Consider the following 72,089-nt stretch of genomic DNA (forward strand, 5'->3'; position numbering starts at 1 on the left):
GTTTATAAAAAATTAAAAAAAAAAAAAAAAACATCATGACATAAACCACTTTCTGCTTGCATTGGCAAGAGTCAGTTCAATTGTTTTAACTAAGGATGAATAAATATAGGTATGAAGTTAAAAGAAAACAAAATAGGAAGGATACAAAGGAAAATGCTCAGTAAACATTTATGTACTGTATAAGTCAAAGATGGTGTCATTTCTGTAATGATTATCACATGCTCTTAAATAATTCGACCCATGACTCTACTACGCCTTTGATTTTTGTATTTCTTAAAAACAATGAGGCAAAATATACATACATTTTATAAAAATTCTGATTCTGCTAGGTTTTTGAACCTAATTTGTCCTACCATTTCCTTCTTTATACGGCCTATTGGACAGAACAAGTTTGTCCCATAGATTTTAAGTATTGTTCAATACTTTCAGAACAATTGTCCTGAAATTGTCCAATAAAACGAGGAAGAGAGAATGCCAGGAGTGAACAAGTCTTTCAGCTAAGTATGAAAGTGAGGAGGGCAAGAGTGACTCTGACAAGCTCACGCATCTTAAACTCAGCAACACTCTATGCTTCTTCCCAAGAGGATGCCTAAATAGCACTAGACAATGGAGATATCTAGTAATAGGGTGCATTGATACAGAAACTTTACATGCATGTAAACGTGAATAGTCAACTCTCAGAGGAACTGGCTAGGGAGCAGAATTGTCGCTCCTTATATAAGGAAAATATATACATGCACACCCAAGAGCAGCAAATAGCAGTAGTGGCAACAATGGCAACAACAAAGTAACAGATCAGGTAACATGATCCAATCATAATAAGTGGATTTTTTTTTTTCAATAGAGTATCCTAGACACACTTTAAGAAAATTGTATTGATGGGGACTAGATGAGTTTTTTTTTTTATTTATTTGACACACAGAGAGAGAAATCACAGGTAGGCAGAGAGGCAGGCAGAGAGAGAGGAAGAAGCAGGCTCCCCGCTGAGCAGAGAGCCCGATGCGGGACTCGATCCCAGGACCCTGAGATCATGACCGACCTGAGCCAAAGGCAGAGGATTAACCCACTGAGCCACCCAGGTGCCCTAGATGAGTTTTAAAGTGAAAAATATTTCTAGACATGTTCTTTGTTCACAGGTAAAATAACATTCACTTACCCTTCAATTTTTAAACTCATTAAACAAAAGACTGCACCAACTGTCCTGCCCTGCTCCCTTCCCCTCCGCCCCCATACTTGTTTCATAATGCAAACACCTTCTCTAAGGCAAAGCTATTCTCTGCTTTTCTTGGCCTGTTTCTAGCTCTGGTTTCTGCTTTCAGAGGATGAACTACCACATGTTTTCCATTTGTGATGAAAAAGCTCATTGAGATCACATTGGATCTCTGAAGTTAAAGTGCCATCTTGTGCCAAAAGAAAGCATCTCAATATAGATATTATTTAACATTAGCAAGACACATGATGGTTTTCAGATGATAGAGATATAGCAAATGCATATAAGACTCCCAATATTAAACAGCTTAAACACGAACATGCTCCTAAAAATAGATATCTGGCTTTATTTCATTTTGTTAGCAACGTCATGTTCTGCTTCATCTGGGTGGCTGAAGTCACGCATTCTGCATGCACGCTGCTGCATTCTCCCTGCTCTTACTGTAGGACTATCAGCATAAAATGGATGCTACAGACCTCATTCTCTCACACAACCATAAAGATTGTTTAAGACTTAAGTAATAGTTCTTTAGTTCTTTCAGCACCAAGGGCAAACCCCCATCTCTCTAATAAACTTGTCCTGCCTGTACCAATCATGCCACTTGGAACAGATCCACTCTATTTCAAGGATTTAAATGGCAGCAATATTCAACGCATAACCCAGGAGGGAAGGCCAATGCCAGGACAGACTATGCTGCCCGTGCACAGTCAGCAATTGCAAGGAATCCCGCACAGCAAACAAAACGGTTTCCTGCATTCAGCCTGACAGCTTTCAAAAGCTGCCTCATGGGACTGGCAAGAGGTTTCATTATACTTTTCATGCTAACACTGCTGTCATCCTAATGGCACACAGGATTGTCTTTGACTTGGTATTATAATACCTTAAATTAATAATGTATAGGTGAACTTAAAAAAACATAGACCATATTTTTAGAGTGTGGTAATATAAACCATGAAACAAAAAATAGTCAACCCACTGAGAATGGAAAAACATACCTTTCAAAAACCGAAAAAAACCCGTATCTATCATATAAGCTCAACCATGATGGAAAAAAAAAAAAAGCAGTTACTAAAATAGAGATACTAAAGGGAATGTGAAATCAAGTAGAATTCCAGGGGAGCCTGATTTGGGGGTCAGTGGATCCGATGATTCATAGATAATTAAGAACTAATTAGTGTCCAAATATGTGGCTAAAATACACCCAAGGGCTCAGTAAAATGATGATAAGATCATATAAAGGATGAACTTCTATAAAATTTTTCCACCTAAAAATATACTGTCTTGGTCTTTTTTTTCCCCCTTTTTAAATTCTGTAATATTTAAACTCTTAAAAATATCATTTGTTTTCTTTGTAATACAGTCCTTGGAGGAGTCATAAAAGGAACCATCATACACAGAAACAATATATTCTTGAGGGTATTTTTGTCATTTTTGGTTGATCAAGAAATAAATGATATTTGTTGAATTTATTTATTTATTTATTTTAAGATTTTATTTATTCATTTGACAGAGATCACAAGTAGGTAGAGAGGCAGGCAGAGAGATAGAGGAAGGGAAGCAGCTCCCTGCTGAGCAGAGAGTCCAATGTGGGGTTGGATCCTGGAACCCTGAGATCATGACCTGAGCCAAAGGCAGGGGCTTAATCCACTGAACCATCCAGGTGCCTGTATTTGTTGAATTTCTAAATAGTCTAACCCTACACCTAATTCTGCTTTTTTTACTGGAACTTGCCAGAGAATATGGTAAGACTCGTGAGGATTATTGCTAGTATTAATCTCTTCTAAAATGCGGTAATAAAATGGTACCTAATTTTACCCTTTGGTTTTCTTTTTCTTCTTTTTACTTTTAAGAATTTATTTATTTATTTGACAAAAAGAGATACAGTGAGAGAGGGAACACAAGCAAGGGGAGTAGGAGTAGAAGTGGGAGAAGCAGGTTTCCTGCAAAGCAGGGAGCCCAATGTGGAGCTCGATCCCAGGACCCTAGGATCATGACCTGAATCAAAGGCAGATACTTGAAGACTGAGCCACCCAGGTGCTCCTACTCTTTTGTTTAGAGATTTAGCAGGTAGCTCTTTTTATAAATAATTCTTTTAATTGAGCACCATATCAAATAGATAATGTAGGTTATATGGGACACAAAGCTTTCTTTTTAATTTTTACATCTGCTAGAACCACACTTTCAACCCAGTTTTCAACAACCATGACAAACAAGAAAATATGTTCTTTATTTAATGATCAAAAAGTATTACTTCAGTTTCAACATCATTTCAATAAATGCATGTTTAACTTACATGTGTAGTTTATGAGTAGTTTAACTTACAGAGTATAAATGCTCATGGTGGTTTTTGTTCAATCTTCTACCAAAAAGAAATACATGGAATGCTATATTAGGTTCTTCTGCTATATATCTCAGGATCTGAACCCACGAATTAAGTTTAGTGGCATCAGCTGTCCCTGTCACATCCATTGGGCCTCTCGGTATTACCATGTCCTGTTACAAATGGCTTTCCACTGCCTTTGGCTGTTTTCTCTCTCATAGCAGAATGTCTATAATAAACATTGTATCTAGAGTGGTCATGTTAATGATACACAAGAACCCTGAGGCAGTACTGGTAACATTCTCACTCCATACAAGACATAACCCTACCCTCATCCCCTTCCCCTTCTGTTTCCACAATTCTTCTCTTTCTCTCCTCTGAGAGGGTGAGGTCCTGAGAGTGGATATTTTAGGGGCTTTGTCACATAACTACAGCATCCAAAGACTACTGGTCTTAAAAGAAAACCACCCAGGGCATCTGGGTGGCTCAGAGGGTTAAGCCTCTGCCTTCAGCTCAGGTCATGGTCCTAGGGTCCTGGGATCGAGCCCCGCATCGGGATCTCTGCTCAGTAAAGAGCCTACTTCTCCTTCTCTCTGCCTGATACTCTGCCTATTTGTGATCTATCTCTCTGTCAAATAAATAAATAAAACCTTAAAAAAAAAAAAAAAGGAAAGAAAATCACCCAAACCAATAATGATTTTTAATCATTGTGCTGAAGCACAGGAACTGTTGTGTGGTCTTCCAGTAGACATTCCACATGGTATGGACTACAGATTGCTGGTGATGAGGCAACACTCTGAGGTACACATCAACTTCAGGTCACTATCTGACGAGGGCTCCTTGAAATAACATGACAAAGTCTAGCGACGCTCAATATTTTAATAAATGAAAAAATCACGTCCCTTTATGACCATCAACAACTCTCATTTTTTCCTTTTCCCAATCTTTTGGGTTCATCAGTTGCATCTTAGGATGGGACATTTTGGAGGGCATTCAAGTCTGTAGAAATGCTAAAGACTTTGGCCAAATAATTGATCCTTTTTTTTTTTTTTTTTTTTGGTAGGCAGATTTCCCATTTAAAACTCCCCCTTTCCCTCTCTTTGCATAAACACACACATACATACACACACACTCAAACACATGTTTTTAAAATAGATTTCTGATGCAATTTGTACGAGGTGGGGGAGAAAACACATGCTTCAATTTAATTCATTTCTATTCAAAAGGGCTGACAACACAACATATCAAATGTCTGACTATGCCCAGGTCATAAAGAAAGAGAACATGAAAGCCATTTCCAACATACCCATGCTTATATGCTATTATTGATTGGTTTTGAATCTCTCTTTACTCTGACCCCAACTACTGCCAGCAAAAAATGACTGCCCTTCTGAAGCTTCTAACACAAAAAGATAAAAACACATAACCCTATACTTGAAAAATGAGAGAAAACTATGTTCCTGTCTTGCCTCTAGATACGATTCTATCAAGGCAAGTGGCAGGTTCTCCTGACAATGTTACCCGCATCTGCCCTCCTCCTCTTCTCATTCAAATTGGCAAAACGAAAATCTGAAGCTGTAAAGTGAATGTAAAGGGGAAAAAAGCCTAGAACAGAAAGACTAGTGTATTGCGCAGAAGTATGACATGTGCTTCGAGTTTCCCTCAATAGTCTCAAGCTCTTCTCTGCCCCATAAGGATCGGGATGGTGTCCTATGCCCAGAATGCAAGCCAGGAAGCATCGTTCATGTGCTCATTCACCCCCTCCTTCCATCCCTTCTGTTTGGATGTCACCCAGGTGCCAAGTGCTGGGCTAGATACTCCTCATAAAAAGGCAAGAAGCAAGATCTCTGCCTCCGCATTACTGTCCAGGACAAGAGACCCCAGGAAGAGAAAAATACAGGGCAGGGGAAGAGGGCATGAAAGGAGGGGTCCTCTAAGAGTTATGTGAACTGAGTCATAGGAACAAGTAAGCATTATCCTATTGGGAAGGGGGCCAGTGACAGGCCAACAAAGGCAGAGGACACTTCATGCTCTAAAGCATGAAATAGTGAGGTACTTATGTCAGCATAAAGAAAAGGAATTTGGAGCTGGTTCAGACTGCCCAACATCAATCTTCTCAGGATGACATACTTTGGTTTATTTTTTTTTTCTTCACTGTACAACATATTACTCTTTATATAGTAGGGGCCTCATGATGAGTCTTAGCCTACCTTACAGCAGGAAGTTTGGTCCTGTCAGAATGATTTCACTTCACCCTCCTCTGTAGCCTTAAGATCACAGGTCCTCTTTTCACTGCCTGCTCCGTGAAGCTGTATTATACAATGTCTGATGAAGAGTACAAGGTACATAGAGTCTTAGAAAATTGTCATAACCTGATTTATATCTAGTTCAGTACTAAGAGTAAATTCCCTTCACAATAGTTCCCTACATTAAACCACTAGAAGTAACTGAGAAGAACTTCTGCCTAATACTTATAAACATCTAAGGTTAGAAGATTTCTAGAGAAACATTTAAAACCATTTCTAATGCAGATGATCTGATGCACTTTTGCAGGGAAAAATTCTCAAACCAAGGATCAACTTCTTAGGTCATGGCACTCTGAAGAAAAGTTTTAAAGCTAGGTCTAATAACTATTAGAGAATGTATACCTTGTAATTTTTCTTTTTTGAAATTATAAAACATGACTTTGAATTTTAATAAGTTATCAGAACTGATAAAAATGATTAACAGATGCATGTGTTTTGCTTTAACCATCTGTCAAATGGCATTCCTGTGAAGTCCAACCCTATTGTCTATAATCTTAGGGGGGAAAATCAATATTTTTCCTTAAAAAATAGATCTCATAATTTGAAGTCTGTTTCACCACTGTTATTTGAACTGAAATAAAATCACTAACTTCTTTCTTTCTATACACTTATTTGTCCTCCAAAGTTGTATAGGAAAGTCACTTTCAGTTCATATATGGTTCTCTGACAGCCTTATCACTCTTTCTACTAGTTCTCTGAAAGCTATATCTATCTGTATATCTATCTATATGTATATGTGTGTGTACAAATATATATATATTATATACACATATATAAGTTCTTGGTTTTCATGTTTTCTCCAAGACAGAATCAATTTTTTTTTAAGATTTTATTTATTTATTTGACAGAGAGAGATCACAAGTAGGCAGAGAGGCAGGCAGAGAGAGAGGAGGAAGCAGGCTCCCTGCTGAGCAGAGAGCCCGATGTGGGACTCGATCCCAGGACCCTGAGATCATGACCTGAGCCGAAGGCAGCGGCTTAACCCACTGAGCCACCCAGGCGCCCAAGACAGAATCAATTTTGATGAAGTTCACTCTTAATGGTGGACATAAAATGTATCTATTGTCATAAAAGTCACAAATAATTTATTATTTGCCAAAATCTCCCTGCAAATGAAAAATGAATGCATTTATTTTTCTTGCCACATTTTCAACAATTTTCTTCACTTTTTATGTCATATGTGCAATAGATTTCATGGCCTAAATTATTTTAAAATCCCAATTTTAACATCAATCCCACAACATACTACCCACACATTGAGTAATAACATGACCAAATTACTGAAGAAAGTAGAAATCAAAATCAAATCTACTTTATTTTTTCCAATACTGTTCACTTTTGATCAAGTATTTAAAGCACTTTGCTTTTGTAATAATTAATTGTTCTCATATCTTCTTTACTAGATTAACCACCCATTGGAGCTTCACTATATTTCTCATACATTTCCATATCTCCAACATTTAGCACACTTTTAATATGCAGAATATATTCAAATTATTTTTGTGAAATAGCTAAAATTACAGAAGCAAGATAATATATGGGAGTATTATGGAACGATCCTGCTAAAATCATCACTGCTGTAGGGAGGCTAGTGTTGGTCATATGACTTAGGATATATTTTATTTTATTTTATTTTATTTTATTTTATTTTATTTATTTGACAGAGAGAGAGAGATCACAAGTAGGCAGAGAGGCAGGCGGAGAGAGAGGAGGAAGCAGGCTCCCCACTGAGCAGAGAGCCCGATGTAGGGCTTGATCCCAGGACTCTGAGATCATGACCTGAGCAGGTGGAAAACAGAGGCTTAACCCACTGAGCCACCCAGGTGCCCCTGACCTAGGATATCTAAAAAGATTTGAATTTAAAGTATGTATTGTCTACTAACACATACAATAAATAATTAATTTTGAAAGTACAGAACAATCTGTGGTAATTTTTCTACCCTCCTAATGCATTACCCTTGTACTTTCCTTACCAATTCTTTTACTTTAACCTCTTTCACTGTTACTTCAACCTTTTTGCCAAGAAAATCAAATCAAATCTACTTTAGATATGATACTGTCAAGTAATTAAGATGATTTGGAGTAATCAGAGTCTAGATGTTATGTTCATTTTATATCAAGTATTAAATATAATTATCCTAGCCCTTTGCTAAGGTAGTCATCTTGTTATAATAAATATTTCTAAAAAGTATCTCCTAAAGAAAAAAAAAATCAATAATTTGTAAAATCGTAATTACTTATGTAGTCCACTCTTTTATGGTTTTCAAACAAGTTAAATAAACTTCTTAGGCAACATTCTAATGGGAAAACTGATGATTGACCCAACTCCTGGTATCTTTAGCACTTTATGCCATTGGTAAACTTCAAATTTTCACAATCTTACTCTTGGTCTTGCCAGATGTATATTTTGCAAGATATCAGTCTAAGTGTACCTCATTATCTTTAAAGCACCCCATAAGAGTCACCTGCAAATAATTGATGTGAGGGGTTAGACATGAGTGTGAGACTTTCTACAGTGTCAGGGAGCAGCTGATGTGATCTGGATCAGGGCCCATTCCTGGAATGATGGGCTAGAGCAGAGTTACCTGCAGCTTTAACTTAAGGTTACTGTGAGCACTTGCATCACACTGAAACATCTACCCACTCGCATCTCAACAGCCATGTATGCCCGAAGATTTGGCTGTGAAAAGTCACAAGTAATCTCTAGGTAGAAGCTAAGGAAAGATAATTAATTTTTAAAAATGTTTTTCTAGAAAAGAGTGCCTATAGGAACTTAGGAAAAGTGACTATTTTCAGAAAATGTACTTTAGGTAAACCATCATGGAAAAAAAATTACTATTATTATTGAGAACATAGAACACAATGGAAAATCAGAAACCAGAAGAAGAAGAGTCAGATTAAGTGAAGATGTAAGCATAGCATTCCATTTCAGCATGAACCACATTCAAAATCATGTTTGGGGGTGCCAGGGTGACTAGGGGGGTTAAGTGTCTGCTTTCCGCTCAGGTCATGATCTCAGAGCCTGGGATCCAGCTGCTTTGGGCTTTCTGCTCAGTGGGGAGTTTGCTTCTTCCTCTCCCTTTGCCCCTCCCCAACTTGTGCTCAGGTGCACATGTGTGCTCTCTCTTTAAATAAATAAAAAAAAAAAATCTTTTTTATTTTTTTTTAACAGATGATTTTTTTTTAAAGATTTTATTTATTTATTTGACAGAGAGAAATCACAAGTAGATGGAGAGGCAGGCAGAGAGAGAGAGAGAGAGGGAAGCAGGCTCCCTGCCGAGCAGACAGCCCGATGCGGGACTCGATCCCAGGACCCTGAGATCATGACCTGAGCCGAAGGCAGCGGCTTAACCCACTGAGCCACCCAGGTGCCCCAATAATCTTTTTTAAAAAAGCATGTTTGACGTGAGGTTTATGTAAAAAATAAAAAGCAAGGGTCTTTAAACCAATGATTGCCCAATACTAGTGTACATTAAAATCACCTGAATCATTTTTTAAAGGCAAATTCTTGAGTCTCTTTTCCCATGATTCTTATTCCTGATTTACTGATTAAGAACTTTTTGATGAGGAATTTTATTTTTTTCTTCAATTAAAATCACTCCTTATTAAAAGGTATTTTAAGTAAGGTAATGTGGTAATGGGTTTGATTTTTAACAATGACATCAAGATTTTTGAGGATAAGTGGGCAACTTTGAATTTAGAAACATCTTCCCCAGAAAACAAGTGAGTCATTAATTTTGACAAGTACTGTTTAAATGGAGATATAACATAGAACAACATTAGGAAACCTCATGCCTTATGTGAATTTAAAAACTACTTATTGTCATTATTATAATTATCATTTTGTAAAATATTCCTGAACAAAAAGAAATAGATTAAAAGGAGCTATAGACAGAAACAGACCGTAAACATCCACACATATTCAGATATACACATACAGAAAGGCATATTAAACTGCTGAAACATAGCCTTATGTAAACTTAGATAAAATTAACAGTCATTTGCAGTCAAAAAGACATAAATACTTAATTTAATTCACCCAGGCATTATTTTCTGCTTTTTGTAAATAATAAAAACTATGGGAATGATTTTTGCAAGACAACTACATATTTAATAGAGATATATCATCTATTTTGAAGTATAATATTAATAATAAAGTCATTGCTAATAGAAATAGTTCTGTGAAAAAAAAATAATCATTTAAAAAACACATTTCACAGGTTGTTTTGGTTTTATTTTTCACTAAATTACATTTTTCCTTGTGGAGGTCATGGTTGACCTTTTATCCTTAAGAAAAATATGACAGGGGCACCTGGGTGGCTCAGTGGGTTAAAACCTCTGCCTTTGGCTCAGGTCATGATCCCAGAGTCCTGGGATCAAGCCCCACATCTGGTTCTCTGCTCAGCAGGGAGCCTGCCTCCCCGCTCCCCTGCCCACCTCTCTGCCTACTTGTGATCTCTGTCTGTCAAATAAATAAATGAAATCTTTAAAAAAAAAAAAAAGAAAGAAAGAAAACGAAAAATATGACAAATAAACTAGAAAATTAAAAAAAAATCTTCGCCACAGGTTGAAGAGGAGAAATCCCAGTGTACTTGACTCACTCTTCCATGACTCAGAGAGGAGGAGTTGCTTTGTCATGTATGAAAAAAAATAATGTTTATAGCAGCAATGGCCACGGTCGCCAAACTGTGGAAAGAATCAAGATGCCCTTCAACGGACGAATGGATAAGGAAGATGTGGTCCATATACACTATGGAGTATTATGCCTCCATCAGAAAGGATGAATACCCAACTTTTGTAGCAACATGGGTAGGACTGGAAGAGATTATGCTGAGTGAAATAAGTCAAGCAGAGAGAGTCAATGATCATATGGTTTCACTTATTTGTGGAGCATAACAAATAGCATGGAGGACATGGGGAGTTAGAGAGAAGGGGGTTGGGGGAAATTGGAAGGGGAGGTGAACCATGAGAGACTATGGACTCTGAAAAACAATCTGAGAGGTTTGAAGTGGCAGGGGGGGGTGGGAGGTCGGGGTACCAGGTGGTGGGTATTATAGAGGACATGGATTGCATGGAGCACTGGGTGTGGTGAAAAAATAATGATACTGTTATGCTGAAAATAAATAAATGAAGAAAAAGAAAAAACTAAGTAGTGAAAAAAAATAATATTTCCTAATTTATTTCTCCCATGTAAAGCAGATTCATGTAAAGTAAATGATTTATACCAATTAAACAACCAAAAACCCAAAAAGAATTAAGCACAATAATTTGAAATATCTATGTGAAGATGTGCATGTTCCTTGGCATTAAAATGGTCTGATTATGTGACAGTTTGATTTTAAGGGAAGTAACTGAAAAAACAATAAAGAGAAACTCCACAGCATATAGAGAGCAATTTCTTTTTTATTTATAGGCAATACTATAAAATAAGATATATCAAGATTGATGTTACTATTTACTGAATGAATAAAAGATAAACCATAAAAAAGAACCAATAATAGGAATCTCTAAAAACAGTATTTTAAAAATCATCAGTCTTAGATATATCTATTACTTAATAAGTTCTAAATCACTCTGTAAGATTAACTCTCAAAGCTTTCTTGAAGTCAGTTAGTTTTCTAAAACTTGTTTTCACACTCAAATATTTAATATTCTAGCCCTACCAAAAATAAAAAATAAAAAAGTATGTGAGAATGTTTGCCTTTCAATATAAATGGATTTTGAAAAAGGATGTATATTCAGTTATCAATCTAAACTCTCAAAGTTTTTCAGGTTTCTTGAGTGTGTTTTAAATTTCAACATGATTTCTAATACCACTGATAGGTATTTATGCCAAAAATCATTCTAATCTTTACTTCCTAAGTAATTCCTTGAATTTATTTTCAAACAATAATAGTTGTATCATTCCTTTTATAAGAATAATTATCTCAGATTTGTTTCCTCCCATTTTCTTTTTAATTCTGCCAAATGACACCCTACAAAATCTCTCTCTGAAGTGGAATGACAGACTGACAGGTGTTGTCAGCAAGAAGTCTGATGACTGAGAGATGTGTTCGTCTTCTAATAGATTCAATAAGGCGTAAAGGAGAGGCAAAGCAGCAGTGCATGCAGCATGGGAAAGCCTTTGGCAAACACCCTTTGAAAGATGTGAGATCTCTGAATATTCTGATCGAGGCACAGATAGTTACAGTCTGCTCTGTTGTCTTAAAATACTCAGCCAACATGCCTAATGGCATACTATTATCTAGAAAACAGTAATACATATCATAATGAGGCTCAAATCTATCAGATTTTTATACTTGCAAAAGAAGCTGTGGTCTGTTGTTAGAAAATGACATAAAAATCTATCTTAAAGGTCTGTTATCTCTTATTTCCTCTGCAACTTTGAGACTGTGCTGTGAGCATCTTCTCAGCAGCACAGAGCTCAAGCCCGCTGTGAGTCTTTACACCCGCAGCAAGAATTCCTTCCCTCTTCCTCCCACCTTCATTTGGTTCCCCTAAGAAAGCACTGTGTGCTATGTATTCACTTTCTGCAGCCCTTGGATCCTGAGTGTAGCAGAACGGAAACTGACCAATTCCGTAATAAGCAACCTCTTCAATTAGTCACACTGTCACCTGTGATAATACAAATTCTTCTTTGTGAGTCTAATCATCAGCTGTCTTTCATATAATGCCAGGTGCTTGGCAAAGCACTCTGTGGAATTTTTCATCCATCTGTCCAGTCTTAGAAATGACCTTCCATTACTTTCCTTTGTACACATGTTATCTTTAAATAGGGCATTTGCATAACAAAAGAATTCCTCCACCTACACTAGGCAGTTGCACAGTGGGAGAGGTGACTGCATGTAGTACATTCTTTGTAATCCATATGATATTAAAGGCTGTTGCCATTCAGCCTCAGGCCACCAACACTTCAGTTTATTTATCTAAGGGCAGCAAATGCTAATTGTTAACAAAAATACAGCTTTCTCTTTTATCAACTACAAATTTATTAGCACCAGAGAAAAATCTATTCTACAAATAGGTATTTGTATTGTAAATGCTTAAAGGAGTAACTAATGAGGCCATTTATTGTCCAAATTTGACTAATTATTATGCTGAGAAACTGCCTAGGAGCCAGTATGTGCTTTGAAATCAAGCATTTTCAGTTAAGTGCATCAAAGGAGTTGGAACCAAACTAACAGCAAGAATTTCAGAAATCTGTCTATTCATATAGATTCCAACTTGCATGGTGTTATATAGAAAACTAGCTACAGGCGCTTTAAAATAAATGAACCACAGGCAAATGTAAAGAAATCATGAATAGCCTCCCATGGAGAAGTATTCTAACTAGACTGACCATACAATTAATCCTCTGGACTGCAATACTTCTGAGTATTGTTGGATAGATCTTGAACTTCTGAACTTGCTGTTCCTCATGGCACAGTAACTGGACACTTAGTGTAAGTTCAATAAACATTTATGACATTGAACTGACAAGTTGGTAAAATATTATAGTGAAGTGTAACGTTAAAATGGAAGTATAAACAAGAGAAGTCAATGGTCCTTTAATTTTAAGATGTTGAAAAACCACTCATTTCATCTCTACTTCCTTCTTCATCTCTGTCATTCTCATGCTGTTTAGAGGAATAGAAGAATGGGTGTGTGTTAAGCAAAACTGATCATAGGATAGTAATCAAGACAGCAAAAATGAAAACTGAGGTACCATAAGTCACATATTCTTAAAGAAGTGTGCACTAAAGTTTTATCTTAGTTTTAGAGGAAAATCACTTCAACTTCATAACCATCAACATAATAACAGGATTGGTAAACTCACCATAATGAGATTAACTTATTAAAGACCAGAGGAAAAAAAGAGATGAATATAAGATATAATAAACAAAAACCCAGTCTGGCTTTCATCAATCCTTGTAGCCTTTAAAATGCCAGTTAATAAGGCTTGGTTTATAAAACGTAATTTTATATGTATATTCTTAAATATATTAAAAGTCTTAAGGAAAGACTGCAAAAGGGACTATTGCCACCGTAGGAGTCCATAACAAGTCTTCCCAAAATGCGCCACTTTGGCATGTGGCCTATTTTGAGTTGAAGGCAATCAAGAACAGGCAGGCTCAAGGGAAATCTTCGCCTCTCCCTTAACTCCCTCGAAGAATCTCAAGTGGGTGTCTTTCCCAGAATAAGAGTTATTACCAGAGATAAATTTTACCTGAGTGGCCAGTCTGTACCACAGGGTACACATCCAATTCCTAAACATCTGCTCTTTTTGTTATTGAAGAAAGAATTGCTTGTGAATTGCCCTCCTCACCTTTAAAGCCCCAGACCCCTATCCCATTCCTTAGCTCAGAATGGCATATATACCTCGTTTTATCTTTCAGTCTTTGACTCTCATGTATGTGAAGTTCTCATACATATAAAATTAAATTTTATTTTCTCCTGTTAATGTCTCATCAATTTAATATTTAGAACAGCTAGAAGAAACTTTGAAGGACTTAGAAAGATTTTTTCCTCCCTAACGCTACCATATAACTGAAAATTGAAGAAATGTCAAGGACTGAAAAGTCATTATGTGACTCTACAAGGGAAATAAATTAAGGTCAGAGTTCATCTGAATCTGAGAATTATCATAAAGACTAACAAAGATTCCAATATCATTGTATATCACAAGCCATTTTTTTTTTTTTTTAATAATCCTGCAATTATTTTGGTCGTTTCCCGGCATTGCTAATTTTGGTCTTTGCAACCATAAAGGAGCCAAAATTTTTACCACCAAAATTATAATAAGGTACAAATTTTTTCCTACTTCCTTCATTTGATAAGACGGGAGGACTCTAGAGACTACCATGCAGACTTTAATGTGATTGGATCCCGTTACTTTTATCCTTCAGCTCATAAAAAATGGTTTCAGAGGGTGATCAAATTTGTGTCCTCCCAAGTGAAAATCTCATTGGTTACTGCAGAACACTGTTTGCTTGCATGTTTGGAAACTAAAATTTGGAACCAAAGATACAGCAGAAAAGAAAAATCACTATATACAAATACTTAAACAGGAGAGGGGGTAAAGAGAAAAAAGCACCACACTAAACAAAGAAAAACTCCATTGTGGAATGTTGCAGTATTAATTGCATACAGATGACTTAATATTCAGGATTACTTCTATTTTCACCAGAAGCAGTTAAATACAAAATGGATAAATGCTGGACTAAAGTCTTGTGGAGTCTTTTTCTCTTAGATTTAAGAATGGGTTAAGATCTCCAGCTAGGGAAATGGTGTTGTATTTTATCTCCGAGTCATGGTAAGAAGTATGGGATGCATTTTCTCATTGAACTTCTGTCCTGTTCTAAGCTGAAAAAAGAAATGAACATATCAGTGAGCAGTGGGTGGAAGGAGTGGTTATAGTAGCATGATAAATGCAGAAAAACACTTTTTGTTCCAGTGCATTGCAGATATTGTTCAGCAGTTTATCTGTACAAAAATAAAATGTGACCCCTTATAAAACAGCCAAGGTCAGTAAGTATTGGTCATGCAAGTTAAAGTTCCCTCAGCCTTTTCAATCTTTTCCAAGATTTTCCCCTTCTTTCTATGAAGAACAAGACCTTTACAGAGGGTTTTGGAGTCCATTCAAATGTCTCATTTGGCTTTCTAGCTTCTGTTACATGCATTTCTACCAAACTGTTATTAAAGGAAATTTAAACCACCCTCAATCATTTGGAAAATTAAGGATGCCTAATGTTAAACAACAAACTTACTTGTTACAGATTTTATGTTTCAAGTACTCATGTGGCAACTAAGTAATTTTTGGTGCTAAGTATATGGACTGACATCATTTTCTCCATAATTTCAAAATCTCTTCTTAGAGTAAGGAAGGACTCCACAAATATAAGCTGCAAGAGGCAGATATACACATTCGAAGGTCCCCTTTTGCTTGCAATTTGCATTTATCAGAAAAGTAACTTAAAACTTACATACTTTTTCAATTTCACTCAGCATAATCTCTTCCAGTCCCGTCCATGTTGCTACAAAAGTTGGGTATTCATCCTTTCTGATGGAGGCATAATACTCTATCCCCAGGGTTTTGAAGGGACGGGGGGTGGGAGGTTGGGGTACCAGGTGGTGGGTATTATAGAGGGCACGGATTGCATGGAGCACGGGGTGTGGTGCAAAAATAATGAATACTGTTATGCTGGAAATAAATAAATAAATAAATAAATTAAAAAAAAAAACTTACATACTTAAATTTAGCAATTGTTAAGCTTGGCTATTTACTATAACTTGAGATATTAATTTACAATCAAGTCACTGTGCTTGACAAGATAATATAACTAATAGTTTAGAAACACAAGTTCTTTAAGGCAAGGCTCACCTCCCTCTCCCTCTCTCTCTTTCATACTCCCATATTCTGTTGCTTATTGAGTGCCTGGAACAGCCTGGCACACAAGAGCTCTCCAATAAATATTTTTCAATGAGTGGAAGAATGAATGAATGCATGATTGACTCAGGCATTAAATCTATACTACACATAGATTCAAAACTAGCCTTATAATTTAGCCAGAAGGGAAAAAGGTATTTCCAGAATATGAAGAAGCCAGAACTCTGACTGGGCCTCTAAACCAAAATTTCACATTTGGCTTATAATATTCCTGAAAATATAAGCTGATTTATTTATTGTTTATTTATTTATTTCACTTATGTATTATTTATTAAGCCTATTAAAATATGAGTTGAGGAGAATGAGAGATATCCACTGAGGACTGAGGAATATCCACTGTAGTCCTTATACATCCTCGTCCCCGATAGCTGCTGCTTACTTTCCCTGCCCCACCAGCAAACGACCTTAGCCTTGAACTCTCCCTCTCTCTTGCCCTCGATAAAAGCCAATTAGCCAAAACAGATTTTGCTAATCTGCAAAAATAACTCCTTCCTTTTCTGAGTGTCATCCCTGACCAACTAGTGTAAAACTAGCCTAGAAGAGTCAGCCATGCTGAGTTAGACTCCTGGTTCCTTTGGAGCTTTGTCATGCCTGGTATTTTCAAATAAAGATTTATGCTAATAGCTCTGTGTTTGACTTTCTTCCACAAGAGAATCATAGTATTTTGGAGCATGAGTAAGCCTTAGATATATGTGACTATGTATACTCAACTTATAGGTCAGTACACTGAGGTCTAAACCTCTGTGTGGAAAGTAAGACAAGCAAATGTTTTTATGTTTCTCAATCTCTGACCATCAAGCCCTGAATACTTAGTGTAAAGTATTGCATACATTTTAAATTACAGAGAAAAACAAAAATTATACCCTTTAACTTTTTGTTTTTTGTTTTCATTAAGAATTTTTAGTTTATTGGGATGCCTGGGTGGCTCAGTCATTAGGTGTCTGCCTTCAGCTAAGGTCATGATTCCAGGATCCTGGGAGGGAGCCCCAAGTTGAGGCATCTGGCTCCCTGCTCCAAGGGAAACCTGCTTCTCCCTCTCTCACTGCCCCTGCTTATGTTCTCTCTCTCTCTGCCTCTCTCTGTCAAATAAATAAATAAAACCTTTTAAAAAAAATTTTAGTTTATTTATAACTCCTCTCTATTTGTTTATATTCAATTTCATTTTATATATAATTTCAGTTGAGTATTAGTTTTTTGTTGTTGTTCCGTTTTGTTTTGGTTTGTTGTTTTTGTTGTTGTTATTGATGTTTAGTTCTGGGTGCAAACATGTGAGAATAAATGCTCTTTAAAGGTACCTGTGTCTTGTGTTTTACAAGACCTCCTCATGAAGAGGATGAGCACTTTAGATGTTCTCTAGATGAGAAGCCTTTGGCATTCATTTTTTTAGAAGTATGTCCAGCAGTGCTTACAGCCAATCTAGAGACCCATGACATTCATTGACAAACATATATCTTTACTGACAAAGAAGCAACACCGTCTAGACTCTGCTTGGCCCATCTCACTGTCTATAATAGGAAGCTGAACAAGGCTTCCTACTAATTCTATGACTAAATCCAAGACCAAGAGGGTCCCAGGAGTTATCCTCAGATCACACAGAACCAGCAACAAGAGTGACCTCACCCTTTGTGCCCTGAGCACCTAGAGACAAGGCTACTACCACATATCACCCATCAGAGTATTTCTGAGATTTATCCTTTATTAGTCATTTGCCCAATAACTAAATCTATCAGGTTTTGTTTAGGACCCAAGATACAAACTTCCCTAGTTACTTGTCTTTTCCTGAAACTCTCTTTTATCCTCAAATTAATCTGCACTTTCTTCTCCCTAACTCAATCCGATTTCTTCTAAACCTTTTACCATGCTCCTTAAACCCTTCCTTCCATTGTAGGAAACATTAAAAACAAACACACCAACAAAAATTAATTCAAAAAAAAAAAAAAAAGCAAAACAAAAAACCCTACATGGACTACCTTACTGAGAATCCCTCACCACCTTCTTGACATAATTGGATCCTGGTCACTACTTAGAGCCACTGATTTTTCCAGAGCTTCCCAGAGAGGAAGCTTTACATGTCACGTGACTCAAGTTTCAAACGAAAGGTAGCATCCTACTTTTCCTAAGTACTTCTGCCAGACTCTTTCCATATAATGCTCATATTAAAATCTCCCTCCAATGACACTGAAGACAGCTTGAACTTCACCTTGTTATTGTCACTACCAACCTCCTAATTATCTCTTCTCCTTCAGAGAAAAAAATTTCAGCCCTGGCTCTCAGTGCTCCTCTCTATCACAGCTCTCCTATTCAGAGGTAACCTGAACAATAGTTTTAGCTTCTTAAAAATCTCATTTTCTGTTCCTATTACTTCCTCTATACCCCTTTAGCCACCTAATCTCATGGCCACACTAAAGCACTTTTGCTAACTCTAAATTGCTCTATTTCTGAAATTTAAATAATAATAAAAAATAACACTTTCTGAAAACTGTCTCCTATCTCCCTTTGGGACTCTCTTATAGTTACCCGAAAGACTTATTCTTCAATCTCACAGGGAACCCTGATTTTATTTTCTTGTATCATCTCAATCTCTCACAACCTTCCTGCCTCCACTCTAGCCTCATCAATTTCATGGTATGTTACTTCAATCCATTCATTTTTAATGTCAACAACTGCTCTTTTGTATCTCTCTAACCCAGCTATCCAGGAGAATCTAGTTCTGCATCATTTCATCATTCAGTATCTTTGTACCTATGCCTGTGAATTGTAGCAATTGTTATAAGAAAAAAAACCACAGAGCTACAGATTAATATCCTATAAAGTCACGGACAAGTTTAACCAAACCTTTACACCAGGATATGGAAATACTGGCTGTACAAAAACAAGACTTTCCAAAGAATAGTGGTAATGAAAACATTCTAACAAACACAAACTTTTGTTTTTAGAAGAATCATTTTCCCTGCCTTCAACCTTCATATGGATTGTGTTCTAAATAATATAACTGTCAGAGAGTTCCAAACAAGTATTAACCAAATAAAATATAAAACAATAGCGACAATAGCAGCATGGCAATGGCTAATTCTGGGACTTAAACAATAATCATAATGGAATATAACTACTAGGTAACAATAACATGTAGATTTAGAAAGTGGCAAAAGTGTTAAATTCTTCCAGTGCTTTTTTATTGTTTTGATGGAAGATAGAGTAATAAATTTTCATTTTTCATTGTGAAGTTTTCATGTCAGAAATTTATGAGTAACCATGGAAAGTACAGAATATATAATTTCTGTAAATAAAATAGAAACTAAACAATAAAATTGAACTCTATGAGAAAAGAAAAAAGGTAACATTCAACAAATGCATATTAAATAGAGAAAACAAACAAAAATGGTAGAAATAAATCAAGTATAGTAATATATGTATTAATATGGATGAATGTTTTTAAATATGTGACAGTAAGGGTAAAAGGTAGTTACAAACACCACAAATCATACAAAACTCTTTATGTAAATTGGAAACATTTCCTAAACAAAATACATATATATTATAAATACTATGAAAAATTTGCACAAGGAGCATATATATCATTTGCTGAGTAGGTAAAGGAAAGGAAAGTAGGTGGACTGTGGAATAGGGTAGCTTTCAATATGTATCTGTAAAATTTTCTTAGAATACATCAAACAAGTATTAGTTAACTAATATTAATTAATATTAGTTAAATTTTCAGAAAAATACATTTATCAGTGATATATTATTTTCTTTATGAGAACTCAACACATTTTATCACTTTATACTTAAAACTAAAAAATAAAATCATGAGTTTTCCAACTAACTAATAAATCAATAAAATTAGTGTATTGAACCAAAGTTTAATAATAATGTATAGAAATGTATGATGAAATTCCAAGACAAAAATCAGGACATGAAATTGACTCCAAATAATTTTTCTTTTTTTTTTTTTAAGATTTTATTTATTTCTTTGACAGACAGAGATCACAAGTAGGCAGAGAGACAGGCAGAGAGAGAGGAGGAAGCAGGCTCCCTGCTGAGCAGAGAGCCTGATTGGGGGCTTGATCCCAGGGTCCTGGGACCTGAGCCGAAGGCAAGGGCTTTAACCCACTGAGCCACCCAAGCACTTCAATTTTTCAATATAAATATTCATTCTTTGAGATCATCACTGAATCTAAATATTTGATAATAACAATGATCTTTTATGAACTCAAGTGTACACAGCATTCCATATTTCAGATGAACTTTATGATCTAGATTTGAATTCCTTAGTTAATTAACCATTTGTAATCATTTATTTAATTAATAAGCATTGTTACATAATTTGTCATTCCAACTACTTGCTTTTATTTTAGAGAATTGCAAAATAATAACCAAAATAAATTCCTGTTATAACTAATCTCTCGGATTTCAAGATTAATTTGTCTGCCCTAGGTAGGGTTGATATGGGAAAAATGGTAACATTTAATATGATGCTCTACCTATCTTGAATAACTCCATAAAAATATAGTTGTAAAATATTTGGAAAGTCAACTTGCAACATATCTCACGTGATATGGTCTGAAATGTTAGCTCCTGCGCACAGGACAGGAACAGAAAGGCAGAGATAATACAGATAATACATCTGAGGGCCAGGGACAAGGCCATGATAATAATATAGAATGCATGCTTAATAGTGTCAAGAAAACAAACTGAGTTCAGTTAAGGTTAGTTACATCTTTCCTTCTGTTTTTTTGTTTGTTTGTTTGTTTGTTTTTTTTAATAAATGGCAGACTATTTTTATAAGTAGACAAAATTCTTATACTGGTTTGACAAATCTATTTATCTAAGTAAACTTAAGCTTGTAGTCTTTTACATCTCTGTAAAAACATACATCGCATTAACAGTATCTAAATAAATAACCATTATGTCCCTATTTTTTCACTTCTGTTTAATTCATTGTAAGAGCTAATAGTTGGCTTTTAAAATCATGCATTTAATACTATATGTATTTCATGGGGTTAATTTGTTTTTAATTTCAAAACATTTTAGCTATCAGGAAAAAAAGGCATAAAATCATAGGTTTCAGTGTCTTAACCAGAAGTTTCAGGAATCAAACATATTGAAAGATAAGAAACTCCTTAGAAAATTCCTGGACAAGGCAATAAAAATATAAATAGTTATGGGACAAGTAGGAAGATGAAATACTACAATAAATGCAAATAAAACAATAAAGACCAAGAGGGACTATGATGATAAGGGGGCACAGGTCCTGTCAAATGGAGCTGCCACAACTCAGTTCTGGCTGACTGCAGTCCTGTTGGAATATAGTTCCAAGGACCCATATGTTCTAATTGCTTTTTTCAAATAATCGCTGACATTCATATATTTAGGTAAATGTTATAAGCTTTATCCAGTTATAAGGCAAACACAGGAAATGTGTGTGTGTGATTTTTAAACACAACTTGGGAACAGACATCATATACATGGCTCTTTGTTAAAAATATGTCCTTCATTTTCTGTGAAGTCATATTAATGTATTCCATCAAATTCGGAATCAAAAAATTCAATTCATTTGACACCTATATTTTGATCAATTTATTTTCTATACAAAAGTGATAAAACTGTTAAGTTCAAAAGATAAATAATATTACAGATTGTATCTGAAGAATATAATATATTCTGAATAGTTTTAAGGAAGGCTTCCTGTACTAGTTGCATTTTTCTATCTCTCACTTTTATCAGTCTTGTAGCCTTGACCTGTGGACATAAAGTGCTTAAAGTAGGTGTTTACAATTATCTCATCTATCTGGCTCATACACACTGAAGAAACCCTCCAGGACACGATTTCTCCATTTACTCGAGCTGGAGCTACACCTTGAATGAAATGGAATATTGTACAAATTGAAATGATTTCATCATCGTTAGTCACTAGCTTTGTTCTCTGGTTGGAAATAGAACATGTAGCATACTCCTAGTCGTGTTATCCTTGATGACACCTTTGGACTGAATGACCCACATAGACAGTATTTGAAAAGCTAACCAGCAATATTATAAAACCACAGGCAACCAACCTGCAGCCCACCTTTCCACTTCTTTAGTGCTTACTTTTGCTGCTTTAGTTGTGACTACTATCTCTTTGTCGGTCATTTCTCTATAAACACTTGTTCCCCCACTTAGTTCTATCGTATTCAAACAGGTAACATAACCCAGAGATTTGTTTCTGAACATAATACTGCAGAAAGAAATGGTGTCACTTCTTTGATGCTTTCACTTGAAAGCTGTTTTCCCTTATTTTGTGATGGAAAGTATTATTTGACTATTAATATGATAATCCTCTTTACCCTCTTTGAAAATGTTTTTCTCCACTTTATCTTAGCTACAAATGATCTGGCTAATAGCTGTGCCTAGATAAGGAAAAAATTCCCCCCCAAATGCTATTTTGCTTAACTAAAAATCTTTCCTTTTCAATTAATATATGGGTATTAATAACAAATATGTGAGACCCTATAAACAGATAATCAACTGAAGGACTGTATTGTATACAGTAACTTTCAAATATAACAACAAAATTTTGAAATCTGGTTTCTGTTAAAGACATAGATGGTGGAAAAAGTACTAAACTAAGGGTCCACAGAGGATGCTTTAAGTTCAGGGAACATCACTAAATACTGTTCTGACCACTCTGAGACTTCACTGTCCTGTTCTCCATGATGAGAAGATTAAAACATTTACTGCTCAGACACAGACTTGTGGAAAACATTATGTGCAAGTGAGACAAAATATGTGACAGAATTTTGCAATAAAATGCTATCCAAACACAATGAATCACTATTACTGACCATTAATCTGAGCTTTCTTCACCCAGGTCTTCCTATCACATCTCTCCTGGAAGGAATTATACTTCCAGAGGCCGCATTCCACAGAAAGAATTCTCAAGAACTGAGGCTAGATTTTGAAGCCAACGAAATGGGCATTCAGCTGTAAAACACAATCAAAGATACCCTGCTGTCTGTATCTTGGGCAAGGACAGACACTAAAAAAGCAGCCAGTTCTTAGCAAGCAGGAAAGCCCAAAATCAGAGCCTCCGTATGCACAGAGGAGAAGAAAAAAAAAAAAAATCAATAGAAAGTTTTCAGGAGACAGGCCCTCAGAATTTTCTAAGAGCTAAATGTACAACAGGAGGAAATCTTTGTTGGATACTTGCAGCAGGGATAGTGAGATGGTGAGAACAATTTGACAAGTTTGATGTAAGACAAGAAAAGGTTCTGGACAGAATTTGGCATCCGTGTCCCAGTTCAGTCTCTCCAATAATCTCACATAGTGAATGCAATTCTACCACTGATTTGTCCATTTAGAAAGAAGTATAACCTTTTTGATCCAGCATCAATTTTCCCCTATTAATCTGTCATATAGATTCTGTCAATTCAAACTAATGTCACTTCAAACCAATGACAGACATGGAGAAGTAGGGGTAAAGGGACAGAGTAAAAGTTAAAGTTAATTTGTAATATTATAAATTTTTATAAATATAAAAATATTAATAAAAATATTAAATAATCTTAAAGTTAATTTGTAATATGTTGGTATTAAAACAAAATATTGTACTTACGGTATTTGTTTGCTATTTTTTTTTAATTTTTTTATTTTTAAAAATTTTTTTTTTTTTAAGATTTTATTTATTTACTTGACAGATCACAAGTAGGCAGAGAGGCAGGCAGAGAGAGAGGAGGAAGCAGGCTCCCCACTGAGCAGAGAGCCCGATGGGGCTCGATCCCAGGACCCTGAGATCATGACCTGAGCCGAAGGCAGAGGCTTTAACCCACTGAGCCACCCAGGCGCCCCTGTTTGCTACTTTTTTAAAACATCTTAATCTTCTTTTATTTTTTTCATGTTCCAAGATTCATTGTTTATGCACCATACCCAGTGCTTCATGCTCTTTGCTACTTTTTTTCACTTCCACCTCCCCCAGAACTATACCCCAAAGTGGGCTGTGTGCACAAATAGAAAATAAAGTCCTAGGATTTCAAATATAATTCAAGGTTATTTTTTTAAGGAATGTTTTATTAAATGAAACAGAAGTAAAGCAATAGAACATTTTGATCCAGTCAGGCCATAACATTGAATTTATTTAAAAATAAAGTTTCAAAAGGATAGTTCATTTTTGAAAGAATTGATGTAACTTCTAAAAATGGTGAAGCATTAAAAATAAAAACAGAGGTTTATGCCAAAGAAAACACGATAAAATGACTGGTACATTAGTTGCAGCCATAGGTTATACTGATATTTTTCTTGGTTTAAAATCTGCCAGGCTATCAAGTTCCTTTCCTTGAGACATTTCATTCTTAGATTCTTTCTCCCCTAAATGTTGATATACCATTAGCTCTGATTCTCATAGATAAGAGAACTAGAATTTTTTTAATACATAGCTATCCAACTGTCACCATAACACTAATTGAGAAATTTATATTTTTCTCATTATTTATTCTGCTATCATTACCATATATAAAATCCCCAAATATAGTATGTCCATTTTTATCTTATCTTATTCCAGTTATTATTCTTACTTTAATATTATACTTTTGAAAACTGCATTAGTGTTCACCTGGCATGGACATCAGCACTGTCTAATAGAAATATAATGTGAGCCATGTCTGTAAATTCACATTTTCTAATAGTCTTATTAAAAAAAAAAAAAAAGGTAAAAAGAAGCTAAGGACATTAATTTTATGTATATGTTTTACTTAACTCAATATATCTAAAGCCTTTCATATGCAATTGCCTTGAAACACATAATCAAATATAAAAATAATAGCTAATGAGATATCACATGCTATTTTTCATATTAAATATTTGAGATCTAGTATGTTGTTTAAACTGAAAGCAGATCTCAATTCAGATCAGCCACAGTTCAGCTGTTCAACAACCATATGTGACTAGTGGCTACTACATTCAACAGTACAGATACAGACAAGGAAATGCAAAGGAAAACACAGTAAAAGTCTTGACAGAATATCATCTTTCTGACAGATATCGTAAAGAAGGATGTACATTCCAAAACATAAATCAAGCATCTCCGAATGAAGTTACTTCTACTTAATGTTCTTTAAAGCCTAAGTTAACTTCTCTTGAATCTGGCCCAAAAGCATGTAACAAATTTCACAATTGTCTCATTTAGTAATTATCTAGAAAGTTTGTCAGTATTGTTTAATAAAAATATAAATTGCAATTCTGTATTCACTGGGGTGTTGGCTTTGAAATTAATTTTATTCCTCATCATAGGCATCTTCAGCTGCCTGATTTGATTTTTTTTTTCTAAATAACTTAACTTCCTGCACATCTACCATATCAGTCCTCGCCCTCCCACTCCCCCTCTTCCAACTAATCCAATCTCTGCCTGCGGACTAATCCTTTTAAAATAATTGTCAGATAAGGTTACTCTGCTCCAAACCTTCCAAAGCAATCTTGCTCATTCACAGTCAAATACAAAATCTTTATAGTGGCCTGCAGGACCCACAGAGCTGACCTGTTCTTTAACCTTATCTTCTACCACTCCCTGGACCTCTTTTCAACTCTATCCAGACACAGAGGCATTATCACCACTTCTCAGACACAGCACTTAATGTTTCCCCTGGTTAAATGTGTTTCCACAGATCTGCCCATGACTCTGCCCTCTGCTCCTTTAAGTCTTTTCTTGAATGTCCACTTCTCGATAGCTTCTAATCTGGTTAACATTACAGCATCTCTCGTTACCACTCACCCTGGTTCTCTATTTTACTTTTCTTCATACACTTATCACTATCTAAAATAGTCTATTTTTATATTATTGATTGTGTTTGTTGATGTTTCTTCTCCTCTAGAATATAAACTCAAGGAGGGTAGCAGTTACATTCTGTTTGATTTGCTACTATATCCCCAATAGGTAGAATAATTATATAAAACAGTACACAAAATATTTGTCAAACTGATAAATGTTAATTTTTGACTGACATATATATTTAAAATAACATGATAGAAAATTTACACCACAAATATCATATACTTTTTATTTATCAGATTGTTTTGAGAGTCTAAAAAATAAGAATGTATTTTATATAATATTTATAGCCATATTCCAAGGAGCAAAAGCTAAACAAATAAATTAATTAAACATGATTAAACTGAAGACATGCAGTTTCTCAACCCTTTTAACACTTCATTGGTAGATGACAGTGACAGGATGTGAAAAAAATGAGATAAACATATTATGTCTGTTCACAGTTATAATGGAGAGTTAAAACATTCAAAAGCATTAGAAATTTAAACTGACTTTAGAGATTTCTGGGACAAAATTACTATAAAGCAAATGTTGAGTGAAAGAAATCTCAACCTTAAAGTGCTAGAAATTACCTAAGGGTGTTTTCTTTCTTTTTTAACAAGCAATTGTTCATATTTTTGACAATTAAATAAACCACAATTATCACACTGTCTTTCAAAAAGCCTCTGATGTTTTGGAGAAATATGAATTTCTACTGCCTAAGTTTTAAGAATCAGAAAATAATACTACATATAAATTAAAAGCAGTATTCAGAGGATTGAAATAAATGTATCCATAACTAACAACCTGAGAAGTTAAATGTATTTTAGGGGATGTTTATAGAATTTATTAAGAGATGCCTAATGGTAAATATAACATCAATTAAAAATGAGCTGTAATTTTTGAGAACTTACTATATGCTAATCACAATGCTAAGCATGTACATTCCAAAAATTCTGAGAACAAACCTGCTCCTTCTGTGATAGTCTGCATTTAATTAAAGAGAACCCCATACATCTCCAACGGAATTAGCCATCTCTATTAAGAGGGAAAATGGCCATGAAAAGATACCAGGTCCAATTTAGCCCTGTTAGTTTGTAAGGAAGAAGCTTCTTTTCAGCTCTTTGCTGTTGTTGTTGTTTGTTTTAATTTTATTTTATTTGACAGACAGAGATCACAAGCAGGCAGAGAGGCAGGCGGGGTGGGGGGAGTGGAGGGGGGAAGCAGGCTCCCTGCTGAACAGAGCGCCCAATGCAGGGCTCCATCCCAGGACTCTGGGATCAGGACCTGAGCTGGAGGCAGAGGCTTTAACCCACTGAGCCACCCAGGTGCCCTTTGCAGCTGTTTTTAAGGATCCTGATATAGGGAGATTTTACTGGATTATCCAGGTGAGTCCTAAATCCAATCATAGTGTCTTCATAAGAGGCTGAGGGTCATTATATATACATAATAGAGAAGGCAATACGAACATGTAGTCAAAGCTTGGAGTGATTAAGCCATAAGCATAGGAGTGTCACCAGAAGCTAGAAGAAGCCGGACAGAGAATCTGTCCTAGAGTCTCTGGAGTAAATGTAGCCCTATTAATATCTTGATTTTTGCTCAATGAAACTGAAGTTGAACTTCTGGCCTCCAGAACCATGAAGGAATAAATTTCTGTTCTTGTAAATCAGCGAGTTTGTGTCAATTTGTAATGGCAGCCTTAGGAAATTAAGACAGATATTTGTAGGGGAAAGTGGGGTACTGCTGTAACAAATACCTAAAAATGTAGAGTGGCTTTGTAATCAGACAGTGGACTAAGACTTGGAGAAGATTTGAGGTAGAGGATAGAAAAAGTCTAAACTGTCTTGACCAGAATACGAACAGTGGAAGTATGAACGTGATGAAAGCTCAGAAGAAAATGAGAAATGTGCTATTGGAAACTGGTGATAGATAATCCTTGTTATTTAGTAGCAGAAAATTTACCTGAATGTGTCCTATAGCTGTGTGGAAAGCAGGACTTATAAGCAAGGAATTTGGATTTTGAGGAGATTTCTAAGCAAAGTGTTGAAGGTGCAACCTTGTTTCTTCTTGCTGCTTATAGCAAAACACATGGGAAAGAGAGAAATTGAAGAAAGAATTGTTAAGAAAAAAGGAACCAGCACTTAATGCTTTGGGAAATTCTAAGCCTGTTCAGATAGAAAAAGATGCTAAAATTTGGAGATTAGCTGTTAGGATATTGTACTGTGGAGATAAGGCCAACTGTGTGGTGAGAAATATTTTGCTGAAGATAATAGTTTTGTGTCTCATGGATTCACTCAAACTCTCAGCACAAGTCAGGACAGGAAATGGAATTATCTAGAAAAAATCTGTGGAGGACTCTCTTGCTAATGTTCTGAATCCCCATGAGATTAAACAGAGGGACTAATAGGTTTTTGAGAATATTATACTTGCAGAAACACTCCCAGCTTGGAATGAAAGAGACAGAGACAGGACACAATGAAGACTGCCAGAGTTCCAAAATTCTATAAGTAGAAAATATACAGATAACAACTACTCATCTGAAACATGTACAACCCTCAAGAAGTGATGATACATTGACGTCAGAGCCATGGTCCCAAGGAATGGAGTTGCAGGGCCAAAAGCAGATGCCCAAGCCTAGGTACCAGATCATACATGTGGTCCCAGAGGGAATTATTTCTAACCCACAAAACATAATGGGATTTTATCTGTTAGATTTCAAAATTATTTGAGAACGCTGATTTTTTCCCTCCTTATATTTTACCCCTTTTAACATTTGTGGTTCCTGCTCCTAGGCTCCAAGAGAAGCCATACTTTAACTTTTACCAAGGTCAAAATTACTCCAGAAACCTTCAAAGCATGGGGCTCTTATTTCTGCTCCAGGCACATGTTGTATGTCTGCTTTGTTAAAACAAAACACAAAACTAAAAGGAGCATTCAGACATAAAGATAAGAAAAACAAAACAAATCAAAACAACACAAAACAAACAAACAAACAAAACCTTCCTGGTTCCCAGAAGATTAAAGTTAAACAGCCTCGTATACACACTAAAAAATGTAAGATAAAGTCTACAACATTCTGTAATTGCCTTTGTCATGATGGCTTGTAACTCTATGTAAAATATACATATATGTTAACTCTGAACCAAATGTTCCTTCTCTGGGGCATTCTCTTCTATGTGAAGATTATTTATTTTGGGCAGCTGTTCTAACTTAGGCTTGAATAAAATTCTTTTCCTTTCTTTTAAAATTTCAAAAAACGGTTCATTTATTTTGTGTTGACATAGTTCTGCACTGTATTTGGGGACCAAATAGCTAGATTTCTAGTTTCATAGGTCCAAAGATGGGGGTAAAATTTTCCGCAAGATGGAACACAGGTAGAATCGAAATTATGCTGATTTTGTTGATATAAATAATGAGATTTAAAAATTTTGAGTTGGCAATATTTAGATACATTTTGGACTTGTGCTGATGCTGTATCAGGTTGATACTTTTGAAGACACGGGATGAAATCAATGTATTTTATATGTGGATGGATATGAATCTTTGGATTCATAAGATTGAATATGAATTGAATTGAATTGAATATGAATCTTTTGGTTTCATCCCTTTGGAGGCCAGAGGGAAGATTGTGGTAGACTGAAATGTCCCATCAAAAAGATACCTATCTCTGAATCCCTAATTCCATCATTCCCATGCCTGGGGACATCACCTTCTATGGAAAGAGCAAAGACGAAAATTAAAAAAAAAAAAAGCTTTGAAGATGTAATTTGGTTAAGGATGTTGAGTTATGAATTATCTAGCTGAGCCCTAAATCCAGTAAAAGTGTCCCTGTAAAGGGAGGCAGAGGGAGACTTGAAACAGTGAAGAGGATAGGCAATGGAAGGCAAAGATGGAGTAATCAGGCCACAAGCTGAAGAATGTGAGCTGCCACCAGAAACTGGAAGATCCAAGGAGACAATTTTCTCCTGCAACATCTGGACAGAACATTAATACCAATGAAATTTTAAAATACCAATTAAAATTAATACTAATAAAAAGAAAACCCTCTACATGTCAAAATTTGTAAGCCATTGGTAAAACTTATTTGGGAAACTTTATAATTTTTAACACATTTATCAAGAATAAGCAAGATCAGAAACTAAAAATCTGGTTTTTGACACAATTATAGGTATAGTGCAACAGAGCAAATTCAAAGAAAGAAGTTCACAAATTATAAATGTAAGAAGAGGCTTTCCATTCCTCCCAGTTCCACAGACAACCTCATCTTCTGGTGCAGGGCCAGTCGTGTCGCTCAGATACAATGGTGAAGATTAGAGTAAGTAGATTTGTCCATACTGGGCAGCTGGTCACGAGGGCTGCTTTTAACTCTGACAAAGTGAATATTGTTGCCATCAATGACTAAGACTCCTTCATTGACCTCAACAACATGGTCTACATGTCCCAGTATGATTCCACCCAGAGCAAATTCAACAGCACAATCAAGGCTGAGAATAAGAAATTTATCTTCTGGAGTGCCTGGGTGGCTCAGTGGGTTAAGCCTCTGCCTTCGGCTCGGGTCATGATCTCAGGGTCCTGGGATCGAGCCCCACATCGGGCTCTCTGCTCAGCAGGGAGCCTGCTTCCCCCTCTCTCTCTGCCTGCCTCTCTGCCTACTTGTGATCCCTCTCTCTGTGTCAAATAAATAAATAAAATATTTAAAATAAAAAGAAACTTATCTTCTATGGAAATCCCATCTCCATCTTCCAGCGGTGAAATCCCACCATCATTAAATGGGGTGGTGCTGGTTCTGAGTATGTTATGGAGTCCACTGAGTCTTCACCATCATGAAGGGGTTGGGGTTCACTTGAAGGGTGGGACCAAGAGATCATCATTTCTGCCTCTTCTGATGGCCCCATGTTTTTGATGGGTATGAACCAGAAGAAATATGACAACTCCCTCAAGATTATCAGTAATGCCTCCTACACCATCAACTGCTTGCCCTTCTGGCCAAGTTCATCCACAACAACTTTGGTATCATGAAGAGACCCATGACCACAGTCCATGCCATCCAGAAAACCATGGACAGCACCTCTGGGAAGCTGTGGCATGATGGCTGAGGGGTTGACCAGAACATTATCCCTACTTCTATAGGTGCTGCCAAGGCCATAGGCAAAGTCATTCCTGAGCGGAATGGGAAGACCACTGATGTGACTTTCCATGTCCCACCCCCCAGTGTGTCAGTCGTGGATCCAACCTACTACCTGGAGAAAGCTGCCAAATATGATGACATCAAGAAGATGATAACGCAGTTATTGGAGGGCTTCCTCAAGGTCATCTTGGACTACAATGACCAGGTTGTCTCCTGTGACTTTAACAGTGACACCCACTCTTCCATCTTCAATGCTGGGGTTGGCATTACTCTCAATGACCACTTTGTCAAGCTCATTACTGGTATGACAATTTATTTGGCTACAGCAAATAGGTGGTGGGCTAATAGTCCACCCGGCCCTCGAGGAGTAAGAGCCCCCTGGACCTTTAGTCCCAGTGAGAGCAAAAGGAAAAGAGAGGCTCTTAGCTGCTGGAGAGTCCTTGCCCCAACTCATCTCCCAACACACTGAGAATCTCCCAACATCTACAGTTTCCATACCAGACCCCCTAAGGAAGGTAAGGCTTGTGGAGCACTACCTTGTCATGTACCATCAATAAAGTACACTGAGCCTAGCTTAAAAGAGAGAGATGTCAGTAAAATAAGCAAGAACAACACATACTCATGAGAGTTAAAATCTAAAAAGTTAAAAACTAGTTATTTAAAAAGATAATCAAACATCTAGAGTACTGATAAGAAAAAGAAGAGACAAATGTATATAAATTTATTCTGAAATAAAAAGGAGAAATATCTACAGACAAAATTAAATTTTAATACTACTAAAATTGTGTTAAAAATATGAATTTCTACTTCCAGCCACAATGGAGTAAGAATTACTCCAGACCCATTTTTCCATTACCAAAAAAACCTCTAGACAAAATAAATTAAATATTTCCTTTCAAGCACTGAAAAACAGGCATGCAAGTCTATGAAATGGGAAGCTGGAAAATAAGGACAGTAACCCACACCATCACTCTGACTTTTCAGCAATTTCTAGACTGCTAGTGCAGGGTTGGTTAAAAAAGAGAGACCATGTGAATTCATTGATATTAATGAATAAAAGAGCTTAAGGTTAGAGTTCTGGAGTCTGCCAAGGATGGCAGTTGCTGAGTTTCAGAGAGGGAGGGGGCTACTTTACTGCAAAGTAAAAACTCTGTGAGGCCTGGCAAAAGACAGTGATTAGGCTCTCAGTTTAGTAATTTCAAGGGTTCAAACACATTGGTAGACATCTGAGTTACCACTCAGTACTAGGAATCCTCAGCAATCATTCGAGACATTCATTAGAGAGCCATGAGAAGTAACATCCTGGTAATAAAACAGTATTCGAATTATCCCTAGAGTGAAGGCTATTCAAATCCACCCTAATAAATCTTTAAAATACACCCTGAAGGGATCAAACTGATTCCATACTTGGCCATTTGACCAAATAATACTAAACAATCTATTAAAAAAAATAAAGAAAACAACAAAATCCCAACATTCAACAATATGCCAATCACCATAATAATAGTTGAAAAGCTTTATACTCTTATATCAGTAATTAAAGGAACAAGCCACCATTAAGTCTGTAAAGATATAGAGGACTTGAATAACACTATCAACCTACTTGGCCTAATTGATATTTATAGAACACTCTACCCAATAACAGGGAAATACGCATAAAATATTCAGCAAGATAGATTATATGGTGGGCCATAACACAAGCCTAATAAAATGTTAAAAGTTCACATCATACAGAGTCTGCTTTCTGAAAACACTGGAATTGAATTAGAAATCAAAAATGAAAGTATGTATCAAAAAGGAAAGAAATCAAAAAGGAAAGTATAGTGTATCAACTATACCTTGGCAGAAAAAAAAAAAAAAAGTTTGGTAGAATTCACCAGTGGGAGGAGGGAAAGTTGGATAGAAATTAGACATATATAGGAATAAAAGAAATAAAAATAGAGTATATAAAAATTCTTGGGCTATAGCTAAGAGAGTGCTTAGAAGGAAGTTTGAATATTTTATTGCTTAAATTACAAAAATAAAAAAAAATTGAATTAGTGGGGCACGTGGCTGACTCAGTAGGTAAAGCCTCTGCCTTCAGCTCAGGTCATGATCTCAGGGTCCTGGGATCAAGCCTCACATGGGGCTTTCTGCTCAACGGGGAGCCTTCTTCCCCACCCCCCTGCCTGTCTCTCTGCCTACTTGTGATCTCTCTCTCTGTCAAATAGATAAATAAAATCTTCAAAAAAATTTGAAGTTAGTAATCTAAATTTTCATCTTAAAAAGCTAAAAAGTAAATCAAATTAAAGCCAAGTAAGGAAAATGATAATAAAATAAAGAGCAAAAATCAGTTAAACAGAAAATGAATCCAACAATAAATTAAAGAAATCAAAAGATCATTGAAAAGATCAATAATATTAGTTAATGATCACACTCTACTCAGTGTGATCAAGAAAAATCCTAGTATACAAATCTCAAGAATCATGGGGGAAAAAAAGTAGATACCACTATATATCTTAGAAACATGATAAGCATAAAAAAGTAATATCATAACCCAGTTTATGGCAATAAATTGACAATATAAGTCAAATGGACAAATGGACAAATTCTTTGAAAGAAACAAAACACCTAGCTTGTTTAGGAAGAAATAGATATCCTGAATGGCCATATATCTATTAAATAAACTCCATATGCTGTTAAAAATCTCCCTAGAAAGTTAACTCCAGGTTCAAATACCTTTATCAGTGAATTCTACCAATTATTTAAGAATGAAAACAGCATCAATTTTATACAAACTCTTTAGATAAGAAGAGGGAAGACTCACCAACTAATATTATGAAGCTTGCATTTTCCTGTACAAAAACTAATCAAAGAGGATATAAACAAAACAAACCCAAACCAGTTTCTCTCATGAACGCAGAAGCAAAATTCTTTAAAGAATATTGACATGTCCAATATAGCAAAATATAAAAAGTAATATATCATGACAAGGAAGAATTTATTCCAAGAATGTAACGTTATTTTAATATTTTAAGAAATCAATCAATATATTTCTATATATTAAGAAAATAGAGGAGAGGAAAAACACCATAATCATTGCCATTGATTCAGAAAAAGGTATTTGAGAAAATTCAACATTCATTCCTGATTAAAAATTTTCAGTATGATAAAGGAAATTTTATCAATCCGATAAAAGACATTTGCAAAAAACCACAGCCCACTTGATCTTTAATGAGGAAAAGGAAAAGATGTCTCCTCTCACTACTTTTCAAACTTTTACTGGATGTCTTAGCCAATGTAAAAACAGAAAAATATATTAAAAACATATGCAAAGGAAGAAGTGAAATTGTCTTTATTCCTAGACGACACAATCATATACATAGAAAATCCCAAGGATCATAAAAATCTATTAGAATAAATATGTGTGTTTAGCAAAATCAGTGGCACAAAGTCAATAATAGATTATTGGATGCATAAACGTATTTTTCTATTATTTAAAGGAGTATTTAAAAAGAAATAATTAGAGTTAAGTTTAACGAATTAAGTGCAATACCTATACATTGAAAATCACAAAATATTTTTAAGAGAAACTGAAGAGTTAGTAAAGGAAGAGATATGCCATACTTATGGACTGCAATACTGAGTATTATTCTGACCGAGTTATTCCCAGAATAATCTATATGTTCAAGGCAAACGTAATTAAAATTCCTACAAACATTTTTTGGAAGAAATTGATGAAAAGCTAAACCATATAACAATGCAAATGACCTAGACTACCAAAATAATTTTAAAATAATGAGTCAAATTTGGAAGACTTAGTATAAAGCTATGATATGGCATATCTATAGAAATGAAGATCAATGAAACAGAAAACAGTTTTTTAATAATCTAATACAATAACTTGATTTTTGGCAAAAGTGCCTATGTAATTCAACAGAGAAAAAAAATATTCTTTGCACCTACTGGTGTCAAAACAATATGTAAAAGAAAATAAGTCTCAAGTCTTTTATAACATCATGCACAAAAATTGTCTAAATATGAATCATTGACTTAAACATATGAGTCAAAACTTTAAGACTTCTAGAAGAAAGTATTCTGGAGAAAATCTTGAAAACTTTGTGATAAGCAAAACTTTCTTAGGAGATAAAATGCATGAATTACAAAGAGAAAGCTGATAATTTGGAATTCATGAAAATTAAAAACTTTTCAAATAATACAGTTAATTTTGTATATTGAAGAAGAAAATGAAAAGGTAATCAAAGTGCTTGAAGAAAATAATTACACTACCTCTTTCTGACATAGACTTGTATACAGAATACATCAGGAAGTTTTACAATTCAGTAATTAGAGGACAAGCAGCCTAACAAGAAAGGGCAAAATATTTGAATAAACACTACACAAAAGAAGATAGAGAGATCGCCAATAAACACATAAAAAATATTCAACATCTTTAGCCATTGGGAAATGCAAATTCAAATAATAATAAAATAACAATACAGGCCATTAGAATTGAAATTTTTAAAAACTGGACAACTATTGTTTATAATGCAAAGAAACTAAAATTTTCATATACTGCTGAGGGTGGGGGATATAAAATGGTACATCTACTTGGAAAACAACTCGGCAGTTTCTTGAAAGGTTACATACACACTTAGAACACACAACATGCATAAATACCTATATACGTACAACCCAGCAATTCCACTCTGAGTAATTCACCCCAACATAAAAAATGTATACCCAGGGCGCCTGGGTGGCTCAGTGGGTTAAGCCACTGCCTTCGGCTCAGGTCATGATCTCAGGGTCCTGGGATCGAGTCCCGCATCGGGCTCTCTGCTCAGCAGGGAGCCTGCTTCCCCCCCCCTCTGCCTGCCTCTCCATCTGCTTGTGATATCTCTCTGTCAAATAAAAAAAAAAAAAATGTATACCCACACTGTTATGAACCAAATGTGTCCTCTAAAAATTGAGTTGTTAAAGTGCTGATATTTGGAGTTGAGGCCTCTGGGAGATGATGAAGTTAGATGAAGTTCAGATGAGGCTCTAAGGGCGGCTCTCCCATGGTCCAGTGAGTGCACTTATAAGAAGTAGAAGACAGACCGGAGCTACTTCACACCCACACACTTGCACTGAGGAAAGGACAGGTAAGTACACAGGTAAAGGGTGGCTTCTACAAGCCGAAAAGAGGGCACTCACCTAGAACCAAATTTGTCAGTGCCTCGATCTTGGGCTTCCCAACCCACACAACTATGAGAAATCATTTCTGTTGTTTAAGGTACCCCCAGTCTAAGGTATTTTATTTTAGCAGCCTGAGCTAAGATGCATGCAAATTCTTTTGTAATAATGCACATAGCACCTCTATTCTTAATAGCTCCAAATTTTAAAGCCAAAATGTCCATCACCAAGAGGAAGACAAATAGATTGTGCTATACCCATTTAATAGAATACATAGCCATAAAATAAAAGAAGGTACGTTATAACAATGTGGATAAATCTCAAAATTACTGTGTTGAGAGGAAGAAGCCAAATACAAAAGAATACATACTGTATGATACAAATATGAAATTCTAGAAGAGACAAATGGATTTGGTAGTACAGTTCAGTGGTGGCCTGAGGCCTGGGCTGGGGTAGGAGCTGGGAGGGTTTGACAGGCAAACTAGGGCTGGCAGGAGAGAAGGTTTTTGGTTTGAGTTAATCTTGTTTGTGGATGAGTTTATACAGAGTGTGTGTGTGTATTGTGTGTGTGATAACCTATCAAACTACACACTTGAAATGGATGCATTTATTTTATATAAATTGTATCTGAGCGTTAGTATAAAAATCAAAATAAAAATGTTAGAAAACCAATATTAAATGGAAAATACATAAAATGCAAAATTTTTAAATATAAAAGAGTAAGTATAAAAAAGAAAAAGAACAACTAAATAGATTAATAAATAATAAATTGAAATAGTAAGCAAAGACCACCTCATACACCAAAGAGGCCCAGATTTAATTTTATAGGTATAAAATTTTCCTGGAAGTATAAAGGCATATGTAATTTCTTTCTTATAGGAGTTGTGACAGCAAATAGTAAAAGAACAAATGTTACCTAACTTATTCTACGAAACTATGGCCACCTTGATTAGCAAAGTGGATTGGGAAAGTACAAAGAAAATAAATCACAGGCTGACTTTGTTTGGAACCGCAAAAGTAGAAATCCAAAAGAAAATATCAGCTAACTGATTTCCATTATGCCTAACAATAATAATGGAAATAGAAATAAGGGTAGAAGGGGTTTATTATTTGCTCATATTTATAAAGGTGTGGAATGATTAAATGTTGTCCCTAGTATGGGGCTTATCAGCAACTTGGTAGATTGTGGTTCAGTTTCCCCAGGTACAACCTCACCTCTGACTCAGAACAGTAAGGAAGGGCCGGTGTTGCTACAAGCCAGTCTCCCTTTATTCAGCATGTTGTCCACAGCACATGAAGCCTACTGGTAAGTGCTGGACTACTTACTATCCAGTCACGGCCATCATGCTCTTCCAAGCCTTTTTGGTTGCGACTCTCCAGTTATTCTAGGATTCTGTTTATGAGAAAAGGCCACAAAAGTTCTGTGTGCCCATTCAGCTTAGCTCCGACTATGGCTTGACAGACGGCATTTCCCCAGCCTAGTATGTTGTCATTTATCAGTGGTGGGATGGAAATAGAGTATTTGTTGTCTTTCTTGAAGTATGATCAGTTCTCACCACTGTGCTGGCAAAAATGAGTTACCTCATTTCTCACTGCACAGCAACGTACTCATCTCTTCTTTATATGCTCGCCAGGTTCCCTTTCCAGGTGATATAAGCCATGTGTTTCTGTGAGCATTTGTTATTTGTGCTGGATATTGGATCCTTTCTTTGTTTCAAAATATCTGATGTTATCTCTACTATTTTGCATCTTTTTCCTCATTTCTGTACGTGCTGGAGTGAGTGATGGCATAAATCTCCATTTACGACAGTTCTTTCCCAGTCACTCTTGATAGATATGTTGTTATTTATGCACTGGTATTTGTAACTTTATACTTGGGCTACAGAGTGTTTATTCCTCTTATTTAAACTAACTGCTATTTTTCATACTTAGAAATAAAAATATTTATCTACCATCAATAGGTATTTCAATTAAGATTTTTCCCCATCATAAAGATGAATGGAACTGAATAATTTACATTCTTAATCGAGTGTGAGCATTTACCATATAATGATTCAACAATTCTACTCATTTCTCAGTGCTCATCAAGGTAAGTGTACTCTTAATCTCTTTTATCTATTTCATCCATCCCCCCACCCACCTCCTCTCTGGAGACCTCCTTTGTTCTCTGTATGGAAGACTGTTTTTTGCCTCTTTCTTGTTGTTTTGTTTCTTAAATTCCCCATATGAGTGAAATCATATAGGATTTGTTTTTCTCTGTCCATTTCTTAGCATTATACCCTCTAGGTCCATCCATATTGTTGCTAATACAAGATCTCCTTTTCATGATTAATATTCCAGTGTGTGTGTGTGTGTGTGTGTGTGTGTGTGTCTCTGTCTGTGTGTGTATGTGTATGTGTGCAGAGTGTGTGTGTATACACTATTGTTGATCTATGGATGTACTTCGGCTGCTTCTATATCTTGGTTATTGTAAATAATGATGCAATAAGCATACTATTTTCAAAGTTGTGTTTTTGTTTTCCTTGAGTAAATACCCAGTAGTAGAATATTGGATCATCTAGTAATTCTATTTTTAACTTTTTGAGGAACTTTCATACTGTTTCTACAGTGGCTGCATCAGTTTGCATTCCCACCCACAGTGCAAGAAGTTTCCTTTTTCTCGACATCCTCATCAACACCTGTTATTTCTTGTCTTTTTGATCTTAGTCATTCTGACAGGTGAAGCTGATATCTCATTATAGTTTTAATTTACATTTCCCTGATAATTAGTGATATTGAGCATCTTCTCATGTGTCTGTTGGCCATCTTTCAAAAAATGCCTATTCAGGTCCTCTGCCCATTTTTAATTGGATTATTATTATTAGTTGTTGTTGTTGTTTGCTCTTGAGTTGTGTAAGTTCTTTATGTAATCTGGATATTAGCCCCTTATCAGATATATCATTTTAAAATATCTTCTATTAAGTGTTGTGTGTTTTTGTTTGGTTGATGGTTTGTTCCTTTGCTGTGTGGAAGCCTTTTATTTTGGTATAGTCAGAACAGTTTTGTTTTTGTTTCCCTTGCCTGACAAAACATTTCTAGAAAAACATTTCTACAGCCAGTGTCAAAGAAATTACTGCCTATGTTTTCTTCTAGGAGTTTTATGGTTTCAGATCTCAATATTTAAATCTTTAATCCATTTTGAGTTTATTTTTGTATGTGATGTAAGAAAGCGATCCAGTTTCATTTTTTGCATGTTACTCTCCAGTTTTCCTGGGACCATAAATTGAAGAGACTATCTTTTCTCCTTTACATATTCTTTCCTCATTTGTCATAGATTAATTGACTGGGTTTATTTCTGGGTTCTCTTTTCTGTACTGTTCTATCAATCAATATGTCTATTTTTATGCCATTACCACACTGTTCTGATTACCATAGCTTTGTGGTATATCTTGAAATCTGGAATTATGATACCTCCAGCTTTGTTCTTCTCTTTCAATATTGCTTTGGCTGCTTGGGTCCTGGGTTCTACACAAATTTTATTTTTATTTATTCTAGTTCTGTGAAAATGTTGTTATCCTAGTTCTGTGAAAATGTTGGTATTTTGACAAGGATTTTATTAAATCTGTGGATTGCTTTTTTATTCTAGTTTTAAACTTGTGTGGACTAGAAACATATGAGAAGACACTCTGGAAATCTTTTCTTTGATTTACTCCTTTTGCTATTTCACAGGTTTATTCATCCATACAAATCTTAGTCACAGAGAATATGTTGCATAGCAAGTAACATACACACTTCTGTATGTAAAATATTTATATATAATAATCTTTAATATTCTTAAGAGTTTACGTAAATAAAAAAACATAATTATAAAATAATTTGTAAAAGTCAAAATTTTTCAAAAGTGGTAACTCAATATACTGTTCCGTTCCTCATTAATGAAAGAATATAATTTATATACTATCTTATTAATACTATATCTAAAGAAAACTATTCTTTTACTCCTTGAAATTCTTCAGATTAAAGGCACTCTAAAGGAAATTTTAAAAACTAAAGACAATACTGTTATGCTGAAAATAAATAAAAAATAAATTTAAAAAAAAAAAAACTAAAGACAATATATCAATATATATGAATACTTTAAAACTATTTTTTAAAAAATCTTCTATGCCTAAGTCTTCATTTTCTAGAAAGAATGTTGAATTCTTAATGTTTGCTGTAATATATTAAACCATTGGGAATTAGCATTTTTCTGTAAATTCTTGCTCTCTTTTAATTGTCTAGCAATTCATTGTTTTAAGATTTCAAATACATGCCTATTAATTTTGTAGCTATTATTTTTTAAATACCATATTTTGAAGTAATAGTATTTTTTTAATACAACTATAGGGTGTGACTAATAAATCAAGTTTTTAGTTGTACTTTATAATAGTCCATTGGATGTATATTTATTATTTGAGGATAAATAGCAAACACAATATAAATATTTCAAGATTAGAATTGCCCTAGAAACTCTAAACATATTCAAAAAAATATAAGTTGTGTTAAACAATGAAATATTTGTGAAGTACATAATAAAATATAATTACACATAATAAAAACCTCCTGAGGGAAATAATATAAACTCTATTGAAAACATTTATGGAGTGTGGTGCAAAAATAATGAATACTGTTATGCTGGAAATAAAAAAAAATAAATAAATGGCAAAAAAAAAAAAACCATTTATGGAAATAGTAATAACAAATGTACATCTACAATTTAATATTAACCTTAATATTAACCTGATATTACATATTTTGTATTCCCCTTAGACCCTGGAAATATTCCTTTTCTGCAGGTTACCACACTGTAGAATGTTTCTTTGTTTTCAACCATCTCACTTCAATAAGCCAAGGATTCAATTCATATAAGAATGTACATTGTATATCTGTCTTAATAACAATTCAGTGCTTCCTTTTTGAATATTTATTATCAGAGAATAATACCTTCTGCATCAGAAATCAGGAACTTGATGTGAAGCTTACCTGCCTTCAAAATTTCAAAATACCGTCATCTCGTTATACCTTACAGACAAAAGAAAGGATGGCATATCTTCCTAATGCATTAAGGCAAAGATCATAAGGTTGAGGGACAGAGGTCTTGGATTTGAGCCTGGATATGGCCTTTATTGACTGCTGATGTCATCTGGTTTCTCTTGACTTCTACCTCTTTCTCCCAGGAGAAGGAATGCACAAATGAAATGTACTTGGAAAACGTAAATCATCACCCATGTATTGATTGTTATCTTAACCAGGAACACCTCAATGATGAGTCAGGACTGATTGATTTGTCCTCAAATTCAAACTGATGGTAAGCAATGTGACATTTTCTCTTTGATTTCCTATTAGTTAAGATCCATCAAGTTAATAGAAGCATTTAGTATGAGCCACCTGGTCACAAAGGAAGTTGAAGAAAAGGAAATCGAACACCACCTTTGGTGGTGCCTGTGACATTAGAGAGCAGAACTGGTTGGCAGGAGGTGACACCAAGGAGGTACTGTGAGAAATTCATCCAAATCACAGTAAGGAAAAATGCCCTGTTTTTTTCTTCTTCCCACCCTCCAGTGTTCTGCCATGGACTTCACTGGCATTTGGCAAAAACCAGCCTGGGAACAAAGGTGTGTAGCACTCAGTATTCTGTGATAAAGATCAGGGTGGAGATAGGAATGAATCTGTAAGCAGAGAGGCAAGTGATCCACAGGTCGGAGCTTATCTCAAGGCTGGTGTTTTCTCAGACAATAGGCATTTCCAGAAGGAAAGACATGTTTACCAAAACAATACGGATAAAATGCCTTCCCTCCATCACAAATTTACCTAGTACTTGATCTATTAAACCATGAACACTATGCCCAACTCCAAAATTTTGCTTCAATGGAATGAAAATAATGTTTTCAGAAGAGGAAAATAAGAAGAACTGATTAAAACAGTAATGATCCTTCCCTTCTACCCTGATATCCCTTTCCCTTTGCCTTTGCAGGAGGAGAGCCTGCATCCAAGTTCAGCTTCCTCTTTCAGGAGGGACTTAGTCATGATCTCTAGGCATGGCCATCAGACATTCCCAAAGTCGATAAATATCTGTCATACTAAACCAGTTAGTTGGCTTGGCACCAGGAAGATTCTAAATTCATTCCATTAGCCCCTCCCCGCACAACACACACAAGTTTGCTTTCATGTTTGTTGCATCAGAATAAAAAAAGATGGGAATATATTAGTTTCCTGTGGCTGCTGTCATAACGTACCATAGACTGTGTAGTGTGAAATACAAAAAATTTACTCCCTCACTGTTCATGGAACTCAGAAGTGTGAAATCAAGGTCTTGGCAAAGCTGTATTTTCTCTGAAAGCTCTAGAGGAGAATCTTTCCTTCCCTCTTCCAGATTTTGGTGCTGCCGGAATTCCTTGGCTTCTGAGGTTTGTGGCCACATCACTCCAGTCTCTGCCATGGTCTTCGACATTGCTTTCCCCTCTTCTGCCTGTGTGTCCTCTTCTGTTTGTCTCAAATTTCCCTCTACTTTTTTATTATAAGGATACTTTTTTCCTTTCCTTTTCTTTTCTTTCTTTCTTTCTTTTTTTTTTTTTTTTTTTTTTTTTAGATTTTATTTATTTATTTGTCAGAGAGAGAGAGAGAGAGCACACAAGCAGGAAAAGCAGGAGGCAGAGGTAGAAGCAGACTCCCGGCTGAGGAGGGAGCCCAATGCAAGACTCCATCCCAGAACCCCAGGATCATGACCTGAGCTGAAGGCAGATGTTTAACGACTGAGCCACTCAGGCAACTCTATTTTAAGGATACTTGTTATTGAATTTAGAGTCCACTCTCATAGTCCAGGGTTATCTTATCTCAAGATCCTTAACTTAATCAGAAAAGATTTTTTTTCTTTTTCAAATATGGTAACATTTGTGAGTTCTAAGGATTTAACCTGGATATCGCTTGGAAGGCTACTTTTGTTTTTTGTTTTGTTATTGTTGTTGTTTTGTTTTTTTTTAACTACCATAGTGAGAAAAAGATCCTTGCATTGCATTGCCCTGGGGTATAGAGTCACACTGGAGGCCCAGCAAGGCCCAACTTTCCAGAAATGTTTCTGCAGGAAAATGAGAAAATCAAAAGGAATTGTACCTTCTCTTTTCTTGTTGACCTTTAGCCTATATGAAATTCCAAGTCCTTTTTCACAGTAAAGCTTATTTCTTTAATGAAACTACATGTTGTTTAGTGTCCTAGAATTCAAATTATAGGAAGTACATTGATTGCTATTTTGGCAAATGATCTAAAATTATTATTCCTTCATTGTTTCTAATATTGAAAAGTCTTGGGGTTCTTGGGTGGCTCAGTTGGTTGAACATGGACCTTCAGCTGAGGTCATGATCTCAGGAACCTGGGATCAAGCCCTGCATGGAGCTCCCTGCTTGGTGGAGAGTCTGCTTCTCCCTCTCACTCTGCCCTTCCTGCTTGTGCTCTCTCTCTCTAATAAATAAATGAAATCTTAAAAAAAAAAAAGAAAAGAAAAGAAAAGTCTTATTACTTCCACTCTACTCCATGAGCCTAGCAGAAAATGTTACAGGCCTCATTGTCACCACTGCAAAAAAGCTTGCTATGATGGAAGCATAACCTGTCTCTCAATATAGCCACATACAGTTATTTTTATATATAGGCTATATGCAACATAGAAAACAGAAATTTAAGCAAAGAAATTAATAATTAATCATATCAAGATTATTCAAAATTATTTAAATGAACAAAGATTTGAAAGAAAATTTCTCAGAAGTATGCTAAATGTTAATTATAAAACATGTTTTTGGGGTGCCTGGATGACTCAGTAGGTTAAGTATGTGACTCTTGGTTTTGGCCCAGGTCATGATCTCAGAGTACTGGGATCGAGCCTGGCCTCAGGCTCCACACTCAGCCAGGAATCTGCTTGAGGATTCTCCCTCCCTCCTCTGCCCCTCCCCCAACTTGTGTTTGCTCACGCTCTCTGAAGTAAATAAATAAATCTTTGAAAAAAGTTTTATTATAAATTGTTTTATTATTGAATGAAAGAGGCTATATTTTAATAAAAAGAGTGATCAACATGGAAGATATAGTAGACGAGAAGCATTTCATTATTTAGATTGAGATTAGCAATCTATTCAAGATAACTATTTTTACATAAGAGCCCATGGAAGAGTTTTGAAATTCCAAAATGGTTAAAATAATCAATAGAAGGCAATATTTTACAACACATGAACATTTTAGGAAATTCAAACTTTACTGCCAAAAATAAGTTTCACTGAATACAACTACACCCTATGGTACACCTGTGGCTGCTCACATGCTCCAACAAGAGTTGAGTTGTTGTGACAGAGATGATACAGGCTACAGAGCCCAAAATATTAACTACCTGGCCCTTTAAAGGAAAGTTTATCCAACACCCAGGGTAGATGATTAAACATACAAACAAAATCCTCTGAACAAAATATATCACATATCCTAATTGTTATAATCTCTGTCCCCTTACTATTTCTCTCTCTCTCTCTTTCTCCCTTCCTCCCTCTTTCTCTTGCTGTTTGAATTACTTCTAAGCCTTTAATGACTCATTAATTACTTTAGGAAAACATTTAAATTCCAGGCCACAACTTCAAAACTCCTAAATCTAGCACTAACCAAATTATCCCAGTAGTACCTCCTATGTCCATAAACAGCAAAATCCTGACAAGTTTTCCTCAACTCATCATCCTCACAAATCTGGAGGGTTTGCCATCTTATTCCTGCTCCTCAAGGAAAGCCTACCCTCTGCACTCAGTCCTGGATTCAAAATCTTCCCTTTCTATCAAACCACTGTATTTCACTCTAGGACAGAGTACATCTCTCCTCTTCTTTTTTTTTTTTTAACACTTTCCATTGATGACATCCCACCATGTATCATACTTGGTCCATTTTTTTTCTTTTTGCATTAAGGACCCCAAATGTTAAGTAATATTTCCTCACTTTTATAATATCTACTCCTAATATACAAATTACTGCATCTCTCTCCTATAATTGAGGGCTACTTCTCCTATGACTTGGATTCTTTAACTACTCCTCACAGTGTTTTTCAAGTTCTAAGTACTTGATTTCTTTTTATTGTATCTAGCATTTTCTGACACAAAACCAGTGATATAGAAATCCATCCATATTTAAAAAACAATGATTATATGAACCATACATTTATGTTTTATTTTCTTTGTTTTAAAGACTTCATTTTTTTTTTTTTATTTGACAGAGAGAGAGAGACCACGCATGCATACACAAGCATCAGAACAGTAGGCAGAGGGAGAGGGAGAAGCAGGTTCCCACTGAGCAGAGAGCCCCACATGGGGCTCATTCCCAGGACCCTGGAATCATGACCTAAGCTGAAGGCAGACACTTAATTGACTGAGCCATGCAGGCGCCCTATATTTTTGTGTTAAATTTATGAAAAACCTATGAGAACAGAAAACGGAGGGAAGAAGGGGAGACAGAGAGAGGAACAAGGCCTTCGGAAGCAACACCAGATTATACCAACAAAGCCCCTGGTCTGACATCTGCGTTCCAGCCCCAGTATCCAGATCTCTGCTGAATGAAATGGTAGAATCAGTGCTGTGGCCATCTGTACCAATCCACTGAACACTAATGTTCTTGCTGCAGCTGATAGTTGAGACCTCTGCAGCACGATAAAGTGCCTGGAAATTCTATTTGCCATTTTGTGGAAAGGGGTAGGAAATATTGATCAAGGCTATAACATAAGAGCTCATTCAATTCAGAGCAATACAGATACATTAAGACAACAAATATTTTCAACTAAAGAATAAAGGGGTTGGTTGTGCATCTGATATGCATAATTATGAACAGTTGCTACCTTCCTAATTGGATGACTGGGAAAAGCTTTTTAGCTGTAGGCATTCAACTGCCAGGGTCAAAATTGTTCACTGTGTACACTGGTGTCTGATGAACTGTCTTCATACCCACAGCTTTTGCCATGTCTGAAAGTATTCACCTTTAGACTTGCAATAAAAAAAGCCAACCAGCCTTAATTTACATTATGATGAGAAATGGGAAAGGAGCGTGTTGTTAGTAAATGAGAAATATAACTTTTTCCTTAAAACCTGTGACAAATTCAAATTAGCTAAATCACAAAAAAGGTCATCTTGTGTTATTTCCTGAAGCCACAAGTCTCTGAATTTTTATCTACTAATTTATACATAGTTTATACAAAAATGCTGACTTAATTTTGGTTCCAATGAATTTGGAGTTATGTATATTTGCACAAAAATATTATATTTAATTCAGGATACAGGGCTGTCAGAATAGTATGTAAGCTGATAAAAATAGATTCTGGCATCATTGAAGCAACAACAGCCAAAGGAGCAACTGCCTTTGGAAATTGGAACAAGACTAGTGATCCAGGGAGAGCACTGGTATTTTCATGGTCCTGTGGAACTGGTCTTCATTTTATCTGAAATTATCTGGATACTCCTAGTCCATTTCACACAGTCCACTGTACAGCATATAGATGCCTATGTCAGCCATCCACATTGTTTTTTTTTTTTTTAAATAGAAACTTTCTATAACAAAGTAGATTTTATCCAAAAAATAGCTGTCATACAGTAGGGAAAAATGCAACTTTCAGAGTAGGATGAAGGAGGCATTTCTTCCAATGCACTGCTATACTGCTAAAAAACTAGGTTAAGATTTAGCTTACCTCTCAGATAATACACTGCAGCAAAATCAGCAGGGAATTTATGTCTGCCAGGGAATAGTTATAGTGACAGATATAGATACTGCAATCTGGTTTCTTTCTAATTGTTCTGTCATTCAAAACATTTGTGTGAAGATTAAGGAAAAAAAAAAAAAGATGATACTTAAGTATGGGTAAGGCTGAGATATAAAGTGAAAAGCATCCTTATCCCCCAGGTGCCTGTTTCCTACATTCTTGCCTTTGTGTCTATGAATTTCAATATTTGTTAAGTACAACTCTGTTGTGCTATAATAAGAGTCTTTCAAAATACAACAGACTAGAACATGAGTCGAGCCTCCATGTTTTATGATGCTATTTCCCCAGGCAGCCCAGCTTACTGCACCTCATCTCGCCCCAGTGTTAGCATTAGAGGGAAATACTAAGAGTTCCATCATTGCCTGAAAGGTGAAATACACCTTTGAAGGCTTCACAGAGACTAGGAATGGAAATATTATAAAAATGTCACCAGAGAATTAAAAACATTCCATATTTGTATTTCAGGTTTAAGAGTAAATGCCTGAAAGGCTGTTCTAATACTAAGTTTCAACAAAACATTATCAGGCAATGGCTTTAGATATAATGTGGCAAGATTATTTTTCTAATTATAATTTGTTAAGCAAAAAACATGCAACATATAAATATAACAGCAAAAGAATATAGCTAAATCTAAAACTAAATTATTAGAGTAAGTTCTTCATTATTTGATATCCTACTAAATACAATTTTTTATGAAAGCATGTGTACTAAAGCCCTATGTGAGAGCAGTAAAACAGCATGCGTAATTGGTCTCCTGCATCAGTATCTTAAAGCTATTAAAATTAGCATGTATTTTTCAATTTCATTTAAAACTTCAAAGTCTCAAAGTCTCAAAATTAAAACAACATTTTCTGCCATACTGTAAGGACCATGAGGGTGTGTGTGTGTGTGTGTGTGTGTGTGTGTGTGTATTTTTTTGTATTTGCTACTAATAAAGATGATTTCCCAAAGCAGTTCATGAGAGAAAATAAGTGCCCGGAAAAGTCTTTAAATAAATAAAATAGTAATTATTTCCAGAAGTAACACTAACAAAAAGCATTTTTAAAATTTATGTGCTTGACAACTTTTTGGTTTTTGCAATTTATAAAAAAAAATTCTGGAAGTTTCTTTTAAGTGATTTTATTGTTGGTTCTATTTCAAAGTATCACACTGATCTTTAAATTGGCAATTTGCTGTTGTGGGTTGAATCGCATCCCCCTCAAATTTACAAGTTGAAGTCTTAACCTTCTGCACCTCAGAATGCGACCTTATTTGGAGATAGGGTCTTCACAGAAGCAATCAAGTTAAAATGTCATTAGGGTGAGCTTTAATCTAGTATGGCTGGTTTCCTTCATAAAGGATAGAAACACACATAGAGAGAATACCATGTGAAAATGAAAGCAGAAACCAGGGTGATGTTTCTATAGCCAAGAGACATGAAGCATTACCAGTAAGCCACCAGAAGCTGGGGGATAGGCATGGAACAAAGTCTCCCTCAGAGCCCTTAGAAGGAAGGAACCCTCCAACATCTTGACTTTGCACTTCTAGCCTCAGGAACCAAGAAAATAAATTTCTGTTATGTAAGCCACCCAGTTTGTGATACTTTGTTACAGCAGCCCTGGAAAACTAATACTGATATTAGCAAACCATTAATGTGCATTAGGTTCGTTTGGTAATTCTTTCTCAGGAAATACAATAATTATTATTTTTTAAAAGACCTCTTTTTAAAAAGATTTTATGTATTTATTTATTTGAGACAGAAAGGGGGTGAGAGAGACAAAAGGAGCCGGGCAGCAGCAGAGGGAGAGGGGGAAGCAGGCTCCTCACTGGCAGGGAGCCCGTTGTGGGGTTGATCCCAGGACCCTGAGCCAAAGACAGAGGCTTAACTGACTGAGCCCCCAGGGGCCTGGAAATACAATTATTATTCATAGCATGCCATGAATATTATATCATTTAATAAGAAAATATGTTATATTTATGTATTTATATATTTTATATATTATATATTAATATCTTTTATTTTATATATATTATATTTCCTTATAAAATACATTGAGTAAGAAGAAAATATATTTTACTTAAAAACACTATTATTCTTATTTAAAAAAAAACTTCACAAATTAGCTTTTCTTCCACATTTGAAAGAGATGTTTTTCAAACCCTAAAAAGTTTTCAATTAATTTTTCAAGAACTATCATGAATAATAACAATATTTTGCAGTTTTCAATGAAGATAGCTTTTATAACATTTATATGTTATAAAATAAATATGAAAATAACTATATCTTATATTTATAAAGTATTTTATGATTAAAATTAAGTCCTTTAATCCTCACGACTCTATGAGGCACTATCTTAGGCATTATTTTTGCAAATTTGATCACATGTCAAATTGACCAATACCTGGAAGTACTAGACAGTAGACTGTTGAATGGGACAGAGTTTTGAAAGAAGGGAAAATGTAATACAATTTTTTTTATGTGATTATTATTATTATATATTACTATTGCATGTAAGTACCATATGAAAATAAATCGCCCTAGTACTTTAAGTCAAACCCCTCCCTAAAGTCCTTTAATGAGACTTGGCAGAGATATGTGTCTTCAACTCTAGCTTTGTTTAAATTTTAAACTCTTCAAATTAACTACAATTGGAAAATGTTTGCTTACTTTGCTCAAAGTTCTCGCAAGCTCAGCAAATCTTTTTAAAACACAGACTCAACTTTCTACCTTCCTTTCTGTCTCTGCTACACAGTACTTCAATAATGTTACTTAATCTTTTAAAACATCTCATTTTAACTACTCATTATATGTGTGTGTGTGTGTTAGATATCTTACCCATGCTAAGTAAAATTTGCCTACACATCTATAACTGTGATTATTCATAACTTAAAAGTCAAATCCAGGTCATATAACTTAACCTTGAGTTAGAGTATGTTTAAAATAAATGACTATTCACTTATAAAGTTGAAGAATTAAAGTACATGTTTTCAGAAATTTTATTTTTAAATAGTTTGTTATTTTTGCAATTACTCTTCCTTTGTCATTGATAACTTTGAAAAATATTTCAGAATATTATGAGAGGTCACCTCTCATAGTTAATAATAAGTATATACTGGTCAAAGTATTAACTAAAGAGTTGAAGCTATTGCTCATATTTGCCTTTTAAGTGGTCTTATTTTATACTTAAGTGCAAAACTTCACCTAAATATAAGAATATAACATTTTGGGGAGTGTCTTATATAACACAAAGCATCTCTACTAACAAAAATTTGTATTTGCTTCCCCTCAATTGGAGTGAAAAGCCAATTCTCCAAGGTCAGATCTCAGTTGGAGCATGTTTTTTTATGACTTCCTGCAATAATTGAAGGTACTGATAAAAATGAAAACTCTGGAGTGCCTAGATATAGTCCTCTACACAGGTGAAAAGTAATTTTTCTCCTCAACCAAAAGTTTATAAATCACATTTATGCAGAAGTTCACACTTAGTCACTGATGCCAGTGAAACCTTGACTGCCTCTACAAATAACTATTCCAGTGATAAAGCAGCTTCTGCGGGCAACCTTGTAGCATTGTTCCTGTTAAAATGGCTGCTAACTACCCAAATTTGATTTACAGTGAATACTCTGATAAGAAAAAAGTTCTCCATAACTTGGGGGCTTTCCCCATGCTGTGTCTACAGTGTTAGTGATTCTGGTCACAGTAGATTGGCAACCTCATCACCATATCTGCATAACACTTTTGGTTACTGTGGGATGTTCATGCCTTTGTTTTCATTTTACCTAATACCGCATCACAGAAAAACAGAAAGATCCTAGAATGCCTTTCTTTCTCTTTTCTTTTTTGCTTCTTTTATTTTTTTTTTCCCTTTCTGACATTATTAATGCCTCCAGTGTAAAAGGAACTTGTTTTATATTTAACATTAGTGAACATATGAATAAACATCTTAGAGATTGGCATATAACAGAATCACAAGTATAAACAGAGTAACAGAAACATAAGTGAAAAAGATCTGTTTATATATCCACAGTACAGGTGTTGTTTTTCCCAGTATTGGAAGATGTATTCACATTTCTAAACTTTCTAATTGCAAACTCCTTGCATTGTCCTGAATAAATACCTTCTTGAGGTTTTTTTTTTTTTTTTAAGATTTTATTTATTTATTTGACAGAGAAAAATCACAAGTAGATGGAGAGGCAGGCAGAGAGAGAGAGAGGGAAGCAGGCTCCCTGCCAAGCAGAGAGGCCGATGTGGGACTCGATCCCAGATCCCTGAGATCATGACCTGAGCCAAAGGCAGCAGCTTAACCCACCGAGCCACCCAGGCGCCCTACCTTCTTGAGGTTTTAAAGATTGCCATAAGTTTATCTAAGTGAATGAAGACATCTTCTACTGAAGAATAATGTTTAATTGAAAGTGAGTCCTTTGCTTTGGTAATATTCTCAACTCACTGTAAAGGGAATCTCTCACTTTCAAAATGTAATACTGTTTTGATGTTCAGCAAGCTAGTTTCTCTCATATTAATATTAATGAATTTGAGATCAGTTTTGTACCTGGAAAATCAGTAAAAAGTATAAATGCATTTCACTAAGAAGACTACAAGAACACTCTCTGGCATATAAAAGGTACCTAGAGTCACTGTCTAAAGATCAAAATATGTCAACTGTTAATTTGTTGTACTGTATAAAGTAAGCATTCATAGCCTTTTGTTATTCTTGTTAATAATGTTGCCAATTACAGTGTTATGATCTTTCTTTGAACACAATAATATGTGTATACAATATATGCTTTACTTATCATAAGTGGACTTCCAAAGAGCAAATGAACATAAACCAGTTCAGTAGAAAAACAAAGATTGTTACTTAGGGCTAAACTTTAAGGCTCAAAGTTTCCACTGATGCATGATTTTCTTATACAAATTTCTTAGCACTAAGAGTGCAGTAGCCATATCTTTCTACTAATCTCTGCTTCCAGGGCTTAATAAAAAGCCTAACTTAGGGCTGCCTGGGTGGCTCAGTTGTTAAGGGTATGCTTTAGGCTCAGGTCATGATCCCAGGGTCCTGGGATCGAGTCCCATATCGGGCTCCCTGTTCCCTGGGAAGCCTGCTTCTCCCTCTCCCACTCTCCTTGCTTGTGTTCCCTCTCTCACTCTCTCTCTCTCAAATAAATAAATAAAATCTTGATAAAAAAAAAAAGTCTTAGAGTCTGTGTTCAATAAATTAATTTTTTTAATTAAATCTCATGAAATTGGCAGTGTATAATATAAATGTTTGAATGAATAAATGAATTTTGATCAGTTAAAAAGGCCCACTTTAAATAATGTTAGCTTCATCCGTGCCATTCATACCAGTTCAGTTAACTTAAAAACTAAAGATAATTAAATTAAATTATATCAATATTAATAATCATTTTATTTTAAAATAAAAATTTAATTATATTTAATATGCACTAAAATCTTATAATAAAAATGCTATGTGCCTTCAGTTGACAGAAAATAATTTTTAATTTGAATAATGAACTTCCACTTGATTTATCTTGCCAGTTCACCTTTTCTGTGATAAATTTTTTGAAAGCATACCAGTTATAAATGAGATATAGACAACATGTACAGTAAATTTTCTTATAAATACAGATATTAATATTCAAGCCATAAAGTCTTGAATTCTCTTTTCATTATTGACTCTCAGAAACATGAAGCTTTTAACTGGATGATAATGCAAAGTGGGAAGGGTTGGTTCCTGAAGAAGTGCCTGGAGAATACATCGATGGCATGAACGTATTTCAGGTGTAGTGAGCTGCCTGGAACAACATTAGAATCAAACACACACAGATCTACCAGGAAGAGGCAGGGAGAGGCTCAGCCATAAATCAGCCCCTGCAATTATTAAAAGATGATCACTACAAATTTACAAAAGTTTACAACTAGATTTTTAAATACCAGATCTTCATTAACATTTTAAACAGAATTCTAATATTCTACCATCATCATCTCCATTAGGGAGGACTGCTCAGAAAGAAAGCAGACCGTGGGCTGCACAGCTATGCTTTAATGCAGACCGGGAAAGAAAAGGACGAGGTGACCTCCCAAAGTTGCTTGCTAAACTAAAATTCAACTCAACCCTGAAAAAAAAAAATTATTTTACAGCTTGCATCTTGTTAGCTTAATTGAGTTCCTCCTTTATTCCAGATAAGCAACAGAGCTCTTCTCTTTTTTCCATCAGTGAGTTTCAGAACTTCCAAGTTCCTATTTTATTGCTTATTAAATGTTTGTCAAATGAGAAGCTTGCTCAGGCCTGTTAATTGGTATGGCTTCCCATATCCTGTCACATTGACTTGGCCAGAAACATAGCAAAATAAAGATCTGCTAATTAGTTGTGTGAGTCTGTTACAAGTGATTTCACAGTGCAAATGTGCACAGAAAACATTGAAAATGGTTTCAATTTCCTTCTTCCTTTTTTTGAAAATCTTGGTTTTAAAACCTATGCTTAATAAACACTAGTAACAAAAATATAATACAATAATTTTATGAAGTTTTACCAAAATTGATGAGATTAAATACACACAGGATACTGAGAAGAATTTTTATGAGTTAGAGAAGATAGTAACTTAAGCAGAACTATACAGAGATATGTAATTTTTTAAAAAACATACCAGCTATAAGGGGCACCTGGGTGGCTCAGTGGGTTAAAGCCTCTGCCTTCAGTTCAGGTCATGATCTCAGGGTCCTGGGATCGAGTCCCACATCAGGCTCTCTGCTCAGCGGGGAGCTGTTCCCCTCTCTTTCTCTGCCTGCCTCTCTGTGATCTCTGCCTACCTGTGATCTCTGTCTGTCAAATAAATAAATAAAATCTTAAAACAAACAAACAAAAAGCAAACAAACAAACAAACATAAAAACATACCAGCTATGTAAGGTGAATTCAAAAGCAATTCATTATGTGAAAAATAAGAAGGTAAATAAAAAGCACTCCCAAACCTCTGCAAACAATAATAATCATTGGAATAACAAAGTTTTAATCCTCAACTTTTTTCTACAGATACAGTGAAATTGTGATAATGCAGCAGAATAGAATGTGACCCAAAGACCCCTTGATTCAATTATCTCTTGCCAGTGTTTATGGCTTCTCTGGGACAGAGGTTCTTAAAATTCTAGTCTCTGGCAGCTGGCGAGTCAATCACAGTGGGCACCAATGTGTTAGAGAATCTATTTTTTAATAAATAATTTCCTTTTATTTGAAATAAAAATATCTTTTGCATTTTCATTCTTGATTTAAAAATGTATGTAATCTACCATGCCTTCCAAAACTGGAATCTAAGAAAAATACAATAAGAACAACAATCAGGCACTTACTGTATGTAAGTCACTGCCCTACGAATATTATTATTTTCTTAAAGATTTTATTTATTTGAGAGAGAGAACATGAGTGGGGGTAGGAGTAGAGGGAAGGAAGAGAGACGAGTGGATTCTGCACTGAACGTGGAGCCCGACGTGGGGCTTGATCCCAGGACCCTGAGATGATGACCTGAGCCTAAACCAAGAGTTGGATGCTTACCCAACTGAGCCACCCAGGTGGCTTAATATTATTATTTAATGTTTAATTAGTCACATATTACTGATATGGAACCTAAAACTCAGAGAGGATAAGAAACATGTCCAAGGTGACACAGGGTAGTAGTATTTGAATCTACATCTGCCTAACTCTGATATTGAGAGCTCATTTTATTGAGAATTTACTATATGCTAGGTGACATTCTAAGAACTTCACATATTTAAACACAGTAAATCTATACGACAATCCAATGAGATAGGAAATATTACTTCTTCCACTTCACAAATGAGGAAACGGAGGCACACGAAGGCAATAACATGCTGCCGTTTATACATTTAGTGGGGCCAGAGCCAACGTGCACATAGGCAATCTGGCTAAAAAATCATCTCTGGACCATGTTGCTCTCTAGCCACTCATGTTTTTACTACCACAGCATTGTGAAATAATTGAAACTTTAAACTTTTCTGAGATTCAGTTGCTTATTTTCAGGAACATTTGATACAGCTATAGGTGGAACTATTTATATAGTATAACCTAAGGGGCTCTTGAAAGACTTGAACTACATAAATCAGATTTTTAGTCTTACTCATAAGAAGCCTTCAGAATATAGCATAAAAAATACAGGTTTTGGTGCTTTTACCAAAAAAAAAAAAAAGTTTAAAATGTCTTTTGTCTCCTTCTGCCATACCTCTACTATAAATTAATTTTATCACCTTTTAATACATACATCACTGAAATCTAAGAAGCTCAAAGACAATGAGAGGGAAAGGGAAATCCATTCTAAGATTTCATATTATTTCATTTAATTATCAACAGTTACTGCTGTTGGGGCACCCGGGTGGCTCAGTGGGTTAAAGCCTCTGCCTTCGGCTCAGGTCATGATCTCAGGATCCTGGGATCAAGCCAGGCATCAGGCTCTCTGCTCAGCAGGGAGCCTGCTTCCTCTTCTCTCTCTCTCTCTGCCTGCCTCTCTACCTACTTGTGATCTCTGTCTGTCAAATAACTAAATAAAATCTTTAAAAAACAAAACAAAATAAAACAAAAAACCAGTTACTGCTGTCTTCGTTCTCCAAATTCTGTGAGTATTTTTACCTTCTGCATTTTACAAATTGCAAAATTAAATATTAAAGAGTTAGATAATTTACTAAAGTCATCGCTTAGAATAAAATAGATTAGGTACCAAAACCTGTTTCTTCTATTTGATGCTTATAGAGCAGGACATAACTTTAAAAACAAGCATAAAACAAGTTATGAAGTGCTTATTTTCCCTTTTATTTACGATTTGTGTTAAGTGAAATTATTTTGTTCAGTGACAGTGTTGCTTAGTTGTATTATTGCTTTTGTATTTCACATCATCTCATTTAAATCTCAGAAAAGTTTTGCATAGGAAACACAATGTAATATTATACTGTACTTACAAATGACCTATCTGTGCTGTGTGAAGGAACTTTCTGAGATGATGATAATGTGTATGTGTTGATACAGATTTGTATATGGGTATGCATTCATGAAAAATTTTATAAATTTACAGTTAAAATGTATGCATTTTTTTGGTAAAACTTAACTTCAAAAGACTGAAAACTACCTATATATAAGCTTTAAACACTGATATCTATGTGAGAGTATTTAAGGGGAAATGTACTTAAATCTGCTACTTTATACATAAAATATCATGAATTAATGGATGGGTTGAGGAAGAAATAGACAGCTTTGTTACAAAACAAGCATAGCAAAAATGTTAATGGTATCTAAGTGAGGAATATGTGCATGATCATTATGAAATGCCTATAACTTGTCTATATATTTGAAATTCTTCACAGAAAAATTTAGGGAATCCCATGCTTTAATGTGAGAAAATTTAGTATAAGATTTCACTAAGTTTATTTACTTAGTTTATCATCAAATTTTATCCTCAGATGATTGAGATTTGTGATTCCTCGGGAAAACTCTCATGCAGTGTCTGGGTTCTCTCCTGGTGTTGGTTTTTTGTTTTTGTTTTTTTGTTTTGTTTTGTTTTTTAAGATTTTACTTATTTATTTGACAGACAGGGATCACAAGTAGGCAGAGAGGCAGGCAGAGAGAAAGGGGGAAGCAGGATCCCTGCTGAGCAGAGAACCCGATGTGGGGCTCGATCCCAGGATTCTGGGATCATAACAAGAGCAGAAGGCAGAGGCTTTAACACTCGGAGCCACCGAGGCACCCATCTCCTGGTGTTACTTATAAAACAAATACTGTTGGCTCCTAGTGTTTAAGCAGCGTCCTAGGTGCTGCACACATAGGCACCGGAGGTGGCTCCGGGGTAGGCTCGCCTGCACAGAACTTACAATCTAGTGCAGGAGATAAATGTTCATAGAGGTCCTAGAAGAGCAATGAGGATGCAGCCTCCTCCATAAGAACTCACCCGGCTGACATCTTCAGGAAAGCCTGCCTGGGAGGAGTCTCTGGCCTGATATGTGGGGTATGAGTAGGAAGTTCCATGAACAAGGAGCGCATATGCGAAGATCCATAGAACCTGAGGACACACAGAATACCGGAGGCCTTGCGAGAATGTCAGAGTGACTGGACTGGCAGAAAACAAGTGGAAAAGGTCTGCTAGATGGGCCTGGAGAAGTGAGTGGGGGACTGGTCCTTTGGCAATTCTTGGTATTCAGTTTACACTGCCATATCTGATACTTGAACAGATAGTCTCTGAGAATGTAACATCCAGAGAGATTCTGTGAGATTCTAGGAAAATGGCACCACAATGAGTCCACGCTGCTCACACCCATCCAACTCCAGGTTAACAATTAGTTGCTTCCACCAAGACGAGCCACCTCTGGGTCTAAAGGTGGTGGCATGGAGGTTTCAAATGAAAATTTTTGCTCTGCCAAAATCCAGGATGGCAAGAGGTAGTAAGGGATTTTCATTCCTCCTACTCCCAGACCTTGAAATGAGGGAAGAGACTTGTCATTGAGAATTCTGAAGTAAGGATTAGTGTGAGCTTTAGAGAGAGAGAGAATATCGATGAATGAGAGTGAATTTTATATGAGAATTTGTGGACCCCAGAGGGAAAGCCTCCACTCACCTACACTCTGCCTTTGGGAAGCTAGGAAAAGGACTACCTTAGATGGATGATTAGAAATAAAGCATGTCCTTTGGGCAGACAGCTTGGTAGCCAGATGGTGCTGATTGTGTAGAAAACTATGTACCCCTTCTTCCAGGTGGACATAGCCTGGTCATCATGTGCAGTCGGGGAGCAGAACATGAGTTGGACTTTGGCCTGGATTTTTTTTTTTTCTTTGTAAAACTGATTATAAGTTTCCATCTTGCCCCTAGTAGAAAAGAAGCTAAATATCCACGAGTATCTTTGGGGGTTGATCTGGCTATCATAGATCTGCAGAGAGCTGAAAAGTTCAGCAGCTTCAACCTGAATTGTGAGGGCTAAAGGGTGACAGCTTTTGCAGCTGGATCCATGACAGAGAAATGGCAATTTGCAGGTCTGTAGGCGGCTGGCCCCCAGGGAGAGATGCTGGTCCTGCCTTTCCTTAAAAGATCCCCTCCTGCATGAAGTGTTCAGCAGTGAAGCATGAACCCCAGTGAGGAAGCCAAAGTAGGAAAGCAAGCAAGCAGGCACGTAGGGGCTGCTCCAAATAGAATGTGACTATACGATGAGACAGTTAACGCCTCGAACAAAAAAGAGTAACAAGGGCATTTGTTCCATTATGGTATTAAAAAAAACTTTCTGAAAATGGAAAACATTGTTTTAGAATTAAAATATTCTAGAGATAAAATATTCTGGAGATGAACTGAAGGAAAAGATGGTCATGTTTGAGACGTGATTTATATAGACTTGAGAGACTGAGAACTGAGGTGGAAATCATGAAGGGAAAGATTTTGCAGGCAGAACTGAGAAATAAATACACAAAAATAAAAAGAAAATGACGGTGGAGAGATAACAACCAAAAAACCGAAGAATAGATAAAAACATTTATCATGGTAGAGGGGGATATTCTATAATGGCAAAATGCTTAATTTATGAAGAATATAAACACTGTAACAAATAAACAATAGCTTATTAACATATTAACCCAAATACTATTATAAATGCAGTTAGAACAGGATAAATATAAAATAGTTGGAATATTTTAGTAACTGTTCCAAAATCTGACAGAACTAGCAGCTAAAAATAAGCACAGACATAGAGGAATTAAATAACTAAAAATCACCAAACTCTACTTAGCAAATCGATAAAATAAAGAATATACATTTTGGTTTGCCATGAAAATATGCCAAATTTTTAAAAAAGACTACGTACTTAGCACAAATAACTACTAAAATTAAAAAAAAAAAAATAAGGCCACAGTTCACAAGCATATCCCAAAAGTTTAGAAATAAAAAATAAATATTAACTTCAAACACCCTTTTTGAAAATTAAGAAACATAATCTTAAATATATTGGTTCAAACAATACATTAAAAAACTGAAATTTCACATTACCTAGAAAACAAAGAGAATAAAATACTTAATCAAAATATTGATTATATAGCAAACTACCCCTTCAAAAAAAGTCTACAACATTAAAGGCACTTAAAGAAAAGAAGTTCTCAAACTTAAGATGCTTTTTAAAGTATGCACAAAAAGAAATCAAAGAAAATAAGAAAAAAGAAATTATAAAGAAGCTAAAATTAAAGAAATACAAAAAAAAAAGAAAAGCAAAAAAAATCTGCTTCTTTGATTCTATTTTATTACCTTTTTATTTTTTGTATTTATTGTTTTTGTTTTATTTGATTTATTTTATATATTGGAGTCTATATTATTATTTTCCCAATAAAGTAGATAAATAGGGAGCAAACCTAGGGGGCAAAGCATCAAAAATCAGAAATGAAAAGGAGCTCTGGCAACAATACATAATCCTTTCATATTATCCCTTAATAATAATTTGCCCAGAGCTGGATTATAAAGTCCCATGGTCATGCTACCCTCTCTCCACTGACTTCACTACTGAGGTCTGATCTTGGCACACAGGATATCAGCATCCTTTAGGAGGCCTGAGGTTAAGGAGTATCCCTACATTTTCACCTTTCTAGGATTTTCCCTAAATTCTTCCACACTTAGAAATCATTTTAACAAACTAAAAACTGGGCAACTTTACATGGGCTTAATTTTGAGAATTAATACTTTATCCTTCTAATACTTTGTGATGTGTTAAGTGCCCTCCTTTTTAAAAAGTTGCTACTAATACTTTAATCTGTAGAAAATGTATGAGTTTTTCAAAATGCTTTTCACAAGTATTTTCTCATTTCATCTTGACAGTAGCCTTGTGAACCAGATAACAGCCTTGGAACTCTATTTTTTTATTTTTCACAGGCAGAAAACAGAGAGCCAGCAGAACCTGAAATCTGGACACTCTCATCATAGCACACTTTGCCTCACTTGCTTTTTTTCCCCCTTCTTCCATCATCATTTTAAATAACTGTGTCATTCTTAGTGTAACCATGCAGGCCTTTAAGGATTATCCCTAACACTTACAGCATGACCTATAATCAAGCCATATATATTCAACCATATGTGCCTTATATAAGTTATTTTATCCTGTAATGATTTGCAAGTTGTTTCCAAATTCCCATTTTCATAACCATGATAAATGTAATTCTCATTCAGTGCTTTCTAATTAAATCACAACCTCTGTTTTAACTCATCTCTCTTCATTTCACATTTTGCCCTCTACACATAGACCTAGAATTTCTTGTTATTGATTTATCACATGAATTATTTCCTGCAAGCTGATTTATCACTTTTTAAGAGCACACTCTCTGCTTATCTACCCTGCTCCCAATTTTTCAGTAAGATAAACACACACAAGAAAGGATGAGAGAAGCAGAGACAGAGAAATAAGAAGGAAGAACGAAAGAAGGAAAGAAGTAAAACTCTTGACAAAGACTTTTTTCAATCTTTAAGATAGTCAGTCGCTCCATCCTGTGGACTAAACACATTCTTTTTTATTTTATTAGTTTATTTGACAGAGAGAGACACAGCGAGTGAGGAAACACACACAGGGGGAGTTGGAGAGGTAGAAGCAGACTTCCTGCCAAGCAGGGAACCCAGTGCGGGGCTTGATCCCAGGACCCTGGGATCATGACCTGAGCTGAAGGCAGACACTTAAAGATTGAGCCACCAAGCGCCCCTAAACACATTTCTAAAATATCTTCACAACAGAATTTTTATTTTATAATCTCTTTTTCCTTGAATTATCCAATATGTTTGTTAAGGGAACTCTCATAACCCCTAACCCCAAGCCAGGGAAGTTCAAACTTTTGAACCATCAATCTGTGTGTCATGAGGGTAGATTTTTCTAGGATCTTGGCTGTGAGAAAATCTTGATCTGGTTCTGATTAGTACCAACTATATACTAATTCCAATACTGGGGAAGAAGAGCCCCATCCCTCATCTCACATCTCCTCATGGATTGAGAATGGAGATACCTAAAAGCGCCCTGGAGTCAGAAGATGGAAGACAAGCCAGAGTTGACAGCTTCAATAGAATAAGTATATTTTTTAGGTCATTCCTGCTAGACAATCCCAGGCAACATAAAGGCAACCCTAGATGTGCTACTTCCCTAGAATGACATCAACAGATTTCAATTTCATACATATATTTCTGATCAAGAACTATTTGGGTAGGATTGCAAACTGAGGAATACAAGAACATTGCACTAAAGCTTGGAAGACGGAACATCCCAAGTAAATTTGGAGAGGAAAAAAAATTCTAATTGCACAAAAAGAAAAGATATTTAAGGGGACTACTTTCTACTAGCTAAGGTAAAAATGGTAGATCAGGAAGGGCCATGAATGCTTTGAAATAGCACATTAGTAGGGGGCTGACAAAATTGCAGCCATTCTTTATGAAGATTATTTTAAAAGTAACATGTATGATAGACTGGGGGATAAGACACAGAAAAAACAATTGTGAAGTTACTATAATAAAGCAGCTAAGAGAAACCAGGACAGTTACTAGAAAACAAGAAAAACAAAGATACATATGAAAAATATCCCAAAGATGGACCCTAGTGGTTTTGCCACAACTCTAGACTATTACAATCAAACTCCCTTTATTGCAAAGGAAGTTCCAGAAGAGGTAGGTGTCTACTTCCTTACCCAAAGACCTTCTTTGAATATTCTTAATTAGAAATCTACCACTATTGGAAAGCTGTCAGAATCGGTGGTATGCTCTCTGATTTCCACCTTTATACATATAAGCACCTATTAAAGAATATACCTGTTAACTCAATATAGGTCAACTATGTATTACATGCTAATACACGTTTCTAGACCCTGGGGATATAGTAGCAGTGAACAAAGCAATTATTGTGTGCTATTGTGCAGTGTACTATCTAGGAGAGCAAAATAGATAATATGTTAATACATACACCAAATAAAAACAAAATAGTATCCTAGGTATTGATAAGAACTAGTGATCATTATCCAACAGTGATAACAACGATAGAAAAAATAAAGCAGGAAAAGGGGATAGTGCAGGTCAGGGAGGTGAGAGTCACTGTTTCAAACAGGGTGGTCAGGGAAGACTGCAATGAAAGATGACTTTTAAGTAAGGACTTGGAGGAAAGGAGGAAGTGAACTATGTGTGTGCAGGAGACACAGGAGTTCCAATAAAGGGACGAGCCAGTACAAAGACCCTGGGACAGAAGTGGACCTACCACATTCAAACAAGTTCAGAGAGGACAATATGGCTGAAAAAGGGAGGTAGAATAAATATTAGTAGGAGGTGAGGTTAGAGACATCGTGGTTCCAAATTATGTAGGACATTATAGGTCACCGTAAAGCTTGGGGTTCAGCTTTTATTCTGGTAGAGAAGGGATCCCATTAGAGGGTTTTGAGCAGAGGAGTGACTGGATGTGACTTAAGTTCTGAAAGGATGATTCTTTCTGCTGCAGATACTGGATTTGGGGGAGCAGGGTGGAAAGCAGGGAGATCAGCTGGGAGTCCATTGCAAAGACAGGGTAATAAAGAGATGCCGTTGACTTAAACCAGGAAACTAGTGGTGGAGAGGAAGAGAAGTGGTCTAGTTCTGTATCTCTCTTGGGTAATAGAAAAAATGCAAAATCTCCTTAGCCCCAGTTATTTGTGAGCAATGCTCTTTTAATTACACAAGTATAAAGATGAATATTTGGGCCTTAAAATGAATCTAAATTTGAAAATTAATTTTAAGAGAGATTGCTGGGTCCCAGTCAGTGCCCCACAGTCTCTGAATTTGTTAAGCTTGCTCCCTAAACGTAGACTAACACTGGCTAATTGATATGCACATAACCATCAGTAAGACATCTCTCTTATCCAGGATACTCTAACATTCATGTGTATAATGCAAAGCTTTTCCAACTGGTTCATGCTCTATCCTTAGAACTCTCTTTTTTCTGTGTTTCTCATTTACTACAGATGCATTTAACTCAAATATGTAAAGGACAGAGAGTTTGACATCTAGAGGAATAGGATCTGTTCTAAAAGTTTCCAAAATGTAAAATCAATGTTTAAGTTTAAAATAAATCTTGCCAAGAGGTTAATATAAAAAGTATATAGGGATGCCTGGGTGGCTCAGTCTGTTAAGCCCCTGACTCTTGATTTTGGTTCGGGTCACGATCTCAGAATCATGAGCTCCAAGACTGCACCAAGCTCCATGCTGGGTGTGGACACTGCTTAAGATTCTCTCTCTTAACAACCCTTCCCCGCTTAAATACATATATGCATTTAAAACTCCTAAAATTCAATAGCCAAAAAACAAAAACAAACAAACAAACAAACAAAAAACCACAAGCAATCTGATTTAAAACGGGCAGATCTGAACAGACATTTTTCCAAAGACATAACAGATGGTCAACAGGCTCATGAAAAGATGTCCAATATCACTAATCATCAAGGAAATGCAAATCAAACTAATCAAATTCCTCAAACTAATATGTTATATGTTGATTATACGTCAACAAAAAAATTAAGCTTGTTGATGTCACTGATATGAACTGCACGTTGTGATTAATGAATGGCAAACCCACATACTTAAAGAGACAAATAATTCTATACCATTTATGGGCTTAACCAAGAAAAAGCTTAAGAAAAATTAATACTTATAAGACTAATTTTAAAGGGCAATATTAATATGTATGTATTTTTACATAAAGTAAAAATCCAATAATATATAAATTTTTCATTGACTTCAGCTGTATACTTTACTCAAAGGAACAGTTAAGGGACCCTCTTGTACTGATTAATATGAAGGACTTAAGCAAATTTACTAATTGAAAGCATTTGCTTGAGTTTCAGTTCCAGGTACCAGAGTAAGCACACTCCATCACATCTTCCCCTCTGAAAGCAGCTATAAAATCTGGGCAGAAAGTATGAAATTGCTATTTGAGGACTCGGAAAATTCAATAGTAGCAGGTAGATTGGTTAAGAAGATGGCAATTTGAAATATCAAAGAATCAGTGGTAAGTCTATCAATTTTCTTTCCTTCCGTGTGCCCAGCCTAAAGTCATATAGCCCCAAACCTGGAAGTGGGCACTGGGTGCAGACAGAAAGCTCTAGCAGAAGCTCTCTAGTCCTGATTCCAATCAACTCAGTATGTGTGGCAGTACCACCTGCATTGGGACCCTGTAGGAACCAAAATTATCAGAGTAGATTCTCCCCGTCCAATCAGTACAGCCGTGGTCCCAAAAGCATGGGCTGAATTATCTTCGCAATTTTTCTTTGTAATTTTTTTCTTAGCCTCAGATGTTGGCAAGGCCGTAGAAGTATGTACCAGAGTGGGGCAACTAAAGCCTCAGCTTTCTGGCAAAAGAACCGAAAAGGGAAGCCCTAGGGAGCCAGAAAGTACTGGGGAGATTGCAGAGGGCTCAGGAAAGCCAACCCATAAAGTTATTTATAAAAATCCTGGGCTCCTTTCCCAGAGCTGTACATGCATGATTCTGATCCTAGTCAGCAAATTAAGTCTTTGAGAACTGAATAGAAAACCTCCCTGGCCCATAAGGGTCACTGAGTGAAGAGATCTGCACTGAGGGAATAGTACTGCATAGGATTTAACTGACTTGACATTGAAACCACAGTCATACCAAATGCCAACTGAGTTAGCATTTTTTTCCTACAAATCTGGGATCATATTTTGCTGTATACTTTGCAAAAATAAAAAATACTTTCTTAATGGTGAATAGCAAAGGCTAACAGTGTAGTTACTCTGTGACAATGAAGCTGCTATTATTTGGTATGATTTACTCCATGACTTTAGTAGTTCATACTGTTCACCTTTTATCTGGTAAATTTTTGCTTTCTCTCGTTTATTTTTAAATAAAAATGCATACTTATTAAGCAATATTAGAATATATATATATATTTCAAAAAAAAGGAAAAATTATCTAAATATTTCTCACCCATTTGCTTCCAGTCTTATTTTTTCTGTACAAAAGTTTTGCTTATTTTATTATTTCTTAAAATTACTTTTACATCAAAGATCATTTATAAGTATTTTCTGGTTGATAGTATTTTTATTTTAGATATAATTCCTGGAGAGTAATGGATACAGGTTGTTCCCATTCAAGTAATGCAAGAAAAGTTTTTTAGCAAATACTTTTTCATATTTGTGCCTCACTTTACTAACAGATTCATTAAGGCATAATTGACATGCAACAAGTGGCACATAAAGCATACAATTTGGCAAGTTTTGACATATGAATACACTTTTTGTACCACCATGATCAAGACGGTGAATATATACATCAACCCCCCAAAGTGTACCTTTTTAATGCTACCCTCCTATCCCTAAGCCCCTTCGCTAGGCAACTAGTGATCTGCTTTCTGGTACTATAGGTTAGTCTGCAATTTTTAGAGTGCAGGTATATTTTAAGATAAATTTACAAAATACAATTTACCATGACATACATCATCAGATTGGCAGTTTAAGGAGCTGATATAATCAAAGTTGTTTTCAAAGAGTCTCTATCAACTCACTTCTCCAGCAACATGTACAAAAAGGTCTGTTTTTGCACACCCTTGCCAAAACTGTGTTATATTAAACTTATTGAAATTTTCTGTTCTAAAGGCGGGGGAAAGAAAGTTGTTTTGCTATTTTTTTTCATTTATTTGCATTGGATTAAGAGTGAAGAGAAATTTTGTTTCATGTGTATTGGTAACAGATGTTTATACTTACAAAAATTTCATGTTCATGTCATTCATTTATTTTTTACTGGGATGCACATTTTTTAATTAATAAGAGCATTTTTATTGCACAAAATTAAGCTCTTTGCTATTATGATGTTTTAACTGCTTTTTAAAAATAATTTTTCCTTTCACAGAATAAAAATTCTAAAATTGATATATAATAAAGGTATCATATCAATTCAGAGGGAACAAAAGATATATTTTTTTTTCATAAGAAGTTTAAAGGTACTGACTTTCATATTATAAGCAAACAAATAAACAAGGAGGAATAGTCCATTCCATAACTACATGGCATCCCCCCAAATAAAGTCCAGATGTATCCAAAAAAAAAAAAAATCACAAGTATACAGAAAGAACATTGGTAAATGGGTTTATAATCACAGAGTGGAAAGTTAATCTAAGAGAGAACACAAAAGCCATATGATAAACCATGCTCATATAAATATTGAACATTTCTGTTTTCAAAAATACAATTTTAAGTGATCAAAACATGCAGTTCATAAATTTGATTACATTGGGTTATAAAAAAATTTACACATACACATAGGGTTATTTTTCTGTAATTTTTATATTCTATTTATTCTGCTTATGTATTTAAATGGGATTTTTAGCAATAAATTTAGAAATATATTTTGTGATCAAATAAATATTTACAAAATTATGATGACTTCACTCTTAGAACATATTATATACTCTGAAAAAATCATAATTTTAACCAGAGCAAAGCTGACCATTCAAGTATTTTCTAGAATTCCTACAAAGCTCTTTTTTTTTTTTTTTTTTAAGAGAAATCTTTTTTTTTTTTTTTTAAGATTTTATTTATTTATTTGACAGAGAGAAATCACAAGTAGAATGGAGAGGCAGGCAGAGAGAGAGAGAGGGAAGCAGGCTCCCTGCTGAGCAGAGAGCCCGATGCGGGACTCGATCCCAGGACCCTGAGATCATGACCTGAGCCGAAGGCAGCGGCTTAACCCACTGAGCCACCCAGGCGCCCCATTACAAAGCTCTTTTTACTGCTGTTAGAACAATCTTCCAAGGAAGATACTGTTTGACAAATTAATAAGTGAGAAAAGTCAACTAATATTCAAAGCAGAGGTGATAGATAAGCATATGTACATTTAGAATTTTTCAGTAGTAAATTTAAGATGTGAAATTTATTAACATTTTATCTCAAATATGTTCTCAAAAATATATTCAGTTTTAAATTAGAATATTACATCAAAATTTTGTCATTTTCAAAATACCTAACAGTATTAAATTAAATTTCACTAAAAAAAAAATTGTCAATGTCTAAAACACCTGGCCAAGAAAGACTTATGAATATTTCAGAATATTCTATTAATCACATATCTATTTTCATTACGTATCTCCTATAAATAGTATTCACAGTAAGCATAACTTGATATATTTGGCATGGAAAGTCTAGCTAATCAAATCATTTAAAGTCACTTTCATTACTTCTTTAAAAATGCTTATATCTTATCTTGATGTGTAGAGTAGAGAGGTATTAAAATGCTTAAATTATTATCACAACTAACATTACGATATGTGGTCGAAATTTAATGAATATTAAGCAGACCATACTCTGGATATAACTTCATTGATTATTCTTGTCCTTGTTAAGTGAACAGACTAAAAGACAGTGCTCTGTTTTGTTTTGTTCTGTTTTGAGAGAGAGCGCAGGGGTGCACTCATGAGCTGCAGAGGGAAGGGGCAGAGGGAAAGGGAGAGAGAAAATCTTTAGTAGCCTCTGCCTGTGCTCATCACCCTGAGATCATGACCTGAGCCAAAATTAAGTCTGATGCTTAACTGATTGAGCTACGCAGGTGCCCCTAGAAGACATTGCCTTTTTTTTTTTTAATTCATTAACATACAATGAATTATTTGTTTCAGGGGTACAGATCTGTGACTCATCCTTCTTACACAATTCACAGCACTCACCATAGCATATACCCTCCCCAGTGTCCATCACCCAGCCACCTCATCCCTCTGCCAGCCCTTCCCCTAGCAGCCCTCAGTTTGTTTCCTGAAAGTAAGAGTCTCTTATAGTGTGTCCCCCTCTCCAGTCCCATCTTGTTTCATTTTTCCCTCCCTTCCCTCCATCCCTGCCCTGCCTCTCCAATTCCTCCTATCAGATAGATCATATGATAATTGAAAGACAGTGTTTTAAAATTGATTAAGAGAGTTAGGAAAAGCTTCATGAGGAAATTGTTAGAGGCACTGTATGTTTCAGGAAACTTGACTCTCTCCCTAGTGCTTCCAGTTAGAAGGGGATGAAGGGAGCAGGATATGCAGGTGAAATGGTGGAGTGAGCCTGTGTTGTTCACAGAGGCTGCACTGAAGGCTCAGAATGAAAAAGAAAAAAAAAATACAAAGAAAACACACACACACATACAAAAACCTTTTGATTTTTTAACTATAAGGTCAATATATTTTAACTCTTTAAAAACCATGTTCTTTATTCTTTAAGGCTGAAAAATATTTCATTGTATATACCACATTTTATCTACTCATCTACAGATGGATATTTAGATTGTTTCCACATCAGAGCTATTGTGAGTTGTGCTGCAATGAACATGGGAGGGCTGATATCTTTTTAAAATCTTGATTTCAATAATTTTGAATAAATATCCAGAAGTGGGGATGCTGGATTATATGTTAGTCCTATGTTTAATTTTTTGAAGAACCTCCATACTCTTTACAAGAGTGGTAGTACTGTTTTACATTTCTTCCCAGAATATACAGGGTTCCAAGTTTCCCACACCTTCGTTAACATTTGTTGTCTTCCGTTTCTTGGTTTTTAACCTAGCCACCCCAAGGAAATTCTGCAATATGCAACGACATGGGTGAATCTTGAGGATAATATGCTAAGTGAAATAAGCCAGTCGCACAAAGACATATACTACATGGTTCCACTTTAGATACTTTAGATACAAGAAGTATCTAAAGTAGTCAGTCATAGAATCAGCCAGTAGAATGGTGGTTGCCAAGGGTTAAGAGGGAAAGGAGAAAAAGAGAGTTACCAATCCATAGGCATGAAGTTTTAGTTAAGCAAGATGATTAAATTCTAGAGATCCACTGTACAACACTGTATAGATAGTCAACAACAATATATGGTACGCTTAAAATTTTATTTTATTTATTTTTTTTAAGATTTAATATATTTATTTTGACAGAGAGAGAGAGAGAGAGAGAGGGCCCACAAGTAGGAGGAGCAGCAGAAAGGAGGGGGGAGGAAAAGCAGGCTCCCCACTGAGCAGAAAGCACAACATGGGGCTCAATCCCAGGACCCTGAGATTGTGACCTTAGCTGAAGGCAGATGCTTAACTGACTGAGCCACACAGGCACCCCACACTTAAAATTTTATTAAGAAGGTAAATGTCACTAAATATTTGTATCATGATAAAACTAAATTAAAATTAAGAAAAGGGGAAAAAAGGAAAAAAATGTTTGTTTTGTTTTGTTTTGCTTGCCCATCTTGTACATTTCCTTACCATACAAAAAAAAAAACGTTGTTTTTTTTTTTTTTCAGTAGTTTGTATGAAGAAAATAATAGATGTACTGAACATGTTTCTTTATGTTATATACTGCCAGATCTTCCCTCTGATTTCCTGGAGATGAGACACTTCTCTCCATCTCCCAGAGTTAAGAATCTTTGCTATGGTCTTGGGGATATCATCATTTGTTGAACAGGTACTAGGTATTACTATGTACATTTAACCAGGGATTTTGAAGAATACGGAAATATGAGCAGATAGATGTGTTCAGCATATTGCTCTGGCAGCACTTGAAGGAAGAACTACAAGATCAATAACTGTCAAACAGGTTCACAGAGGAGAAGAATGAAACAATATGGAAAATACCAGCAATACAAATATATAAGACATTATGGAAGAAGTAGCTGTGATTGAGGATGTTGAAACTGAAAGTCTTGGTCTGGGTATTCAAAACAAAACGTTGAGAGCATGTGTTTGGGTGGTAAAACCATGTTGGGTCTCTAAGAGCAGATAAGTTTCTGAGTGTCACCATATTGTACTTACTATGTTACTGGACTACATACAATTGGTAACACTGTGCACAGGGAGAAGGGATATAGATCTTGATTTCTATTTCCAGTTAGTTCTCACAACCCCCTATACCAAGATTAACATTTTATGCATGATCTAGCTTGATCTGGAAATGGATCTTATAGATGAATGAAAGACCTCATCTGTGTTCCCTGTCCTTCTTAACTGATTGCTTTCATTCTTACTTTATAGTGCTGGACCTCAGAACTCAGTAGTTACTTAGAAAGGGAGACTAAAGGGAAGGGTGAAGAGGGCTTTGCCAGCTGGACATAGAAAAGGCCATAGGTTCATAGGTAAGTAATTTTCCCCTGGTCTTGCACTGCCTGAAGAATAGCCTGCCTCCATAATAATGAAAGGATGACTTTGCCATTCATTTGGAAACCATGTGATCACCAGGCAGTATAGTGAGGTGATGAAAAGCACTGAAGATTGATTATCTCATACCTAACATGTTACTTTTTGGTTTTTCTACAGCCTAGGAAGTTAAATAGGAAATGATATTTACTTGGACTAGAGTCTGGCTTATGTTAGTATTTCTATTATAAACCCTTTGGAATGCTATTAAATATGTTCATTAAATTTATTAAGGTACAAAGCAAGCAGAAGTTTTATATACTTTTAGTTTATAGTTTTTTAAAAGGTTTTCCATTTTATATTATCTTAATTGGTTTATCAATATTTCTTCTAGAATTTGGTGCTATATTTTAAAATATACATAGAAATAAAATGCATTGGGGCAATATCACAAATACATAGAATAACTTTGGGTGATATACTACTTTTAATTTCCCTTAAAATCATATTGAGCTTCTTTTGAATATATAATATTGATAAGTTTGCTTAATGGATGGAAAGAAGGCATACAGGGGAAAGTACCTTGCTACCTGAAGTATTTTTCCTAATCTCAGTGATTCTACATATAAGTGCTTAAGAAGAAACTTAGAGATCCATCTAGCCTTGATTCTTCCATGTATAAAATGAGAGTGATAATGATAGTTCAAAAAGCACAGCTATTATGTTCTTTTACACTTTTTTTTTTAGTAGGAAATGTGTAAAAAGTGATAACTGAAAATCGGTGAATTAGCTCTAGGTATTATGTTCTGATTTTTAAAGTCTAGAAATTACAAGAATATATTGTCAATTTGGTTCATGTATATAACTGGTACAAATATCCTTCCCTTCCCAACTGTGAATGAAATAGAATATAAAAGTTTAACATATAAGAAATAAATATATTATTTTAGAAACACATTTCTATTGTTTTGTTTCTGTAATTTTTTAAAGATACTTATTCCTCCTAGCAGAGACTTTTTAAATGATCTGGGACAATCAGGTCACCAAATTTGAAAAACAGCTTGTATTTGCTTGTTTGATCAATACTTACTGTGAAACACCTAAGGATTTCATGGCTGCCATGACAACCATGGGTCTTCTGAACACAGCTTCTGGTTCTAAGCATTTTACAGCTTTCAATAAGCTGTAGAAACAACCACTATATCATGGCACAGTCAGATATATTAACATGGTCAGAGACCTAACAGGAATTAAGACACGAGCTAACATTTATGAAATGTTAGAGTTCTGCAGAATGATACTATATGTTAAAAGTAAGGTAAAACCTTGAAGTATACAAAAATATTTACAGGAAAATATTACAGTAGTTTTCAATCATTAATCTCAGGTATTTTACTCCAGTTTCCTCTATGAAAACCCATAAGTATGAAACCAGTAAGAAAACCAGGAAGTATAAAAATACATAATCATTTTCCTTAAAGGATTTAAACAATTACTAATAAACAAGGCTCAAAGCACATGGAAGGGGCATGCATTGTTAAACCATACCTAGGTGACACAAATATTTTAGAAACCGAACCATAAACTTTTTCAAACTGCATTGCAGAAATGAGTAACCTGTGACATCTGAAGCTATTTTGAGTGGCTTTATAGTGAGTGTTCAAATCATAGCACATAAAAATGTTGAGGCACGTATTCAAGGGTGGCTCAATTCTCTTGTCATCCTTATAAAGAGAGAGGAACAACAGCCTCTTCCTTAGGTACTTAAGCAGGGAGCAGTACAGAGAGAAATGGGAAGAGAAAAAGCAATATTAAGAACAATAACAAAACAATAACAAAATCGTGTTGGGCTTTTGAGCCCAAGGTCACCATCCTTAAGACTTCTTTTCCAGTTATCACTCTGATTCCCAAAC

General features: G+C 35.4%; 1 non-coding gene and 1 pseudogene across 1 annotated transcript; one reads left to right on the top strand and one right to left on the bottom strand.

The window, feature by feature from the left end:
* The first annotated feature begins 30,337 nt into the window (after nucleotides 1-30,337).
* Nucleotides 30,338-31,498, top strand: LOC116590847 (annotated as a pseudogene).
* Nucleotides 31,499-43,878: 12,380 nt separating this feature from the next.
* LOC116581781 lies at nucleotides 43,879-43,982 on the bottom strand. The gene has a single exon (XR_004282226.1). It is a non-coding gene; the product is annotated as a small nucleolar RNA SNORA1 (small nucleolar RNA).
* Nucleotides 43,983-72,089: the final 28,107 nt, after the last annotated feature.

This window comes from Mustela erminea, chromosome 1 (assembly GCF_009829155.1).
Source record: "Mustela erminea isolate mMusErm1 chromosome 1, mMusErm1.Pri, whole genome shotgun sequence".
Taxonomy (NCBI): domain Eukaryota; kingdom Metazoa; phylum Chordata; class Mammalia; order Carnivora; family Mustelidae; genus Mustela; species Mustela erminea.